At 43.2% G+C, this 55144-nt stretch overlaps 1 protein-coding gene across 3 annotated transcripts; it reads left to right on the forward strand.

Annotated features, from left to right (window-relative positions):
* The first annotated feature begins 7463 nt into the window (after positions 1 to 7463).
* Positions 7464 to 54707, forward strand: LOC146625307 (disco-interacting protein 2 homolog C-like). Of its 3 annotated transcripts, XM_085361991.1 has the most exons (36): positions 7464 to 7568; positions 8259 to 8384; positions 11274 to 11564; positions 11919 to 12041; positions 12958 to 13104; positions 14926 to 15045; positions 16768 to 16965; positions 19049 to 19140; positions 20924 to 21034; positions 21949 to 22072; positions 23422 to 23531; positions 25296 to 25398; positions 25519 to 25583; positions 29336 to 29429; positions 29567 to 29686; positions 31096 to 31210; positions 31664 to 31803; positions 33642 to 33778; positions 33859 to 34067; positions 35987 to 36101; positions 36355 to 36556; positions 36645 to 36745; positions 38824 to 38904; positions 39301 to 39424; positions 39520 to 39641; positions 39822 to 39933; positions 41395 to 41504; positions 41879 to 42009; positions 43821 to 43989; positions 46350 to 46520; positions 47734 to 47795; positions 47881 to 47938; positions 52086 to 52160; positions 52413 to 52587; positions 52670 to 52793; positions 54455 to 54707. In XM_085361991.1, the coding sequence occupies exons 1-36, from the start codon at positions 7466 to 7468 to the stop codon at positions 54705 to 54707; spliced, it is 4713 nt and encodes a 1570-aa protein (XP_085218117.1). In that variant the 5' UTR covers positions 7464 to 7465. The 3 variants fall into 3 exon arrangements, with proteins under 3 accessions (XP_085218117.1, XP_085218119.1, XP_085218120.1); XM_085361993.1 differs by lacking the exon at positions 11919 to 12041 and having other exon boundaries at positions 11295 to 11546; positions 12949 to 13104; positions 36645 to 36757; positions 46350 to 46527; positions 47690 to 47795; XM_085361994.1 differs by lacking the exon at positions 11919 to 12041 and having other exon boundaries at positions 11295 to 11484; positions 12956 to 13104; positions 36645 to 36757.
* Positions 54708 to 55144: the final 437 nt, after the last annotated feature.

A 55144-nucleotide genomic window follows, 5' to 3' on the forward strand; every position in this document is an offset into this window, starting at 1 on the left:
ACGCATATGTATCGAACAATACAAAATTTTTAATTTATTTTATCAACTTTCCTTCTGACGATGCTGTCTGTGTTGAGCGCTCAGTGGATCTGCGCTCGACAGTGCAGCCTAGGCGGAGTAGTCAAACGCAGATTCACTGAGCGCAGGGCAAGCTAGCGAGACAGAAGCTAAGCTCTCCTTGCAACATGGCAAATTGAACCTCCCCCACCCTCATTCAGATGTGGTGTTTGGAACTATTTTGGTTTTCATGTGACGTATGACCCTGAAGGTAAGCGCGTCATGGACTAAAGTAAAACAGTATGTCGGATGTGCCACGCAATGCTCAATTACATGGGTGGGAACTAGTGTGTTAGCGCAGTTAGCTCGTTAACGTGTTGGCCGTCCAGCCCCACGCACGGGGCGATCCGCGGTAGCTCGTTAACGGAGATTTGCCGTGTTGTGGCGTTAACGTCATTTCAGATTTTATTTTTATTTTTTTGCCTGTCCCGTTTGGCTCTTTTGCCATCAGAATTGTTGTCTAAAGGCAGAGAAAGATGCCCAACGGATTTACTTTACCAAATTGACCATCCCAGCCTTGCCTTAATGGTCCATTTGATTCACCTTTTATTGTTTCTTTTATTTTCACTTGCTGAATACGGGACAGACTTGACTGGGGGAAAGAAGGGGAGAAAGAAAGAGAAACAACTGAGAAGAGGGACGGGGGAGAAGGGCAAAAGACAAAAACCAACAGAACGGGCAGAGAAGAAAAAAATGCATATCAATCACCTGGGTCACCTGCTGAGAAAGAAAAAAGAAAACAAGCAGAAGAGAACAAGAGCAACAGAACAAACAACATCACAATGATATATGGGAATATGACAGCAAATACCAAATGTTAAACATCATTGTGCAGCACATAAGATCAACAGAACACAGTGTGCTTTGAGGTAGGAGCCAAAAAGGGTGTAGTTTGTGGGTGTGATCACCCGTGTGTACACCTGTGAGCATGGACGCGCTTGTTTTTTTAAAAGGTTCCTTCATGTAATGATCTGCTAGAGGGTGTGGGGGGGCCACAGCCCCGTCCTCCAGGGCATGAAGCAGGTATGGAGGAGATCAAAACTCCAGACATCCAGAGGCCCCCAGAACACAAGAGACCATGGAAGACCAACAGAGGGGCAGCCGCGCCACTGTCCCAGAAAGAGCTGAGGAGAGTCCCAGATGAGGGCTCACTCAGCAGCCGCGGAGCAGAAGCCAGGGGGAGTTGCAGTGACGCGCCCGTGAGCTCCGCCGGCAGCCAGCCGCGCCTGAGTGACCGAGCCCCAGGCCGAGAGGCCGGGGGCACCCCACCTCCAAAGTGGCCCGAGCGAGCCCCAGGCTCCAGGCCCCGATAAGCGGCCACCAAGGAGTGAGCCGGTGTGTACCTGGACGCCCATCCCCAGACACAAAGAACCACCAACACACCGATGTCTGAGGGGGTCCGCCACTGGCAGGGGAAGTGGTGGTAGGGGGAGATAGGCCTCCAAACCTTGGAGGGCCTGAGATGTCCCCAGAGAGGTGGCGCCTGACACCCAACCTGACATATAGACACAGACATACAGGCACACACAGATACAAACATCCATTCCCCCCCTCATGCTCTCATATGCACTCACTCCACACTCAACCAACGTGGAGACAGACATAAAGAGACGCTGTGCACACGATCACACTCCCCAAGCGTACTCTACAAACCGGGTCTAGGTACCCTTGCCCCTGGAGGGGGGAACTGCACCCAGACCCAGGTGGTGTTACCCTTTTCCCTGCGGTGGGGGGAGGCAGACCGCCCCGACTCCGCAGCAGCAGGAAGGCCCCACACTCCAGACCGCAGTCGGACGGCCAACTCCTCCTCCTAGCCCCCCCGCTCCAGCAGGTCGCAGAGAATGGGGGTGAGAGAAGACTCCAAACCTCCCTCCACCCGCTCATTGTAGTGTTGATGCATGTGTGTTCTAAGGTGCATTTAAAACCCAGGAGGGCATGGAGCTACCTGCCAGAGAGCAGCAGGTAAGCGCATGGTCCCTCCTGCTAGCCCTCAATGTCTACGTGTATTTAAAATTGAGAGGTGGGCAACGACGCCAGGGGTGGGGTGTACACCCTGATGGTACTTTGGACTCCGTGTATCGTGCCCACCCCCAAGATCCTATATGTATGTGTAATGAGAGTGTGAGTAATGTGAATGTCTAAGTTGTGGGATAAAATTGAGGCAGAGGCAGCCAGAAGGGGACAGAGGGGGGGGGGGAGCCTCCTCTGCACCCTGGTGACATACCCCTACTCCAAGGTCCTGCATGTGTGGGTGGTTGTGGTGGAGCGGGAAGAGGGAGGCAGCTGGAGATGGGGAGGGAAGGAAGGGAGGGGCAAGTGACGTCATTTCAGATTAACGCTGACAGCACTAGTGGGAACACAACGAATATGACTGCACATTTACGCCGACATCATCCTAGTGCAAAGACAAGTGGAAGCAGACAAAAACAACAAGCACGCATGCTACAAACTTCACCCGAGTCATTTAGACAGCCGTTAGCACAGGATTCTCCTTATGGGGACCTGATATGTTTAATATGCTGCTGAGAATATAGCCCAGAAGAAGCGGATAGTATAGCTTTTATTTTGGAAAGAGACATTTCTCTGTAATAAACTCTCTTTTCCAAAGATGAGTGATTTCTCCATCAGATAGATTTTTTTTTATTACTTTGTTGTTTCAGCAACATTAAATTTAAAAACTGTACTTTTGAGTTAAAATATATATTTATAATTTTAATAAATGACAAATTAAAAAGGCATGAACATTTTTTTTGTATCGAAAAAACAGAAACAGCAGCTTGAAATAAAGCAGAAGACTGCAGATAAAACTAGTGAAGCAAGATTTCTGAAAGAGCCGAGCGTCTTCTCTCCTGGCAGGTCTACGATTTCCTGGTGCTCCACATGCACTCTGCCCTCGAAATGTTTATGAAAGCTTTGCTTAAAAAACAAAGCCGGGATGTTTTATGGATGTCTTGGTGTGTTTGATCTCTAAATGTTATTGTATTATTGTATTTCTGGTCCTTTTATTAATGGCTTTATTCTTCTGGTGTTGCTGTGTTTACTGGGTTTCGGTAGTTTTGTATTTGTCAGGGTGCTTTTATTTGCCTCAGTATTTTCCTTTGGGTTCCTCCCTCTGTCCTCTCTCTCTGGTGGTGCGTCTGCTTGATCCCTTCATGTTATTATGAAGTCTTCTTGTTTCAATGTTTTTGTCTTTGTGTCCCCTTTTGTCCATGCTGACTGGTGTTTTGTGCTTGCTCTGGTTCTGTTTGTTCTTCATGCACTTCAAGCTCTGGAGTCTTTTTCATTTGGATATTTTCATTCCCAGTTTGGACTTCCTGCTGTGCTGCTTCCACTGAGGGAAGTCTGAGAGTAGAGCCACTGGACTGCTTGCAAAGTGTGAACATTTCAGAGAAGGATGACACTTTACTACTATTAATGCTACTTCTCTATATTTCTACTAAGAAGAAATCAAGACGTTTAAGATAAAGAGCCAAAAAGGACGTTTTTGAGTTACGACTTGGTAACGACAGTCGTTTGATAGAAAGTGGAACAACATGAGACACATTGTTGGAATGTTTTCACAAATAGCTTTTACTTCTATAAACTTTAAGAAAGGAATTTTTGATTGATTTTCCTGCGCCGGCCCGCTGCTGATCAGATTGGACTAAGAGTTGCCCGTGGACTAAAAAGTGGTTGAAATGTTGAATTTAGGCTCTCGCTTAGTCATCGTCTCTTGAGCTAAACGGAAGTTTAAGTGAGTTTGAACTTCTAGGAAAAGCTAAGAGCCATGGCTCCAAAGACAAGTATGTTTGATGTGAACTTGATAGCAAAATAAACTTATTAAAGTAATCATTATTTGCCAATCTTTTAAATATTTGATTTAACTTTACTCTTAGCTGAGTTCGTCTCTTTTCTATTCTCAGTCACTCATTTTTTTATTCTCTTGGCTCTCTTGATGTCATAGAGAGGGGAGATGGAGATGAGCAGAATTGATGCTTAAAAAATGAAACTAAACAAAAAATAAGCTGAATGTTGTATAAAAATCTTTTATATAGAGACAGAAAAGCTGCATCATTGGTTGATTTTGATGTTTTTCATGACATTTGATGACTTTAAAGGCATCTGCTGCGGTGTAATACTTTCACTTGTCTCAGAGCGACTGATATTGTAGCCTCCCGGCGTCCTTTTGTCTTTGGATTTGATTTGTCTCCCGTCTCCGTGGCAATCAAACAACAATCAATAATTAGCGAACTGGTGTGAGCCAGTTTAACAGCATTTAATTGGGACAAACAAGGAAGTATTAGCACATATTATCCCTGCAGCGAGGACCGTGGGGTGCTGTGATTGATCAGCGGCCGTGTTGGTTTTGCTGGGGGTGGGGGGTCGCCTAGGCAGCCACGACCTCCCTTAGGGACTGTAATGAATTTCTGCATCGCTGCCTCTCCACGCTGACCTCTGCCTGTCCGTCCATTAGTCTCTGCTGCTGTCACTAATCCACACTAATACTCATACTCGGTCTTAAAATCATCATGTAGTCACATAACAGGAGTACTGATGGTGTCATTTCACTTGTCATGTAGTTTATATGAAGAGATATGTTACCTACAGCTATACTATATGTTTTTCCTCGGTGGTCAGCTATTCATGTACGCGTGACTGATCTGTGTACAGTCAAATTTTTGACAGAAATCAATGAATTTTCTACTATTTCTGAGTCTTTTATAAAGAAAAAGCTACTTTTATTCGAACTGAATTACTAATACCTCAGATGACTCCCATGGTGGGAGTGCAGAAAGGAAAAGATCAAACCCTGCCTGTTGACGGTCACAGTATATACAAAGACTGCTGGGTGAGGTGCTTCCTGAATCAGATGTGATTCAATGAGCAGCTTCTTCTAGTTGCTTTCTATGGCCTTGGGTGATGTTTTGGACATGTAGTGTACAAATGATAGCACTAAGTGTATTTACTCGTGTTCCCTGCTGGACAGGAGTCCAAAAGCCAAGATGAAATTTCCTTCCCCAGTCATCCATCACGGGTCTCTCCAGCTTTGTTTCTGGTCTTTCAGGTTTTCATTTGGGACCCTTTATCTCCAGAAATATAAACGTGACACCCAAGACAGAGGCTCCTCCTGCTGTGGTGCTTAAACCCGACATGAATGTCAAGCATTGATGTTCTGATGCCAGAAAGCGAACAAGACCTTGGTGTGCTGCAGAACAAAACAAAGAATAACATTATAATGATGATCAGATTATCATACGACCTTGAAAGCTTCTGTATGCATTGGGGAAAAAACATCATGTAGCATTTGACTGTTGAACTGCAGAGTCTGTGCAGTGCATAACATTATTCCCGTTCTCATATTCATCATCTCCATTATTCATTATTCATTTCATGTTGTTTTATTTATGTTTATGTTCTTAATTAACAGTCGGACAGAAGCATTAAAAGGCTGTGAGAGACAGAGGAGGCTGGGTGACATGAGACCAATGAGGCTGCACCAGCTTATATAAAGTGGACCTGTTATGCTTTTCCTTACTCTCTGTGCTGTAGGTATGTTTTTAACATGGCTGAAATACTACTGCCTGCTAAATACTGAGGTCAGTGCATGCACAGGTAATCCCAATAAAGCACCATCTCAGGAGTTTTGGTAACACTTTATCATAACGATCATTAATAAACAGTAAATTGTTAAATAGCTATGTGAAATTTAGTATATAGCTATTGGGGTGTTAACAAACAATTAGATTATCCTGTAACTCCTATTATTTTATAATAACCGGTGTTATTATTGTGTCATAAAAAGTTGCTGGCACCTCAGACACAAGGACAAGGCTTGTGTAAATGTTGGCCCCTTTGCTCATGTGGCCACAACAGTGAGACAGATCATCCCTCTCACAGCTTCAGATTCCACCTGTGTCCGACTTCCTGCCCACTCCTGTGAAAAACAGATCTGATGCCATTTGAACAGAGAGCCATTTCTGGGATCCTCTCCTTGAGAGGATGTGATCAACTCTCATGCAGCCACGCCCAGTGTGTTCTCTGACTGTAATAGCTTGTAATTGTATCCAGCATGGCCACAATGCCAATGTTTATTTATACGCTCCAAGCCCAACATGAACAGCTCAGATCAAAGCAGACACACTGCAACGCATGTGTAACGACACACATATTGCTCTTTACTGTCATAACATCCAATCCACAGTGTTGTCTAACAGCCTGACAGCTAGCATACATCAATATAAAGCAGTGAAAATATCAGATACAACTTTACAATAATGGAAAGTCCATGTGAGGATTAATAAACTATCAAATTTCTAGTTATTCACAACTGTTACAATAAAGTGTTACCACCATTATGATGTCAGCAAAAGCAGATTTCCTTATATGGTCATGTTAGGCACACAGCTCGAGTACAGAAGCCCCACCCACCTGCTTTTGAAAATGTCTCTTTACGAGGGGCAGCCAATGAGAAGAAAACTGTATCAACAGGAGGGGAACAGCTTATTTCATACACTGACGGCTGCAATAAGGCCCAGTACTGTGAATCAGGGTTTAAAACAAAGAGTGGGAAATCAGCATAATAGGTCCTCTTTAAAGGAAAACAAAAACCGTATAAGCAACCAAAACGTGTTTGATGGACACAATTTCTGGGGGAAAAAAAGATGAAGGGAAACACCCACGCACCCTCCGCTGGCTCTCTCATTCTTTATCTATCTCTATCTGTTCGCAGGGGACATCACTCAGAAGGGTTATGAGAAGAAGAGGTCCAAGCTGGTCAGGGCATATGTTCCACATGCTGGAGGTAATTTAGCAACCTCTGACTCCCCCACACACTCCCCACGCCGCGAAAATATTCCCATACCGCTAGTAGAGAATCGATCTGGTATCATGACAAATACAGTGGCAATGATACTGTACTCGACTCTATCGATTCAGTCTTCAGCCGCCGCCATTAGTGAATGTAGGTTAGGACTCCCTAGAGCTCAGCTTGGGCCTGCTCCTCTTTATCTGAACGTGCTGCAGTCGCTGTCTTCAAACACACACACACGCCCTACAGGCTCTCCTGCAGCTAAAACACACACACACATATGTGTCACCCAATCTGGTTTATCCTTATCGTATATCGGATGATTTAGCAATAACGGCTCACTGGATACTGAGGGATGTTCTATCAGAGAGCAGAGAAGCAACTGCCACATTTTTCGAATTATTATTTTTTTTACCTTCTTTTTCTTTATCAATTCTTTCATTTTAAGATGCCAGAAAAATCTAATTTTTCTGCTGAGTCAGATCATCTCCATGTTTATTTTTCTTTGTTGGCCCTCCTATCTTTTGCTTTTGTCAAACGTATTTGTGCACGTGTGTGTATGTCTGTGTCTCTCTATATATGTATGCATCTGTCGCTGCTTGTCTGCTTGCCTCTGTAGGTATGGAGGGGCCAATGTCTCACCGGGCCCCCCTCGGCCCTCCCTCTGCGGCCCGTTTCCACCGACGGAGAACCTCCGGCACCAGAGACGAGCGCTACAGATCAGGTACGGAAACTACAGCTGCATAAACACCACCATCGGATCACTGAGGCTTCTTATATAGTGTCCATATTCACCTCCTCTTCATTTTCTCTCATATTTCCTCTTCCAGCAGTGGATACTCGTATTAAACAAGGTGAAAGCTTCAGATATAATGAAATCAGCGTATGTACAAGTAATCCCTGTGAGCCTAGTTCAGTATTCTTAGTATAAGATGAAGAAGGATTGTGTAGTATGCAAAGCTACTATAGCAGAGGCCAAGAATAAAAATACAGAGCTGGTAATGAACAGAATACATTCCACTTTAAATGCATTAAGAAAAAATGAATTCATAAAGCAGTGTAACCATGTTACTGCACACACTTGGCATTCAGTACTTATGATTAGAAAAACAGAAGTATATCAGATCGCGCTGCTGGCACTGTGGTAGTTAAAATGAACTTGTTGCTCTTTACTGTGAATTGAAGGATGATTACAGTCTGGCTTTATTCATGTATAAACTGTAATTTTCAGTTAATACATTACAGGGACTTGCAGTGTAATCAAAATGGATGGGACTTCAGCGGGTTTGTTTGTTGGAAAAGACATAGATGGAGGGGACGGTGCACTTTTTCCACTTTCATTTTTTAGGATAACTTTCTCCCTCCTCCTTTGCATGAATGAGCCTGTTTACCTGTCTCTCTCTCTCTCACTCAGACGTCCACACTGAGGCGGTGCAGGCTGTGTTGGCGCGACACGTTGAGAGGAAGGTGGCGGTGCCCATGCCCTCCAAGAGACGCTCGCTGGTGGTGCAGACCTCCATGGATGCATACACGCCTCCAGGTGACGACACACAGACTGAGACACACACCTGTATTTGTCCTCCATGTATTTTTCTGATTGAGATGTGAAAAAATGAGACAACATATACTTGTGACGGTGGATTAAAACATTAAAACTGCAAGCTATAACAAAATACGTCAATAAAGTAGAGATAAAATATGACAAACTAGAAAAAACCCCAAAGTAAAATATAATAAGGGAGCTCAGTAATTTAACTTATAAACAGAATGTGTGAAAGTGGCTGCGTAAAGTTACACGACTTAACAATATTGAACTAAGAATAGCTCAGTGGTTCAGTTTAACAGGTCATGTGATCTTCTGATGTGCACTTTTGAGCAGGAGATTAGAAGCAGCTAAGCGTTGGATTGTTTTTTCATGTCTTTAAAATAGTGTTTAGTTTAAAGAAAAAAGTACCCAGAAGGTGCACACACTCATACACACACTCATACACACACATGCTGTGGTTATCTCCGCTGAAATGGGTTGCACTAAGCCGAAAATTTGACCCCGGAGAGGCAGGCCCGAGCCCAGACGGGATTATGTTGTAATGCCGTGTCTCTGCTTTCTCAGACGTTTTCCATTCTGACAGAAACACACTCATCTCTCCAAAAAACTGCAAACATGCACATTTCCTGAGGCGCTGATGGTTTTACAGTGAAAACAAACCACAGACAGATGTAACGTTGCACGCAGTCAGCTACTGTAAATGCGATCTGCCATCAGAAAAAGGAAAAACACCGATTAGTAGCTGACTATTCTGCGTATTTGCAACTGCAAAAAACATGGACGAAGGGGGAAAGTCGGAGCTGACCTTTACCTCAAATATGAGCTCATTAGATTGAACATAATTGGAGTTGACGGTATAATTTTGCTGCTGATTGGATTTTAATGGAGAAAATGTAATAACTTTGTTCACTGCCAATTTGCTTTTTAACCTTTGAGAAAATTCTTAAGCGATCCCGACATCACCCCAAAGGCTCGTCTTACTCATGAGCCTCAGTGGTCGACACGGGACACTTACTTGCTTCCTGTTATAGGAAAGTCAGAGCGGAAACTGAATCCCCATGTTATGTTTACTGCTCCTCCGTGTTCACACAATGAACTCGTTTAAAGAAGTAAATTCAGCCTTTTTCCTAAAGTGCAGCCCAAAGCCAGTTTTACCTAAATTGGTTCTCGTGGTTGTTACTACCTTAGCTGACTAATTATTGACATTTTCAGCTCTAGAGCCTGCTGTGTCGCCCAAAGCTCATCAAACTTCAGTGGTGAACAGAATTAATCATGGTCTCCAGGCTTTTTCTGAACCATTGTAATACTGACTGGAGACAATTGTCTTAAAAACACTCAATTCAGATCTGTTTCTTATTACCAGGCTCAGATGTGGATCAGTAGTCATGGATTAAATGCCACGCTGGGTATAAATGAAGGGATGTGGGGTGGCACAGGAGTGGGACCTCAAACAAGGGAGGCGAGCAAGCCCACAGGAAATCAGAATGTTTGATCAGAAATAAATCCAGCGTAGAAAATTGGTGTAAAACACGATTTTCAGGCGCATGTGCAGCCACACGGGTTAGGTGAAAAATAATATGCATCAAGAGATTTGTATGCTTCTAGTTTTTCTTTTGCATAAATAGATATGTATAGATATATTCTATTTATCCAAAAAGTCGGAAAATTACTATGTAAAAACAGCCAAAGCATGAAAAACAACCCAGCTCAAAATGACCTTAATGTGACCCAAAAAGGAGCTTTGTGAAATGGAAAAAAGTGCAGGGCTCATTGTATCAAGACCTAAATATAAATACAGGAAGAAGACAAAGTGCCTACTGGTTCAGTAAATGTTGTATGAGGTGGTTTGGGGTATAACCATAGTCTTTCTTCACAAGCACAGTTATGTGGATTATCTCTGTGTTAGCTGAATTCAAACTGAATGATGAAAAAACAATTCCCTTGGCGAGTAATATAGACACATTCCACAGCTGCAGTTCAATAATCAGGCCAGAAAAACATGACTTCACAGGAAAACGTCCACGATTACATCACTTCGAATAACAAAAACAGTGCAATTGCTGTACTTAGGTTAACATCCCGCGCTCACTGTGTTCCCTCTGGGTCTCGATTAGCTCTGAGCTCATCGTTGTCCAAATACATTCTCCATGATTATCGCTGGAACCTACAGTTTGTATTTCCCCCTCTTCGTTCTGAAGCCCTGCTAACTTCTCCGTAACTCACACATCTCGTAGTGTCATCAGCTAGTGTCATGAAGAACGTAATATCAAGAAAAACCACAAACAGACATGCAAAACTAAAAAGTTAGCAATTTCAACCTTGCATAAAACACATTGAGCAAAAACAACTTTATCGCGTTATTTCTTTACATTTAGCAGCACAAACTTGATGCAACACAACCTGTCCACTTTGGTCAGAGCTATTTCAAATCCCATAAACAAATGACTTAACCAGTTTCTTGCTAAGAAGAATTTTAATACCATTCTCATTCAAGCACTTAGTTAGGGCACGGTTAGCTTAGCGTAACAATAAGAAAGTGAGCCTCTAATTCACTAAATAAGATGTTTTATCTGATTATTTCTCTAGAAAAACAAAGAACCAAAAAGGATTAGAGCTGGGACATTAACACAAACTTTTCTCTTGAGCTAAATTGGATGCCGAGCTAACCTAGCAAACAAATGGCTCTGGCGTCATAGCAGTGTTTATCATTTAATTTAGTTGGAAGAAGCTAGTCTCCCAAACTGCTGAATTGTTTACTAATATTGTTTAAAGGTCTTAAATTGTGTTAGCACTCATTTCAGTTCCTGCTTATTTATTATTGTTAGTTTTATGCTGTGAAAGTTCTGTTATTAACATATAATGGTGGCTACTGACCCTCACTAGGTCTGTCCCCCCTGTGCTCAGACTCCTCGTCGGGCTCAGAGGAGGAGGCGGGGCCAGGTGACGACATGTCGGGCATGGAGCACTGGATGAGCCGCCCTTCCCAACTAGGCCCCGCCCACCTAGGCTCCACCTCCTCCTCGTCCTCGTCCACGCAGAGCGGAGGCAGCGGTAATGCCGGACGGCTAGCCGACTCGCTGGCGCACATGCACATCTCGCACCTGGCGCACGCGCACCTGGCGCACCTGGGCCAGTCGCACCACCAGCAGAGCCACCTGTCACAGTCGCACCACGGTAAGACTTCAGTCCTCTCGTGCATTTTTCCTAATACAGCTCCAGCATTTTGAATTTTCACCTGTGTCTTTTAATAAAGGTGATTCCTAAAATGAGGAAATTCATATAATTTTTATTATAGTTTAACCCAATGATTATTACTGATAAAGCATTTGGTCTACAAAGAGTGAAAACAAGGTAAAAGAGATCAAAGAAGTCAGTTTTCATTTTCTGACACAACTGAGGTTGTAACAAGGAGGACTAGAATTTCGTGGGTCTTGCAGTACCGTTATGGCCCAATAGGAGTGCAGCCCAAGAGTCTTTGCAGTAATACACAGTATTTGACTGTGATACAGCTGTTTATTGCTCCTTCAGGTATCGGCCACCTGTCTCTGAAGAGGAAGGGAGCGCTTAGTATAGCAGAGAACGGCGGCTCTCTGCGACGGTCCTGTGAGTTTGGCTCCGACATGCTGTGGCCTCCGCCGCTGGAGTCAGAGGGTAGGTTTCACCTTTTTCAGAGTCTCTGAAGATGCAGAATGCCTGCAGAATGCCTTAGTGAGTATAAACAATCAAAATAATGCAGCCTTTAATCACCATTCATGATAAGACATGATAGGTGGTAACCCCAACCTTGAGTTTGGAGAAAGGCAGAATGTGTGTGAATGTGTGATGTGAACAGTTTAAAATTACACAGAATGACTCGGGGGAACTGTTTAAGTAAAGGTTAGGGTTACATTTAGAGTTGGAGTCACCACGGATGGCCGAATAGACCTCAGCAGGTTAAGAGAAGAAATGTCAGCTATTCCCAAAACAGTATGTGGACATTAAATCGTTTTCTTATCAATTTCCGTTTTTAAAACCTTTGAAAATGCACTAAATCACTCCATAAAATGTGGAAGAAGACTGTGAGGTATTGACTCAAGTCGACTTGATGCTTAGCTGCAATTTTGTGTAATACCAGTGAGTCAATGCAACTTCTCTTTAGAAAATAGGTTTGGCTGAAAAGAAATATATAAAGCTAAACAGCTGCATATCTTGAAAAAGACTGCACACATGTGCTGGTAAAATGCTGCCCCCTGGTGGTAAAAGGTTTAGTTTAATTCTGTACAGGATAGCTACAAAGTGCACCTTTAATATGACCAAAAATGTCTGTTGTTATTGATGTTTGGAGAAGAAGTTTTCCGTTGAAAGCTTTACACTTGTGATGTTTTGAAGCGCAGCTATTCCAGACCCTGCTGACTCCTGTGTTTGTCAGGGCTGTGACCCAAATCAGCAGTGAAACAAGATGACCATCAGAACGTGTCTAATTGCCCGTGGACTCTATAACACACGGCACTTGACAAACAGAGCAGTGATAAAGGTGAACAGTGAGTCACCGCTGTCTGTTTCAGCTCTCTCTCCATCTGCCTCACAGAGAACCACTCGGCCCCGCCGGACGTGACGGGATACTCGTCGGACTCGTCCCACTCCCACACTGAGCGTCACCACATGGCCAATATGGGAACCATTGCCAGGAACACGCAGAAATACGGCAACGCGGAGCGCATGGAGACAGGCGATGGTAGGAGTCACCGCCAACGTCACACCTTTAGCCAGCTCCCAGCTGGAGCCTCTGAATAAAAATACTGGAGACCGTCTGATAAAAATAGCAACTCTTTAATCAGGAAGTGAGCTCAAATTGGACCAGTGCCTCAGAGAACTGGCCAATTACACGGTTTGTGTTGATGTCAGTCCCTTGGAAGACAGATTGGACTTTTTTACCATTTATTTTTCTAAGCAGAGCTGACAGAGCACCTTTGTTGTTCTTTCTTCAGCATGTTTCACAATCACACAGTCAGTTAGAGAGCTGAGAGCTCCTCAGAATAATCACAGGCTGTGGTCCACTTAGCAGAGCCTTGTGCCAAAAATACAGAGTTTCTAATTCAGTGCCTTAAAGGGAAGCCAATCTGCAAATTTCCATCTTCATACATTTATTATTGGCTTGTACTTGATTAGTATTTTATTATTTACAGTCCAAATTAATCCATATTTATCATGTACCAGGCTCTTGGTGCAGCACCCAAGTTCATCTTCTGTCAGAAACAACCTGCTTTAGCTCCTCCCTCTTTAAGCCAGCTTTCCTCAGACCCGTGTGCTCGAGATGACCTTATAAGGGATATTCTCACATGACATCATACAGAGCCAGGAGTCTAAAAAACTGTTGAAATGCAATGTTTAGACTGTAGATTGTACAAATGTTGCAGTGCTTCAAGCCTGCATTCTGTTTAATAGACCCAGAGGGGGGACGCCTCCAGGTCCAAAAGTACCATATTTCACTAACCTTGAATGGTTAATGGTTTACGTTGGCTAGAAATGTGTTCCCCTCGTGGTTAAAAATCGAGGCCCTCTTGCTTCTTATATTAAATCCTCCATTAGGAACCTTGGTGTTACAGTTGATCCAGCTCTGACGCTGGACACACACGTTAAATCTTTGGTTCGCTCTTGTTTTTACCATTTAAGAAATTGCTGAGTCCCATTGTGTCACGTTCTGAATTGGAAATGATTATTCATGTTTTTGTTTCATCTCGCTTAGACTATTGTAATTCCTTGTTTAAGGTTTAAGTAATGCCTCCCTTGAATGAATGCAGGGTGTTCAAAATGCTGCTGCTAGGCTTCTGATAAAGCATCACAAATACTCCCCTGCTGATTCAACTGCATTGGCTCCCTGTCAAGTTCAGGGTCCAATTTAAGATCATAATCATGACTTATAGGGCCCTGCACGGTGTAGCTCCAACTTACATAAGTGATCTTCTTCTTCCTTATCACCCCAGCAGGTCCCTGAGGTCTTGTGACCAGGGGTTGCTGGTTGTCCAGCATACAGGGTTAAAAACAAAAGGTGACAGAGTGTTTGTATCAGTGCTCTCAGACTCTGGAGCTCGCTCCCTTTGAGTTGGAGATCTGTGGACTCAGTCATGTCTTTTAAAAAGCAGTTAAAAACGCATCTGTTTAAACTCGCTTTTGGTTGATTTTGTTTTGTTTGAGATTTTAATGTCTGTTTTCTGCCTCTGTAAAGCACTTTGTGATTTTATCTTGAAAGGTGCTATATAAATAAAATTTTACTTTACTTACTTTACTTTACATCATTTATATACAGTCTGTGGTTTAAAACATTCTGAAGCTTGAACTGTTTGCTTACAGGACTGACAAATTCTTTATTTCTCTCTCATATATAAAAGAACGTCAGAAGAAAAGCAGGATCGTTCATTCAGTATTTGTCCAGGGTTTACATCACAGGCAGCATTTTAGTCTCAGTCTTTGCAACACATCATGTAACACTGGAGGTTTATTTTAGTTTTCATGATCGTCTTGTAAGCTGTTCACATCACCACTTTCCTTTTTGCAGGTGTTCCGGTCAGCAGTCGCGTGTCGGCTAAGATCCAGCAGCTGGTGAACACGCTGAAGCAGCCTCGCAGACCTCCACTCCGAGAGTTCTTTGTTGATGACTTTGATGAGCTTTTAGAAGGTAAAAACAGTCTTTCTGTTCATTTTAAAAAACTATCCCCAAGTGATTCATTTAATAAATCACTTTAATAAACACATAATGAGCTTTGCTACAGGTCAGTGTGCAAAATCAGCTTTTTCAAAGAAACACAGCTCAGTGCTGAGGTGGCATTCATGCATGCAAATAAATGAACTGTGAATGTTAATTTTGCAGGTCTCAAGAAATTTTGGAAAAAGCTGAACGTCGTGTAAGCTGGTTAAGTCCCAGAAATTGCAGTTCCTTCAATGACCACTCAAGGCAGGATCCATGTGGGAGTAAATTCCCATAGACTCCCATGTTAAAAACATTACAGCAGAAATAAACCTGTTGGCAGCTGACAATAAGAAACAACATTAGTCAGTGTAGCTAATTTTCTCCTTCATAAAAATTGCATGGGGCTGAAAATGTTTTTAAACAAACCATTTTAAATTTTATTAGCACTTAAAAGTTATGCAGTATTATAGGCCACACTGATTTTTGCAGAACAGTGCGCCCTCAGGCAGGTTTGTGCTGGTCCTGTGTGGTTCATAGCACTAACATAACATGTAATATGTCTCAAATTCATAACACGTGGTAAGCAAAGTTCTTCTCTTAGTATCTTATTCCATCAACCCCAACTGTTGGCGGCAAATGGCGTCCCGTCCCTGAGCCTGGTTCTGCCAGAGGTTTCTTCCTGTTAAACGGGAGTTTATCCTTCCCAGTGTCGCCAAGCGCATGCTCAAACAGGGATGTGCTCTTCTCTCTATTATTTTAGGGTCTCTACCTTACCTCTACAATATAAAGACCCTAGGTAAACAAGTGTGCTAGCCTTAGCACTCCAGCCTTTTATGGTCCACCCTGACTCCAGAAACATCAAGCTGTGAACAGACATTAGACTGAATTTTGACGCTTCCAAACAGAGTGGACCATAAACTTTGTGCAGATCAATAATCATCTGCTACCCTTTAAAAAGCTCTTTCTTTGAATTAGTTCATGACAGTTAAAGAACTTTCAGAATTTAAAAAAAATGGGAAATGCAGTCAGATTTTTAGTTTTAGTTAATAATAATGAATAAAATAATACAGGAAGATGCTGGGCAGTGGTAACCAATGTGACCAAAATCTTCATTAATGCTGAGAACAACACTCACGTCCATGTAAAGAACTGTCTTCATGTGGACACTCCAAGTCATGGGAAAGGTTCATATAGAGCACAGATGTGTTGTTAAAGAGTTAAAATTGTAAACGTACTGAAATATTTCCTGCTCTTTGCTCGCCTCTCTCCATCTGGGAGTGTTTTCTCTCTGTTTCTTCGACTCTCTGGGAAACTCATACTTTTGTCCAGTTTTGTGGTCTTTTAAATCATAACCTGGAGTCATTTGACAGTGTGTTGTAAACATGTGTGTTATAATCATACAACAAAATTTTGAGCTTGGGATTGATGTAGCGGTTAAAACTTCCAATTGACTCTAATTCTATTTTTTATGGCACTGGCTGAAGATTGAATCCAGTCAAATCCCTCCCCACTGCTGCCTCGCTCTCAGCCTCTCTGCAGTCTGAACTCAATATTAAAAGAGATAAAAGATTGTTCACGTCCCCCTCAGTACATCTGTGTTCATAAAAGTTGTTTATGTGTTTTTTTTTCACGGCCACACTTGAAATCAAATAAACAGTAAAAGTTTGTGAGCTGTGCACTCATGAAACTCTCGGCCTCATCCTGTTACAGTCCAGCAACCCGACCCTAACCAGCCTCGGCCGGAGGGGGCGGAGATGATGCCAGTGCGAGGAGAGCCGCTGGGGGTGGTCACTAACTGGCCTCCTTCTCTGGAGGCGGCTCTCCAACGCTGGGGAACCATCTCCCCGAAAGCCCCCTGCCTCACCAGCCTGGACACAGCAGGGAAGCCCCTCTATGTGCTCACATATGGTAACCACACACTTAGTGCTCACTCATTCATGTCCACCAGAGCTACAGTTGGATAAATGTTTTGCTAGTTCAAGAATTTAAAAATGCACAGACATGCATGCTGGTTAGGCTGAATATGATTCACACCAGGGGTGATGTACGGCCGGCCGTATGTTGCACACTCCTGATCTTTATATTTATAATTCTTAACTTGTTTCATCTGCTGCTCACTACAAACAAGAACAAGCATTACATTTGGACTCTTAACTGTATTTTCATAACTTTTCCAGCTCTTCCTGCTGATAAAAACCTCTCTCATGGCTATTCATCTTTCTTTGTCACAGCAGCTTTGTCACAGTTAAATATGTGACTTCTTCACAATGACTGAAAGGGGAGTTTAACTGGTCCGGCCTGCTTAAGATCAAAGTGGGCTGTATGTGGCCCGCAATGTAAAATGAATTTGACACCCCGGCTCTGACGCTGTCTGGAGTGGCCCTGCTGTCAGACCAGTAAATACATTTGGGGCTATTTGGCGTCTGTTCTTGTTTGGTTACGGTTAATTTGCCATTTGTCAACTTGTCAACAACTCCGGTGACACCTTAACCCCATTCGCACATACAGAGGGTGATAGACTGAAGTCTGCTGACAGAGAGAAGCTAGTGCAACCAGAAATCGGTGAAAAGGGACCTAAATGTGCCTAAATAAACTTAATATAATATTTTAATTTTATTATTTTAATCTCTGAAACAAACTGCATGAAAGTGAAGTTGTTATTAAACCACTGCTTCACTTTTTTACTAAAGAGAAGAGGAGTGTGTCATGCAGGAAAGTGGTGGAACAACACAAGATAAACCATCCACAGAAGCATCTGGTGGTTTTGTTGGCCCCTCTGTGTCCCCCTGTCTCTGGTGTCTGTGATGGTTATTTATCTTTTTGGTTACTTTGAAGGTTTCTTCACTTCCTGCTCAGTATCCCGCCCACCCTCATTAGTTTCACCTGGTCTCCTTTTCAATCACCGCCTGTTGTGTGCATATGCAGTCCCCTCTTTCCTCTTTTCTTTATGAGATCATTTGTTTGCCCTCTGTTGGTCTGCCTCTTCATGATTCCTCTTTTAAGAGTCATGTTGGGTTTTTGATTTGATTTCGTTTGATTTCTTTTGGTTTTAGCAAAAAAGGGGACAAAAAAGTTTGAACTCTTCTGTTACAGCTCTCATAGCAAAATAAATCCCCCTAAAATATATATATATATATATATATATATATATATAAATGAAAATCCATCAGAACAGACACATCTTAAGTACTAATTACACATGAATAGTTATGTCCATGACTCTGTTATAAAGCTCTTTTATTGCCTGACCTTTCTTTTCATTTTTTCATTCATTTTTTGTATTAATTAAACAACATCATGAGTCCTTTTTTCCTAATTGACACTCGGTCATCACAACATTGAGAACCTCTGATGTAGACTATAATGAGACACTCCCTGAGACTAACACACATAATGACCAGACCGGGCCATTAAAACCAGCAGCCTAATGATCCTGTGGGTCCTGCTGTGAACTGGGCTTCTCCTCGATGCTTGATCGGATTGGGATCTGGGGATTTTCTTAGGACCCGGGATCTCGACAACTTAAAGCTTTTTTTTGCTGTTTCTCAAGTCGGTCCCGACCAATTTTTCATTGTGTTTGCAGCTTCTGTAACAGTATATGACAAGGCTGCACAGGGAAATCACATTATGCAAAAGAAGTAGCGGCATTTTTTGAATATTCTATCTTTAATAAACTCAGAGCTGAAAGTGTGCAGGAATGTACCCTCCCCCCACCATTTTTACATGATTTCCTCTTTCCTGTGCACCTGTCCACCAACTGTGCGTTAGACACTTGCTTTTAAGTATAATCCATCCATTCTCCAGACGTCAGTAGTGACCTCTCCTGACTGCTGAAAGCTCTTAAATGTCATCACTTCAGACAGTTTTTTTCCTCTCTTATCGACTGAATTGCCTCAAAATAGAAGTGCAAGAACACACAAACACAATCTCAGTCTCTCTCCCTCCCCCTCCCTCAATCGCACCCTCATATCCTGTGTCCCACTCCCTGCAGGGAAGCTGTGGTCTCGCAGCATCAAGCTTGCCTACAACATCCTCCACAAACTGGGCAGCAAGCAGGAGCCCATGGTGCGACCGGGCGATCGGGTGAGTCACACTCGCCCACCACTGCAGCTCTCACTTTTCACTTTTTTCTTTTTGTTTGTGCTCACTTCACTCCAACCCTTTGATACTTTGTTCAGCCAAGTTAGCTTTTTTTAATTTTAAATCTATTAAAACAGATAATTATATATTTGCTGGTATATTTATGATGATATGCAGTTTTTATTATTTATTTGACCAAACAATGTCTCTATAATAAAGCTCCTGTTGTATTCCCTTGAGAATGAAGGGGATACTTCACTGAGATACTGATACCACTGTAATGTCTGTAAGCAGAATATTGAGCTGCAGTCTGCAGCTTAGCACAGCGAGCAGAAGCAAATCTAACCTGACTCTGTTCAGCACAAAGAAAAAGCTTTTAAACCTGCACTTAAGGTGCTTTTGACCTCCTGTAGGTTTCTGTTCTGTTCAGAAAAATACATTTGCTGGAATAGCAGTAAAAGATTGCAAGAAGTACATCATCACATGCTTACAATTCCAGTTTGTCCGCTTTGCATATGCAGCTGATGCATATGCAAAGCGGACAGACCACCAGTGCCAGTTTCAATAAATGGGAGGTGCTCAAGCAGTGGAAATGACACCAAAGCAACGTGAGGCTGTTATCAACTTTTCATTAAAAAAAGCAGTACCAACAGCTCTCTGTGGAGTGGAACAGAAAATCCTCTAGAAAAAGTCGGGAGATGTGAGGCTGGTGTCGGGGTTAATGGAGCACATGTCACTGTGTGGCTAGCTCGCTGCTCTTCTTTCATTGAGTCATTCCTGGGGAGATTTTTATTAGGAAAAGCATAATGGGTCTGAGAGGGTAGTGGTGCAAAGAATTTTGATATATCGAACAGTGATAAAAAAAATATGTGCAGCATAAATGTGAGAAACAGCAGCAGGATGCATAATACAGAAGTGTGTGTGCTGTTCAGCTGTGGCAAAAAGAAGGGCTGTTGTTACGTTTGATAGAGAACAGAAGGGATGATTTCTTAAAGTGTTCTTAAATAAAAGGAGTATTGATCCCCAGCACTAAAGTCTATCATAGCCTCAGTTCAGCCTTCCACAGTGCGGGAAGATCAACTGATTTCAGTGCCAGGCCACGTCAGCTGAAATTCTTCTACATCTCATATTGTTCGTGGTTTTTTCAAGCAGCTGTAGACCTCCTACAGCTGCTGTGCATTTGAAAGCTCCTCCTGTTCGCACAGTTTCTGACTTAATCAGTGTCATAACTACTCTCACTGATGGCCGACTGCTCTGTGCTGCGGTCTTGGATCACCCTCTGCCCTTAACTGCTCTCAGATAGTTGAGCACACTTGATGCCAGCTCTGCCTGCCCGTCACAGTTTATACTGGGCCTCATCTCTGTTCATTCAAAAAGAGCTGCACACAGTGTTTTTGCCAGATGTAGCCACGATCACTTTTTCTTGTAATGATTATTAAACTCACGCACATGCCCAGTGTTGGTGATGTTATCCTCACCGTCACGTTTCAGTGGTGGACATAATGATCTGCTCTGGATTCATGTTGAGTGCACAAACACAAGACTGTTATCAGTCTCCTCACTCAGCTCTCAGTGAAAAGCAAATAAACACTGAGAGCTGTATATTAGTCATTCTAGCGAATTAACTTGTGCTGAGCATACAGATAAATGTGCTGGTGACTTTACATGAACTTGCGTGTTGCTTAGAAACTGACTGCAATTTTCACTCCTTGTGTTGCTTTCTGAGCCTTAGAAAATGATTTCAGTTCTCTGAACCCCAGTGCTGTCTTCTGTCCTTCCCTTCTAGGTGGCGTTGGTGTTTCCGAACAACGACCCAGTGGCCTTCATGGTGGCCTTTTACGGCTGTCTGCTGGCAGAGGTGGTCCCTGTTCCCATAGAGGTGCCCCTAAGTCGCAAGGTACTTCAGAGCACTGCAAATCAGCTGTCTTTAGCCGTGGCTGCAGCTCTCTGGTTCCTTTCCTTTAAATCTGTTGCTGAAGCTGTTTTGTGCAGGATTAGTCTCTACTGGAGGTTAGGTAATTAGATTTTTCATAAACCTGCTGTGGCCACATCTGTATTTCACCTCGCCCCCCCAGACCTCCAGACTCCCGCTGCATTTCATTTCAGTCGTGTTTGCACAGAGGCCTTATCCATACCTCAGACAGTTGATAAAATGTTTTGGATCTTCAGCTGCAGCCTTTTACCAGCAACAAGTATTTCTGAGGAAATAATCACGTCTAAGCAGAAAGCAAAAAAATACAGTTGACACACAAGAAACGGGCCCTCCTGCTGCGCCACCGTCACACAGGAAACACATCAGCTCAGCTACAACTGCTGATCTCTCACCTTCAGTGACCTCAGATTTCAGCAGCTTCTTTTTTGGATGCCATCCTGTATCGTAGTTGTTTCTGCTTTAGTCTCACTCTGAGACAAAGCTGCTTGTCTTTGCAGCGCAGTGGCCAGCATAGGGGTTGGCATGGTTACACAGTGATGACTTGCTTAGCAGAAATGCCTTTTGCTGCATGTCGGTAGCCTCTCTTGAACCCCTTCCCCCTCCTGCATTTGTGCTGCAGGATTTTCCATAAAATTTACGTTTGGGCTGCAGCAGCAGTGCAGCAAGAGTCACTTCTAAACCAGCGCTGCATGTTCACAAGTGTAACTGCAAGTTCACTGTATACGTGCAATAACATTAAAGGGCTGTTCTGTTCTATTCTGTGCTTCAGTAGAAGTCTTTTACAAACATATAGCTCTGCATTTACTGTAGTTATGAGATATCTGAACAGCAAAAGCATCAGCTTTATTTTTTTCATCGTGTTCTGTATCATCCAATAGGATGCCGGCAGCCAACAGATTGGATTCCTGTTGGGCAGCTGTGGCGTTACTGTGGCGCTGACCAGTGATGCCTGCCATAAGGGTCTTCCCAAGAGCGCAACAGGAGAGATCCCACAGTTCAAAGGTGAGGGAAAGTCATCAATCATAGCTGAGTTGTAAAGGCGTGATGCGGGGTGGGGGGATGGGTGGCTTTGCTAAATGTGCACAACGAGAGAAGAGAAAGGGTGTTCATTCAAAGTGAGCACACTGTCACAGAAACATCTTGTCACTCTCCAGAGTTTTACTGGCTTGGAAAAAAAAAGTTCATTTGAATCAGACTGCTGAGTGGCTTTGACTAATAGTTCATCAGTAGATTTTTATTAATAATCTAGATTTACAGAGTAATTAGTAAGCTTGTGTTAGGCTGTCACTGTGTAAAACAAAGCGAGCGTATATGAAAGCAGCTGAAAAGATTGTTTTCTTTATTTTGAACTTTTCTGCACAGGTGGTTCGATTCTACCGTCGCAAGTTTTTGTGGTAATTACAATAACAAAATGCTGAGTTCTGCAGCTGTAGCTATAACCATCTCTTCACTGCAGCTCGACCATCTTAACTGCAGTTTTTGTTGAAAGAAATGAAAACTCCTTCGTGCTGAATCTCATCATATTTTTATGCTCCAAACCACATTTTACAATCTGCATGCATCTATTTTCAGTCACAAATGTGAGTGAAACTCCCTGCACTACTATCATCGCCTTCCTACACTGTGTTAGTGCCAGTAAGAATCTTCTCTTTCTTTCAGCGGCATTAAACGCTTCCATGGGTGTGAAAATACTAACTGGGAGGGAAAAAAATGCTCGTTAGTGAGGACTCTGTTAAGCTGTTTTGCTTCTGTGATTGGTGGAAGCGCTGTCACTGTCAGAGCAGCTGGCCAATTGAATTGCCCGGCATACATGAAAGGTAAAACTAAACAATGGACCAGCCAGTGCAGACGGAGGAGGTGATAAAAGGAACTTGGATAAAACATAATTTGACAAAGACTCACAGAAAGCATTTGGACCTGAGTATAAATATTCACAGAGAACCGATAAACACAATCAGGGTCAATCATACAATTACCCAGTCCAGTAATGCTACCACCGCCCACACCAGTATAAAGACAAGGGTGTAGCAGCTGAAGTGAAGCCTTGAACCCCGGGCATCCTTGTTGTTTTCTGTGGAAGTTACATTAAGCTCCATGGAGCAGGTGAGGAGGGCAGCAGGTCAGACACAGGAGTGCCACACAGCACCCAATCTTCTCCAAATACAAGATCCTGTGCAGGCTAAATGCTCCCAGTGTGGCTTTCAGCTGTGGGGAGGACTCAAAACCACCAAAGAAACCAAGATGACTTTCAAAATAAAACAGCAAATATCAGCATCGTGACAGTCATATCAGAACTCCTCTGTCTCTCTTCATTACTTATCGTACCTTTTGCTTCTCTCTCGCCCCTGCAGGTTGGCCGAAACTGCTGTGGTTTGTAACAGAGTCGAAGCACCTGTCCAAACCGCCCAGAGACTGGTTCCCCCACATCAAAGATGCAAATAATGACACTGCTTACATAGAGGTGAGGCTAATACACACACACACACACACACACACACACACACACACACATGCAAACACAAAGGCACAATGAAACTGTTGCCTGTGGTCCATCTCACCAACCGCTGGGTTGCTGCTTGTGCTGTTTGTTTGCACTTTGTGCTGATAGGATTAGTGTTACAGGCTTACTGCATATGTCTGCATTGACAAATATTTGAATTGTGGTAAACATGTTTGTTTCCTTTCTCTGGTGGAGAGAATAAAATCTGTAGGTGTAAAGGTATGTGTTTACATCGGCAACCTGTGCCAGACTATTTCTGTCGAGAAGCATCTGCTTCCTGCTGACAATCTCATGTCAGGTTTTGTACTCAGTAAGGAAATCAAACTTGTGTGAGCTTGAAAGGAGCTGGTAGCCAAGTTTGGATTTTCTCTCACCTTTGGTCAAAGCCAGACTGGACATACACTCAGCTGAGACTTTTTCCACACGACCTTAATTCTTCCATAGATTCAACAAAGTTCTACAAACATTCCTCACAGCTTTTAGTCCACATTGACATGACAGTGTCACACATTTGCTACAGATTTGTCAGCTGGTAAAACAATAGACAAGATGAGCAATGATGCTGAGGTAGGCTGTGGTGGTTAAATGATGCTTAGCTGGTACTGAGGGCCAAAGACCATGTCCCCCACACCATTACACTACCAGCTGCATTTTTGTGGCCAAATTTTTGTGAGCGTGTGCAAATTGTAACCTGAGTTTCCTGCTCTTAGCTGACAGGCATGGCCACAGTGTGGCCTTCTGCCGCTGCTGTCGTCCATCTGCTTCGAGGTTCAATGTGTTGTTCATTCAGAGATGCTCGAAGCAGTCTGGCCGCACTCTTCTGACCTCTGGCATCAATAAGACATTGCCTCCCAGAGACCTGCTCACTGGATGTTTTCTCTTTTTCTCACTATTCTCTGTGAATCTCAGAGATGTTTCTGTGATCAGCAGTTTCTGAAATACACCAGCCTGACACCAACAAGCCTGCCAGCTTCAGAGTCAGCTCAGCTTGAACTGGTTACATATTAATGTTAACAAGCAGCTGAACAGGTGTACTGAGTGAACAGTCAGTTTAGTGTATAGGTGGGAGTAGCTATGCTAATTGGGGGGGGGGCAAGTCATCTACGAATTTTCTTTTTTCAAAGCATACTCTGCTTTATCATCTGTTTACATGTGACCATGAGTCAAAGGCTCGCCTCCTGCTGGTCACAGGAAGGAAGCCAGGTTTCATATTTTAAATGCCCACCTTTCTCTCAAGACTTCTTTTAGAAAGAATCTGATTTCTAGGCTTGGATTGAAATGGGTGTGCTATTTCTATAGTGTTTTTCTCAACATGTTTTACATTAAATAAATAATAAACGTGAGAAAACAGGTTATATATGAAACATTAATGTGACCTACTCCAGTTGCTGCATGTAGCTGCAGACATAAAAGTGGCGTCAGTCTGCGTATGTAGGCCAGAAAGCGATAAAGCACACTTCCAAATATCAGCATGTGGTATTTTATATTGTTTTTAAAATGAATGTTTTTGCAATTATCTGGATTTTTACGAACTATAAACAAAGGAATAAATAATCAGCAACATTTATCTTTAGTAATAATCTATTTGCAGAGACCCACGAATGTGATTTCTTCAAAGTTGAAATGAGTTTTTGTACTGAACGACAGGTACAGCAGGGTTGAGTCTGTCACTTACAGCTTCCCTCTGCTTTGCTTTCAATGATCCATCTGTTGTTTTCCTCCCAGTATAAAACCTGTAAGGACGGCAGTGTGCTGGGAGTCACTGTGACGAGGATCGCTCTGCTCACACACTGCCAGGCTCTCACTCAGTCCTGCAGCTACACTGAGGGTAAGGACACACACACACACACACACACACACACACACACACACACATGCAGACACACTGTGCAGTCTCAGGGTTATCTATAAGTAATTTAACCCTCTTCTGTCCCATCTCTGCCTGCAGCTGAAACCATAGTGAACGTGCTGGACTTTAAAAAAGACGTGGGTCTGTGGCACGGCATCCTGACGGTAAGATCTGCCTGTAAGAGGTCATAGGTCATGACACTAATGTTGGTTTTAGCTGGGAGAAGGTCCGTCACTTTGACCTTTAGTCTTCAGACTATTCCTCTTTAATTTCCACTATTTGTAATTGTCAAGCAAATATTTTTCACAATGGGCGTCCTAATGGAGTCTGAAAAAATCTGAAAAATGATCAGTAAGACTTTATATCAAGAGCTGGCAGTTCGTCTTGTAATCAGAAGGTTGCCGGTTCGAGCCCAACAGTCTCGGTTGTTCAATTCAATTCAATTTTATTTATATAGCGCCAAATCACAACAAAAGTCGCCTCAAGGCGCTTCATAGGTACAGAGAAAAACCCAACAATCATATGACCCCTTATGAGCAAGCACTTTGGCGACAGTGGGAAGGAAAAACTCCCTTTTAACAGGAAGAAACCTCCGGCAGAACCAGGCTCAGGGAGGGGCGGCCATCTGCTGCGACCGGTTGGGGTGAGAGAAGGAAGACAGGATAAAAGACATGCTGTGGAAGAGAGACAGAGGTTAATAACAGATATGATTCAATGCAGAGAGGTCTATTAATACATAGTGAGTGAGAAAGGTGACTGGAAAGGAAAAACTCAATGCATCATGGGAATCCCCCAGCACTCTACACCTATTGCAGCATAACTAAGGGAGGATTCAGGGTCACCTGGTCCAGCCCTAACTATATGCTTTAGCAAAAAGGAAAGTTTTAAGCCTAATCTTGAAAGTAGAGATAGTGTCTGTCTCCCGAATCCAAACTGGAAGCTGGTTCCACAGAAGAGGGGCCTGAAAACTGAAGGCTCTCCCTCCCATTCTACTTTTAAATACTCTAGGAACAACAAGTAGGCCTGCAGAGCGAGAGCGAAGTGCTCTAATAGGGTGATATGGTACTACAAGGTCATTAAGATAAGATGGGGCCTGATTATTTAAGACCTTGTATGTGAGGAGCAGGATTTTGAATTCAATTCTGGATTTAACAGGAAGCCAATGAAGGGAAGCCAAAACAGGAGAAATCTGCTCTCTCTTTCTAGTCCCTGTCAGGACTCTTGCTGCAGCATTTTGGATTAGCTGAAGGCTTTTCAGTGAGTTTTTTGGACATCCTGATAATAATGAATTACAGTCGTCCAGCCTGGAAGTAATAAATGCATGAACTAGTTTTTCAGCGTCTCTCTGAGACAGGATATTTCTAATTTGGAGGCCAAGGTAATGCCATCCAGAGTAAGAATCTGGTTAGATACCATATTTCTAAGCTTTTCAGGGCCGAGTACAATAACCTCAGTTTGATCTGAATTAAGAAGCAGAAAGTTAGCGGCCATCCAGGTCTTTATGTCTTTAAGACATTCCTGCAGTTTAACTAATTGGTGTGTGTTACCTGGCTTCATGGATAGATAGAGCTGGGTGTCATCTGCATAGCAGTGAAAATGTATGCTATGTCTTCTAATGACGCTGCCTAAGGGAAGCATGTATAATGTAAACAGAATTGGCCCTAGCACTGAACCCTGTGGAACACCATAATTAACCTCAGTGTGTGAAGAGGACTCTCCATTTACATGCACAAACTGGAGTCTATTAGATAGATATGATACAATCCACTGCAGTGCAGTACCTGTAATACCTACAGCATGTTCTAATCGCTCTAATAGGATATTATGGTCGACAGTATCGAATGCTGCACTGAGGTCTAGCAGGACAAGCACAGAGATGAGTCCACTGTCAGAGGCCATAAGAAGATAATTTGTAACCTTCACTAAAGCTGTTTCTGTGCTGTGATGAGCTCTGAAACCTGACTGAAACTCTTCAAATAAACCATTCCTCTGCAGATGATCTGTTAGCTGTTTGACAACTACTCTTTCAAGGATTTTTGATATGAAAGGAAGGTTGGAGATTGGCCTATAATTAGCTAAGACACCTTTTTGAGTAAAGTTGTGTCCTTGGGCAAGACGCTCCACCCGTTGCCTACTGGTGGTGGTCAGAGGGCTCGGGGGCGCCAGTGTTCGGCATCCTCGCCTCTGTCAGTGCGCCTAGGGTGGCTGTGGCTACAATGTAGCTGCCATCACCAGTGTGTGAATGACTGAATGTAGTGTAAAGCGCTTTGGGGTCCATAGGGACTCAGTAAAGCACTTTACAAATACAGGTCATTTACCATTACCATATTTAACATGATTATAAACATGGTTGTTATTATGAGATATTTGTGTGAATGGGTGGATGACTGAGTGCGTAAAGCGCTTTGGGGTCCTTTGGGACTAGTAAAGCGCTATATAAATACAGACCATTTACCATTTTAAGTATATTAACGAGCCTTTAAGTATAAGTTAACCAGCTTATAGCATCATTAAACGTCCTTTCCTTCTTATGTAGAATAAACACATATTTGATGAAGCATTGATCAGCGCTTTGGCATCCACCCTGTCCAAAGCAAAAACAGTGCCTTTGCAAGATGAATAAATCTCTCAGTATGAAAATAACAAGCGTTTTCATTGCTCTGACATCTGGAAGAAGAACTATATTTCAGGGTTGATTAAATACATAAATGATAATTGTGTTTTTAATTTTAATTTTTACACTTTATTAAGTCAAGTCAGTATTTTTAAAACTCACAATTAATATATAAAGTGCTACACAGAAAACAAGAAAAACAATCAATAAAATAAATAATTACAAGATAAATAAAAGCAAAATTATGATCCACGTAAAAACAATTCAGAAGAATAAACTGGGAACAAAGAAGGATGGAAAATTAAAAGTAAGTAATAGGATTCACAGAAAGACAAGTCCATTACATTGATGTATTGAACTTGCGGAGCTCTTTAGCTGTGCTGAACGACGGGTTATGGAAGAAAAAGGCCAATGACGTGTAGCCGGACATCAGTGACCCTCTGCATTTGTGCAAAAGATCATCAAAGACGACTTTTAACACTTGGTTTTACGACACCGCCCCCTGGTGTCAGTACGCAGGTTAAACGTGTAGAGGCTGGTCTGCTGAGCTCTGTGTAGCATCTGAGTGCTGTAAGTGTTTCCTGCAGCAGCTTGGGCTCAATTCTGCCTCAAGCTTTACTCTGGCAGTCACCCGTCTCTCACACTCTGCCTCTTCTGTTCCCAGTTGCTTCCCAAAAGCAAAAGGATCTCCTCCAGCTGCCGATGAACTCCACTGTCCTTGTTCTGTTCTGCTAAAGTCCAAACTAGTGTTTCCGTCCAAGCAGGTGGACTTGGGTTTAGTCCAACAGTGGGACAGGATCCTTTATCTGCGGGGAAGCGCCTGAATTATATTAATGACCTGCACATTAACAACCTGGCCAGTGAGCTGGTTAGTAAAGAAAACCAAAGAGTGAAGGGGCCAGAGCAAGATGATTAGCAGTGAATGGACTTTCAAAATAAGAGCAAGAGAACCAGCCTAAATTGGGTGCAGAGGGTTTTTCTTGCAGACAGATTTGAAAAATGTAAAAATACTAAAATGAATCACTCGGCTGGGACTGATGTAGCTGGCGAGCTGCCCGAGTGAGGTCTTTGTGTGGGAAACACTGAAGCGTCTCATAAGGGATTATACCTGTCTTACCTAATGCACAGATATCTTCGTAGCTTACCTGGTTGACTTCACCTCAGGCTTTCAGCCCACGCTCCCCAGCCTCCTGCCCATTTATCATTTATGATCAAATAATACATAAAAAACCAGAAGAGTTTTATTCCAAAGATATTAACATGAAGCCTCACCTCAATGTCTTTTTCTGTGTGTGTGTGCAGAGTGTGATGAACATGATGCACGTGATCAGCGTGCCCTACTCGCTGATGAAGGTCAACCCTCTGTCGTGGATCCAGAAAGTCTGCCAGTACAAAGGTCAGGCACACATACTGACACACACACACACACACACCTGTCACTCATCTTAGTCAAGTCCCTCCATTCACCTGCCTGTCAAATAGATTAAATGCTAATTTCACTCTTTTTCTCTGTACGCGCATCTCCTCCTGCAGCCAAGGTGGCCTGTGTGAAGTCCAGAGACATGCACTGGGCTCTGGTGGCCCACAAAGACCAGAAGGACATCAACCTGAGCTCGCTGCGCATGCTGCTGGTGGCCGACGGATCAAACCCCTGTAAGGTCGCGCTCAGCCTTCACAGCCGAGCTCTTTCACTAACGGGGGAGTTTAGCGAGGTGTATTCCAGATAGAGAATGTCAGGGAAATGAGAAAAAAGAAAACTCTCGGGATTTCAGGAAACTGGGTCACTTTACAGGAATAGAGCAGGATGTGTCCGACTGCGCAAACTTGGTACATGAAAAGGTTTTCAGCCTAACATGAGACAAAAATACAACAGCTTGGAACCAGGAAGTGATGTTTTCACCATCCAGACTGATGGTTTGTATCTTTAAGTTCAGTAACTGTTTAACTGGTTTAGCAGTGACCACAGAAAACTGGTTTTTCTGCATTAAGCTGCAGTGACTTGAAACTTGCATCATGTTGCATCATGTTTGGCACGAGGCAGGATTTTCAGGTCATAACATTTATTCTGAGCAGGTGCTGTCTCATGGTGCCTTCAGGTGTGCTCTGACATTAGAGGATCAGCCCCAGGATATCTGGATCTGGTTGGTGATATTTATTTGAAAAAATCAAAAGAGTTTCTCCCAAAGTTTCTCATTTCAGTGTGATAAGCATTTATGAGACATGAAATTCAAACTTTTCTATCTCTGATGAAACCTTCCTGAAATTCCCCACAAATAATGTAGAAATTTGGAGACAAAACAAATCAAAGGAGAGGTGAAGCAGCGAGAGACACAAGTGTGTCGGTACACCTTTAATCTTAGCATATCATAAACACTCAGAAATCACACAGGTTTGTCTGTCAGTGACAAACATTTTCATTTGTAGTCAAGCACACAGATGGATGCACGATAACCACTGTGGACTGTTGAAAGCAGTAGTGATAGTTGAAGGGAAATGTTATGTTAACGACACAAAAAGGTGTTGATTTGTTTTTTCAGTTTATCTCTCTTCACAGTTATGAATACACACTTCATTTTTACCATTCATTTACCAAATAGATGCAAAACACACAGCTTTCTGGCAACATTACTGACTTTTAAATGCTCTGACATGGTGACACATGTTAGCCTGAGTGCGCTGGGATGAACTCATATTCCTGCCCTAAATAATTATTTCAGCTGATCCCTGCATACAGCTGCCCTCCAATGAGAAAATAAGAAACCCAAAAACAAAATATGAAACCAGCCGTGCGCTGTTACCTGTGCTAATAAAATAGAAAGAAATGTCCAGCACCTGCCCAGAGACGTGGTCATAAAAAGGTGACTGGCCTGGAACATTTTAAAACTTCAGTACAAAAGGTCTTTTGAGTGTTTTTTAATCACATTCAGGGATCTGGTACATGTGATTAAAAGCCTTTCACATGACAGCTCTTTCAATTCTGCACGTGTCAGGAGTTTGTGGGAAAAGTGGCTCGACACCTGAACTGAAGCTGTCCTGACTCAGTTATTGTTTCTGTCTGTCAGGGTCCATCTCGTCCTGCGACGCCTTCCTCAACGTCTTTCAGACCAAAGGGCTGAGAACTGAAGTCATCTGTCCCTGCGCCAGCTCCCCCGAGGCCCTGACGGTGGCCATCAGGAGGTACGTAAACACAACCTCCACGTCACAGATTATGCAGAGATGTGCAGCAGTCTCACATGCATGCAGCCAAGTTTCATAGATTCACCTGAAGAAATGGGAATAAATGATGTGTTTAGGCAGCTAGTAGCAAAGTGCCTAAAGATTCAATTTAAAATTGCTATTTGTCTTTGATGTGTAGATACAACACTGGTTCATCATTTGAGGCGTCTGTTTTATGCTAGAACAATCCAAAGGTCGGTGTTTAGTGGAAAGAGAATGATGGGGCAGGAGGACTGCGACGAGAATGAGTGAAACAGCAGCTGCTGTCTAAAGAAACACGTGGAAGCTAAATTGAAATACACGAGCGGTTTGCACAGTAGTGTGCTGTACTGCAGTGTGGCGGTCTGTCAGTTTGGACAGATGCGAGCTGTGTCAGAGGATCACCTGTGTGTGTGTGTCGGGTTGTGTGTTCAGGCCGGTGGAGGACAGCAGCCAGCCTCCAGGTCGGGGCGTCCTGTCCATGCAGGGCCTGAGTTACGGCGTCGTCAGGGTCGACACGGAGGAGCGGCTGTCGGTGCTCACTGTTCAGGATGTGGGGACCGTCACACCCGGAGGTACATCGTTGTGTGTGTGTGTGTGTGTGTGTGTGTGTGTGTGTGTGTGTTGTAAGAGGAAGTGTGGTTGAGCTGGTGTAACTGAGATTTATATCAGGAAAATTACAAATACAGACCTTTAGTGTCACAAATGTTGAATTTTAATCGTGGAAGCAAGAAGTCGGAGGTGGGATACGTTTAAACAGCAGTATAATGTATCTTGGAGAAGACAAGGGTTTTAAACAGTTTCCTAAAATGATTGCGAGCTTCACATATGCCTGACTTAGGTTTAGGGAATTTGTGTTTCTACAAAATAAAAGCGGGGATTGTAATCGAAATGTGCAATTCAAGCAAAAATGTGACTGAATGTTGACGTAAGGAGCCAGCAAACTTTTCAAACTTTTTTCTCCTTTCTAGTTTTCCATCTATTGTAATTGAAGTTCATTAAATCGTAAAATTAGTTTAAGACCCAGCTTCTCTTTTTCATCAGTGTCCGGTCTTTAACCCCTTTCTCTCTCCCTGCTCATGAACGAGCGAGTTAAGCGTTGTTCTGCTGTACATTATGGAAACTCAGGAGAGTTTTCAGTACGGCTGCAGAGCCTGTAATCTGTTCTAATGAGCCGAGTTTTCCCCTCCAGGGTGAAGCCCACACATAGTTTAACAAGGTAACACAGAACATTGAAAAGCATTTAGGGCCAAACATCATCCGTTCAGGTCTTAATGAAGAATCCACAGACACCAGTGGCATTATTTGTTTGTCCCGTTTTACAGCAGATGGATTAGAGTAAAAATCTTCTCACTGATTAGTTTTAGTGCAGATTAGTCTGCAATTAGAGTCGTGAATAAAAATGCAATCCACAGTTAAATGTGCTCATTGAGCTGCAAACTAAAAGATTTTAATGTTGATAATAAGCAGTTGCACTCAATAATAAAACTGTTTCATCTCATGGGTTAAAAGTAAATGAGTCGTCATTTTGGAGCTTTTCTTTAGTATTATGGGAATTTGATCACCTCTTACTGTGCTGCTTCACTCAGTTAGGAACCTTCCCAAGATAAAACTGATGCTCCAAAATAAAAGTTGGTCCTTTCCAGTCGGTCTGAGTGAGCACACAGGCAGCAACAGCCTCTGTGAAGTCGCTCTGCCCAGCGTTCACCACAGAGATTATACGTGCAGCACCACAAAGGAAACTAAACTAAGGAGCAAAATCTGTTTCCTTCAGCTTCTGTGGAATCTTGCATGCATTTCTCTTTGTAATGACTGAAATAAGAAGATGCTGAAGCACGGGGTAAAAAGTGTTTGCTGAGTCACTTCAAACTGATCTAGATGCAGCATTTTATAGTTGTGCTGTGTAACGTGATACTTATCGCTGTCCGCACAGCCAATCCTAGAATCAGAAAGCTCATGAGAGTGTGTCACAGGTACTGCTGTAGCTCCCTGGACTGAGCAGGCGACCAGTCTGCTGTAGGGCTAATGTAGAGGCTTGGCTTTGAACCCAGCCCAAGGCCATTTACTCTGTGCATTGCTGCTGGTGTTTCTCCAGCTTTCCTGCTCTCTCTCCACTAACATATTACAATTAAATCTAAGAAGCCCAAAATATTTCTTTAAAAAGGGACTACATTGTCACCAGTTCAGTTTTACACGGGTAACCTGGTTTTGCTGTGACACAGACGGGAGGGGACGTCATCTCGGGTTGGAACAACCTACTTTAAGCTCAGAGTTTAGCTTTGAGAAATGAGAGTCTCATAAACAGGTGCGTTTGGAGTGAATAATGTTCCTCCTCATGCCATAAATAACTTCTTTTTAAAACAAGCAGAGACATTTCAGGAGTGTTAACCGTGTGTGTGTCTCGTCCTCCCAGGCCTGGTGTGTGTAGTAAAGCCGGAAGGCGTGCCCCAGCTTTGTCAGACCGATGAGATCGGCGAGTTCTGCGTTTGCTCCATCGCCACCGGGACATCGTACTACGGCCTTACGGGCATGACCAAGAACACCTTTGAGGTGAGGCGAAGTGAAGACATGAACCCAAACACTAAAAGCCAAAATAAAAAAACACTGTAATGCTGTAATGTCCTCTGCAGGTTTACCCGGTGAGCTCCAGCGGGGGGTTGATCAGTGAGTACGCCTTCGTGCGGACTGGCCTGCTGGGCTTCATTGGCCCCGGCGGCCTCGTCTTCATCACAGGCAAGATGGACGGGCTCATCATGGTGAGCGGGCGGAGGCACAATGCCGATGACATCGTTGCCACTGCACTCGCAGTGGAGCCAATGAAATTCGTCTACAGGGGCAGGTGAGTGTGAAGTGGGTGGGGTTTGAGGGTCACAATAGACTGTATATAAAAGATGAACGTAGGTCCATCCCTCGCTTGTTGTTTCAAAACAACAAGATGGCCACAGTGCACACGCTCAGCTTCACAATTCAAACAGAAGGTGTCTTAGTGGCCATCTTTTACCTCCAGTCTGTGGTCGTCGCCATGAGTCATCATAACTCTCCATTAACTGGAACGGCTCCTGACAGAGATCAGAGGTTTCCAGCAGTTTGTGACCTTTCAGTTCTGCCACCAAAAGATGTTTTATGTGTATATAAAATGTTAATGACAGACAGTTCTGATTAATAACAGCAAATTTGGTTTTGGCAAAGAAACAAACCTGAAAACAGTTTAGCTCAATTTAGCTCCAGGTTTTAAAATGTTAAAACACAAAGACTAAAGTTTGCTGGACTTGAAAATGTAATATTGCAGTCACACATTTCTCAAATGTCACATGACTCGACCGCCAGCGAATCGGTTTTTATTTTATTATCTTTTTTATCATCGTTCCTATCGACAGAAGCTGAAAACCAGCGAGATGTCCGACATCGGTACGTTGGCTGATAAATGCTGATACGCTGATAAATGAGCAATGCCATCGCTCATAATAAATCTAATAAAGTAGAGCAATAGTGGATGAATCCAGAAACAGTAATAGAGTGAAGTTTAATTGTGTCCACGGCCACCGAGCAGGAAATTCATCTTTTACCTGACAGCCTCTGATGACGCTTCCCGGAGCTATTTAAAGTTTCTACTCAGGGAGGAAGCAGCTGCAGAAACAGTCTCAGGAAACATGAAGAAGAAAGGCTGAAAGTCCATCAGGTTTCATTATACCAGCATCCATGTTTGCCTTTAGTTTCTGCTTTTGGGCTTCATTACAGGAAAAACGAAGACGACAGAGAAGAAGAAAATATGTAAAGAGAGGAAATATGCAGTGAAACAAGGAAAGGAAGCAAAGGATTGAATAAGGATGCAGGAAATAAGGTGACAAGGGTAGAAAAGGTGATATGCAAAAAAGGAGGAAATCAAGAAAAGGACATGTAGTGAAACAGGGAAGTAAGAAGGAGTCATGGAAACAATATTTAGACATTTAGAAATAAAGGAAATAAGGAAACAAAGATGTTTAAAAGTATATAAATAAGGATGAAATGAAGGAAATGAGGAAAAGGAAAAATAAGGAAAAAGCAAAGGGATGAAATGAAAAAACAAACCAAGGGAATGGAAACAAGCACAAGGAACAGAATGAACAAATAAGGGTGATAAGGAAGCTAGTTATAAGGGCAGAAAGAAGGACACATGAAAAGCCAAGGAGAAATGAAACAGACGAAGGAAGGAAGGGAAATAAAGAAGAGCGACGAGGAGGAAGAGGTTATGAAACAAGGAAAGCAAATGAAGAAGGATCCATGGAAAAAAATGAAATTGACAAACAAAGGCGATAAGGAAAGAACGAAGACTTGGGAACCCACCTTCATCAAACTGTCCATCTGCAGCGACCTCTCAGAGTTTCTCAGTGACCACAACTGCGCTCCTCGCAGTGTGACATCACACACTCGCAGTGTGAAAAAACTAAAGGAAACACATTTTTCACGTCTGGACACCAATCTAGATAATCCATCATAAGCTGTACTTTATTTATCCTTTGTGAAATAACTGTGTCACAAACAACAGGAACCGACCAGTCAGCCAATAAATAACAGAATGGAAAAAATAGATGATAAAACTCGTCAGAATAGCTTAATAAAATAAAACTGCTCTACTAGAAAGAGCTCAATAAATAGAACAAAATAAAAGACAAAGAAAGCAGCTTGATGGGTAAATCAAGCTGAATAGAATTAACACAGTGGAATAAAACATTATTCATGTAATAGAAAACAAACAGGTTGGTGTTGCTGTCTGTGCAGGATAGCTGTGTTCTCTGTGACGGTGCTGAGAGATGAGAGGATCGTGGTGGTGGCCGAGCAGAGACCGGACTCCACGGAGGAGGACAGCTTCCAGTGGATGAGCCGCGTACTGCAGGTGCTTTCCCTGCACGTTCAAATGTGATGCAATGCAGCCTTATTGCATTTAGATCAAGTCTTATTTGAAATGTCGTTTTCTTGCGGTTATGTTGGACACTGTGTAGGACACTTGGATCGTGTACTGTGTTTGGTGTGTCTTACTCCACTTAGATATGTGTGTATTGTGTTAGACTACTCTCAGCAAAGCGAGTTACCCCATGGGGACGTTAAATCCCATCTGCAGTCTGACCAAACTCCCTCATGACTCTCAGGCCATAGACAGCATCCACGGGGTGGGCGTCTTCTGTCTGGCTCTGGTGCCGGCCAACACCCTTCCCAAGACTCCTCTGGGCGGCATCCACCTGTCGGAGATCAAGCAGCTGTACCTGGAGGGGGGGCTTCACCCCTGCAATGTCCTGATGTGCCCCCACACCTGTGTCACCAACCTGCCCAAACCGCGGCAGAAACAGCCAGGTGGGTGAGGGTCTGCTCAGGGTCTTTAGGTGGTAACCTTGTGGGTAGTTGTAGTTGTTGATGTGCTGATTGTGTCTGTGTGTGGCAGAGATCGGTCCCGCCTCTGTGATGGTGGGAAATCTGGTGTCAGGGAAGAGAATCGCTCAGGCCAGCGGCAGAGACCTGGGACAGACTGATGATAACGACCAGGTGAGGCAAACAGCTGCGTAACAAAGTCTCAGCTCAAGAAATAACATCACAACTCCGTTTAAACCAAGCTCTGCCCAAAAAAAGGTAACTTTATGTTGAAAAGCCGAGAGATCAGAAGATCATTGAGTAAGCGACAAGTTGACTGACAGGAAGAGTAATCTGCTACACTTCTGATAAACTATTAATAATTCAGTCAAGCAAAATCATCAAATCTCTTTGACTCCATCGTCTAGAACATTTTTCATCTCTTCTATGTTTGACATCAAACAGAATATTTTGTATGAAAAGTCGTGTCAAGACTTCACCTTCACTTATGACTCAGTAAACTCTGATGGAAGTTGTTCAGTCCTCCATAAATATTTGCCAAACTAATCGTCTGCATAGTCGAATAACCACAAACACACAGACACTTGGACTCGTGCACGCTTTGTCAGGTACACACAGCTTCTGGGCTGGAGCCTCTTTTGTCTTCACAGATGCTTCATGCTTACATTAAACAAGGTGCTGCAATCCTGCTGGATCAGCAAAGATCAGAAGATGGGTACACTGCCCATGTCATAATAGCATGAGCGTGGTCAGCAACAATACTCTGGTAGGCTGTGATGTTTAACTGATACTCAGTTGATACTAAGAGTCCCAAAGTGTGCAAAGAAAATATCCCCCACAACATTACACCAAACCAAACAAGCCAGGATGGATGCCTTTGTGTTTTTGTACCAGATTCATCAGACTCAGACCGGAAACATTTGTCCAGTCTTCTGTTGCCACTTTTGGTGACTGAGTATGAGCTGCAGGGGCACCCAGTGTGGTCCTTTGTTGCTGCAGCTCATTTTCAGAGATGCTCTTCTGCAGACATTGGCTGTGACGATGGGTTATCTGAGTTAGTGTTGCCTTCCTGTCAGCTGCAAGGCAACATGGCATTTTCACAAAGAAACCTGCCACTCACTGGATATTCTCTCTCTTTCGGCTCATTCTCTCTAAACCCAAGAGAGGGATGTGGAAAAATCCCAGCAGATCAGCTGCTTCTGAAATACTCAGATAAGACACTTAAAAACCTTTCTTCCTCCGTGATGCTCAGTTTGAACTTCAGCAGGTCGTCGTTTTTGTGACTCCTCTATACTCTGTATCCTCCCTCTCATGGGTGAATACGGTGGTACGAGGTTTTGGAAGCTGATAAAAACACATTTTAAAAAATCTATTATACAGTACTTTTAGGTAATTAAAATGTTGCTTAAAGTTTTAATCTTGCTGAAACAAGAAGTTGCTCCTCTTTACTTTAATAGAAATATTTTGATGTCTTGTTTTTAGGAAATCTGCTGAAATGTTAATGAGCAGCTACAGAACTGGGAGAAGTTGCAAATTTGACATTTTATGAAAACAACACATCTAGAAAAAACTGTTTTTATGAAAAGGACAAATTGATTTATGAACATAAACTGACAATTAACTTTCTGAACAGGCCGCCTACTTTTTCAACTGCCTGATGGAGCCAGATTTTCAGCATCATTCAAGTCAGTCAGTCTGCATCATTTAACTGCCTGTAAATATAATCTTTAGAGGCAGTTTTTTGTTTTTTTCACCTGCTTTGAAATTTCACCGCCTGTGATATTGATTAAACTGCTTTAATGTGCCGGACAGAAGGCAGAGACTCAGCAGTAAAAAGCAGTAAGTGGTGAGTAAGCACACGTTGACATGGAGTTCCTCGATGCTAAAAACTTTTTGTACATGCGCTGCACTCCCTCTGTGCTATCAGCTCTGTTTCACTTTAATGTCTCTTGTCTGCTTTGCAGTTTTATCTCAAAATGCTGATGTTGCAATAATTGAAATGATGGGAGAAATGTATCATTTTATTCTCCTTGTAAACGTGTTTGATGCACCTCTGCTGTTTTTTGAATTACATCAGCAACTTGAACTATTTACAGAAATCAGATCACACACACACGCGCACACACGCGCACACACACACACACACACACACACACACACACACACACACACACACACACACACACACACACACACACACAGATTAAGCTGTCAAAGTGTGTGTAAAACAAATGTTTATTTCTGTTTTGCAGTTTCTGTTCCTGTCCGAGGTTTTGCAGTGGCGAGCTCAGACCACACCGGACCACATCCTCTACACCCTGCTCAGCTCTCGGGTACCAGCACACTCGCGCACAACTGACCACCGTAAAAAATTGTACATTTTGAACCGTATAACCTGCTGCTGGTGAACTGTAGGTGAAAGATCTGTAGATCAGTCATCACGTCTCTGTGATGTTAAGATGCTGAATGCAAGGAGAATAAAAGTGGATTATAATCGATACCAAAACGGATCTTTATCCATGGAATCAGTGGCTTAAAATCAGGAATTTCAGGCTTCATTATCATGGTTAATTTAAGTAAATAAATAAAAACAGGTTAACGATGATTATGAGCTAATTCAAGCAAGTAGAAAACTGAACAATAACAAGATGAACTGCAGTTTTTGTCCTTTGAGTGTGGCAGGTTGCTTCTTGATGGCTCACACCGTTCCCCCCTCTCACCTCCCGCAGGGGGCAGTGTCCAGCTCTCTCACCTGTCTGCAGCTGCATAAGAGGGCGGAGCGAGTGGCAGCTCTGCTGATGGAGAGAGGCGGTCTGCAGGAAGGAGATCATGTCGCTCTGGTGTACCCGCCAGGTGAGAGACGATGCAGATGTTCAATGTACTTTTCAGGTGACAGCACCTGGACACTGCAAGCATCGTTCACACCTGTGTGTCTGCTTCTTCTGCAGGTATAGACCTGATCGCAGCCTTTTACGGCTGCCTGTACGCCGGCTGTGTTCCCATCACAGTGCGACCGCCTCACCCTCAGAACATCTCCACCACCCTGCCCACTGTTAAGATGATTGTCGAGGTCAGACTCTTAATTTGTCTGTTAAACCGATGCGGTTTCTCTTTCAGTCAGACCTCCAAGGTTCAAGCTCTCGCTCCCAGCTAATTCCAGACTCGTATGGCTCTGGCTGACTTCTGATCTCCTCTGGGGAAAAAAGGGAGCTTAATTTCTTCTTCTGTCTTTCTCTTTCTAATTGTGCAGGTGAGTCACTCGGTGGGTGTGATGACCACCGCCGTCATCTGTAAGCTGCTGCGCTCCAAAGAGGCCATGGCCACGGTGGACATCAGGAACTGGCCCCCAGTGCTGGACACCGGTACAGCGTTTCATTCATATCCGCACTGGGAAATCACGCTACTTTAATTTAACATAAATGCAGGTCGTGCACAGCCGCCTCACAATGCAGTCTGAGTAGTTCTGGTTGCAGATATAAACCTAAAGAATGCACATTAAATGAAATCCTCTGCTGTGATGAAACCTGCCTTTACAGCTCCATCACTCTGTGATTTATCAGAAAATAAAAACTCGCTGTAGCTGCAAGTCTGTTATCAGTTTATTGAATTGATGCGTGTGGAAGTGTCTTTTCCACACCCCTCAGTCCATATCGCCGCTAGTGTTTGGTCTGCTGTCAGCACGGGTCTGAATCGAATTAACTGAATTACAATTTTGGCTTCCAATTATTATTAAAACAAAAATAATTCTGTTTCTTTATGTGCGTGTTATAAATCACAGACACTCTTTCCCTTTGTTTTTGCCCTTCAAGAAAAATCTCCAAATCGCTCTACTGAGTTCAGCTGAGCCAAGATGACTAAAAGCAAAGAATAAGATCTAGATCACCCTTTAAATAGAACAACTGGAACACTTAATGTTTTCTTCAGTGAACCCACTAAAGAAATTGGTTATCTGCACCTGCTGTGGTTTTGGGATCACTTAGGGTTCACTTTCATGTGACAGTTGGCCGCCTGTTTCAGCTCCCTGTCCTTCGTCCTGTGGTTGCCATCCAAATCTCCGGCTGCTTAAACTCACCCCAGAGAACCAAACCTTTCACAGCCTGCAGTCTGGAGGTGCAACTGCCTATTAATGAGTGCACAGACCGGACAGGCTTCATCTAGGCAGGTCAAAATTTCAAGACAGGTGCGGACCAGATTAAATGTGAGAGCCTTGAGTTTAGTGCACGCTGTAGAGATTTTCTTACCAGCAACAAATCTCCAGCTAGTCAGAAACTGGTCAGATGAGAACATGTGAACTGTGCATGGATGATCATTTAAATATGAAGTTTGTAGGTTTGTGAAAAATATCAGAGGGACCAACATATTCCCTGTGACTGCAAAACAGAGATACATATTCAGATGAATATTCAGATACATGCTCTTCTCACACACATACACCCGGTGGGTGAGTGCCACTGATTATAAAGGAATATCTCACCCAGCGTAACGCCGATACTCAGTGATGTAGGACAGGGATCTATCAGGCTGCAGTTGCACACACAGAGCTTGTTAGCACTGTTCGTTGTTGGTTCTGTCTTCCCTTGGGATTTGTTAACAGTGAGAGAAACACAGAGTATCACCATGCTTGTGCTTTAAAGCGGTCTCTTCTTATATGGAAAGTGTGACATCAGTCATGTTGCTGTGATTCTGCTGCAGCAGAGTATTTGAGGCCCTTTTCTCTCTGGGTTCAGCTGGAGGTCAGTGTTTGAAATGAGACTGTGCTCTTGAGTGCAATGAAATAAATATATATGTGTGTGTGTTTGTGTGTGTGTGTGTGCATGCTGCAGATGACCTGCCAAAGAAGAAGCCTCCAGCTCTCTATAAGCCCACCAACCCAGACGGCCTGGCCTATCTGGACTTCAGCGTGTCGACGACCGGCATGCTGGCCGGAGTTCAGGTCAGCTCAGCCCTAATCCTCACCAAACCACTGCCGCCTGGTCCCACTCCCCTCCTCTTCCTCCTCCTCCAGTCATTACTTTTCTTATTCCAGAGGGAAATTCAGCCATCAGAGCAGCAGCAAAATGAGTAAACAGAAAGCAGAATGAAAGCACATTTGGCTCACAGTTGAAGGGCTTAGTCCAAACACACAAACCGCTTCTTCCAACTAAGATGTCGCTCGCTTTTCAAAGATTCATTTACCGGGGGGAAAAATGTGAAATGTTTTACTTTAAATTTAAATTCATTGTGAACCTTCCTATCTTGCTCCTTGTTTGTCTTTTTGTGTGTTTCGTGTGTCTCTCTCCCTCCCCTCTCGTCTCCTCTCTGCTCCAGATGTCCCATAATGCAGTTGCAGCCTTCTGTCGGTCAGTGAAGCTGCAGTGTGAGCTGTACCCGTCCAGAGAAGTTGCCATCTGTCTGGATCCCTACTGCGGCCTCGGCTTCGTCCTCTGGTGTCTCTGCAGGTTGGTGCAGCTCCTAAATGCATCTCCACCCACTTACAAACCATTAAATATGCATTTTACACTCTTTGAGGATCCTCCAGTCATTTCATTTTGCACTTCTTTACGTTAAAGAATGGATGGTCCAAATCAAAGCAGCACAGATATGAGCTTGTACTGTATGTAGCTGCAGTAACTTAGTATCCCACTTAAGACAATGTGTATTATTCAATCAGATTCAACATAGCTCATCAAGCAGCTCAGAGCAGATAAGGAGGACAGGAACTGGCAGGAATGGCACAGAAAATTTTTAGTCCCTATTCAAGCTAAGCACTCTGAAACACTCCCGCCGTGGTTTGAAGGATGGAACAAAACTATGTCCAAGGTGCAAAATCAAAGGCACACCCACTGTACTCCCAAAGTAACTCCCAGGTTTCCAGAAAAGTAAATAAAAGCAGATGTTTTGTGAATCATTAAAGCCCTACATCTATTTAAGGATTAATACTCTTATTTACCCTCTCAGGCTCAAATTGAGTTTTTGTTGCTAATGCACAACCGAGTCCTGCAGTGGTACTTCTGAGTAAAAACAACTCATAAAATATGTACGTGGGGTAATCAGGTTGTTAGTTTTTAACTGTTGCAAATCAGCAACACCTGCCTCGAGAGGGTTAATATATATTTATGTATTTAAGTTCATTTTAAAATGCTTTACTTCTGTTTCATGACTTCATCTTTCTTTGTTTTTTTCATTTAATAATGTGTGCAGTGGGTTTCAAACCTGAGCTGCATGCACCACGAGTACTGCAGCACGCTGCTAAAAACAAGCTTGCATGTTGTTATTTTGAACACCCTCCTGTTAAATGGGGGGGAAGGAAAACCTTAAGTTGAACAATGCTTAAAAACTGCTTCACTATATGGATGTAACATGACACAGGCTGGGAACTACAGATTGGAGCCCCCCCCTTTCTTTTACTCTTGCATTATATTGCATGAACCTGTGGATGCAGTGACTCATTGTGTTTGCTGACAACACTTAGTGGCAATTTAAGAAATTCATAAATAAATATAACTTTTTTATGTTGAACATTTAAAATATTCTAAAGTATTTGAGCATTTCCTGCCCAGATAACCTGAATCCACGTCCTGGAAGAGTTGGGTCGAGTTGTAAATAATAAATTGTCTTACTCTTTGAGTGTAAGACAATTTAAGTGTTTATTGATGTATTTTCAGTAAAAGGGGGGAAAATTAGCTTTTTAACATGGAAGGTTTGGTTATACTCATCCCTACCTCACCCTCTTAAAATACAAGAACAGTGATTTATACTTATTGATAATAATAATAAGTAATATTAATGTTTAAAGGTCTCCGTCTGAAACTCGACAGTCTTTAAATCGTTAAATCTTGGCTCCAGCCTGCAGGTCTGCTTACTTTCAAATCTTCTTCTCATAAATACTCAACTCGTCTGGAGCCGATATCTGCTGCTAAATGTCTTCGGAATAAAACAAATCATCCTCGGCTTGAGGATTTCACGTCGTCCTCGCTGACAGTAGCTCACATTTACATCAGATTGTTACACAACCCTGTGGTGCTGGTTGCCGGTTTCTCAGGACAATAAATCATAGTCTTAGCAAGTGTGACTGGTTATAGAGTGAGTGAATGTTAGTTTTACTGTCCAAACCAGTGCAGTACATAACCAGATCATCAACACTCGTCAGTCTCCTGATGTTGTTAGTGCTTGTAAGCATGTCGTCCATTTTTAAATTTGTGTTATTGTTCTGAGTCGGCACATGCAGATCCCCGACACACACACTGAAAAGCCTTTGTGTTGTCTGCAGCGTGTATTCTGGCCACCAGTCCATCCTGATCCCGCCGGTGGAGCTGGAGTCCAACCCAGCGCTGTGGCTGCTGGCCGTCAGCCAGCTGAGGGTGCGAGACACCTTCTGCTCCTACAGCGTCATGGAGCTCTGCACCAAAGGACTCGGCCTGCAGACCGAGGCGCTCAAGGTCAGCACAACAGTGAGACGAGCAACGTGTCGGTTTCAAGTTCTGTCTGTTTACATATTTAAGTCCATTTTCAAACATGGGAGGTTTTGCAGAAGGCTGCAGATGCAGAAGAGCGGGCTGCAATGTTTTTCTTCATCTAGATGTGATATCTTCAATGTTTTTATTACTTTGTGTGCAAAAGAGAAGCTCTGTCATGCCCTGGTTTTTGTTTTGTTGGATTAGAGTTCAGGCTTCAAGTGTTTGAAGAGTTCATTTCTGTGTGACGAGCTTCAGTTTCCAGCCTGTGTTTTGGTTCTTGTGGTAGTTCAAGTTCCTGCTTGTTTTTCCCTCTCTCTCATCTTTATGCCTCTGTCCCCATGTCTGCTGTGTGTCTTCTTGTTTCCATGTTTACTGTGTTTTCCTTTGGATTGTTTCCTCTACTCGTGATAGGTGGGAGTGTTCATGTCTGTATCACTTTCCTTTGGTTACTTCCTTTACTTTTTACTTTTGTTTTCTTTCACGTCCTGTGTTAGTTTTGCTTCCTGTCTCCCTCTGAATGTCCTGATTGTCCTGTTACCCTCGTGTTGGTCCTTCCCTAATCAGCCCTCCCTGTCTATGAATAGTCCTGTCTCCCCCTTGAGCCTCGATTATACTCTGCTGCAGACACAGACAGCTGGAGACACGACAGTCGCGCAGTCATTCCTGTTGTACTTCTTTAATATTCACCTGCTGGACACATGCAGGTGGTGCATTGTAGTGTAGTCTCTGTAACAGCATCTGCTATGCTCCAAACATTTATTTATTTGTTTCTTTACTTTCTGACCTCTATTGTTTTGGATTCTCTGTTAAGAGATGTTAGCAGTATTTGGATCCTCACCCTTACAATCCACACATCCTGACATAAGAACAATGGACAGCACTCGTATACATCACACAGTGAAAGAAAAAGCCAGACTCACTGTAAATGTTTCATGCAGCTTGCCTGCCTCGTCCACAGTGCTGCAGGCACTGTGAAGTTCTTGTTGAGTAGAGTAACTCTACTCCGAGCCTGCAGGTGGATCTGCTTGGAGGAGTCAAAAATAAAAAATGAAGACTAAGAAAACACAGCTTGCTTGATTTTAACAGGAACCATGAAAATAGAAATATGACCGTCGGTATTTACTGAGCTTCCCTAAAAAATCGTATTTGTTTTTAGTACTTGTGGCTTATAGCAAGACAGGTTCAAACCTCTAAGCTGGCCTGTGTGGAGTTGAATGTGCTGCGTGGGTTCCCTCTGGCTACTCGGGCTTCCTCCCACAGTTCAAAGACATACATGTTAGGTTAGTTGAGTCCATACTGGCCAGAGGTGCGAACGCAGAGTAGTTAAAGCACCTTAGAGAAGATAATAAAGTGCTGTGTGAAAAGGTGAGTGTGGGTTGGAGTGTAAATTGCTTTGAGTGGTCGATCCCCTACAGTTCAAAGCCTGCTCTGTAAAACATGGCCTTCTAATAGATATATATGTTTTTCTTTGGTCCATACAGATGTCAGGACCGTGTTTTTCCCAAAGTTAGACTCAGTCAGTGAGAACATGTACAAATATGTTATCTTGCAAAAGAAGGCACACCAACCAAGTTCCTCTAGTTGTTGCTCTGTTTATCAGCCTCTGTGAGTTTGTTGTGTCAGCATGTAAACAAGCTCCCCACCTGCTGCGAGTACTGGTTAATGTGGATCTTGACGTTTTACCAAATCTCCAGAGCAGAACTGTTGTCTTGTGCTCTCAAAGATGTTTGAGTTGTCTGAATGTGGTCACAGTGGCTAAACCTTCAAAATAAGACGACGGAACAGTAAAGTGACACAGCTGATAAACCCACAGCCTCCATGTGAGTGAGCAGACAGCAGCTCCACCAAGTCTGACACTGCTTAGCTCACTTCCCTCACGCTCTCCTCTGCTCAGCGGTAATAAACTCTGTCTCCATCTGCTCAGCCCGAGGACACATCTGAAAGCTGGAGTTACAGACACCGACGCCTCTGATTGGTCACGGATAGAAGCCACAGAGTTAATTTTAGTGACTATCTGTCTTTAAGTTTCCATGGAGACTGAGCGTTAAACGCTGAGAGAAAAGCAGAAACAAAGCACTTTTTTCTTGTCTCCTTTACAGCTACAGATGAAGCAAACTTTATACTTTTGTACTTTTTTATTTTTAGTCACAGTTTTTCTTTTTTATGTAACACCTACACAAGAAGGGATTTGAGCGTCGTATTATTCTGGTGAACTAAGTAGGTTAAAGAGGCAGAAAGTCAGAAGAAAAACTTTATATTTGAAAGGGTTTTTCTCTCATTCCAGCAGTCCACAGCTGGACTCTCTGGGATTAGATATAATTTTCCTTTCATCTCTTTCGCAGGCTCGGGGTCTGGATCTGTCCCGGGTTCGAGCCTGTGTAGTGGTGGCAGAGGAGAGGCCCAGGATGGCGCTCACACTCTCTTTCTCTAAGCTCTTCAAAGACCTCGGCCTTCACCCGCGCTCTGTCAGCACAGCCTTCGGCTGCAGAGTCAACCTGGCCATTTGCCTGCAGGTAAAAAGCAAACCAGCTGCTCCTGCAGACTATTCTGTACGTGCAGTTATCACAAAAACTTGGTAGAGTTCAGATGGAGCTTTGCACTCAACGGTTTTATCCTTCTAAGTATTCTGCAGCTTAAATTCTTTGAATTTTTATCAGTGGGTTAGGGATGTTCCTGCTCACTGATTTCTAGTCCCTAAGTAGGAAAACTTGGACAAGGTTAAACTTTGTCTAAAGAAATACTTGAAACTGTTAATCAGATGGTTTGACAATAAAAATTATATTTTCTAAGCCACTGAAAGCTGTTACATTGCACATACGCAGTGTCAGGTTAGATTACCAAATGCACCGAGGATGAGCAATGCACACAAGTGGCCGTATTTCTGATTTGCATGGAAATCGTGCAGATTTATTATCCCCAAAGTCGGTCTGTCTTAAGGTGGAGCCGAGGTTTATACAGACTGTGGTTAATGGATATCAATTGTAAGACTTCCTCCTACGTGCACTGGTAATTGCTTATCAGGAGATCTTCAGACAGACTACCTTATAGTAAGAAATCATAAAACAAAAGCCCAATCATGACAAACTTACTTTGTGAAAGTCGCCAGGAAGTCGTCCAAACTAGCGCTCCCATCGTCATTGTTTGGGAGCTTTCCTCATGATATCCTTGCATGTGAAAGCAAAATTAAATTGAAAACTTGTAATAATAAATCAGTAGATTTAACCCAGTTAGTGACCTAATCTTCCTCATCTTTAGAGTTTCCTTTTGAAATGTCCTGGATTTGCTTCCTCTGTATATTCGCATAAAGGAATCTGTTTGTACCTCCTTTCCTGTGCCTCCCCCTCCCTCCTCTTGTGTCGGCACCGAACCCTTTGTTTTGGCACCACAGTGGCTCATGTGTAGTGCTGTTGTCTGACCCAGGAGGCTCCTGGTTTTAAGCCCAGGTCAGGGCTGGGCTCTTCTGTTGGACTTCAACAGGTTTCCTGAATCCTGCGACTATTAATAATCCTCATATGAGGATCAGTTAAACGTAGAGAGCAAATATCACTGCAATATCCCACTTAGCTTCACTTCTTCTTAGCTTCTTAAACCAAAAATAGTATTTTTTTAGCTGCTTCTCTCCCGTTTAAGTTGTTCACCCACTGTACAGTCAGCTCATCGCTCCAGTGAAACGCTGTCGGAGAGTTTGGGAAACTAAATCTTTCTGATCACTGTGATTGGCTGCAGGGCACTTCAGGGCCGGACCCCACTACTGTGTACGTAGACATGAGAGCGCTGCGTCACGACAGGTACGGTAACCTGTCAGTAAGTCCCGTCAGCCGTCTTCCTCTCGCTTTACTGCAAAAAGTTTTGACGATAACACATTTGTTCCAGGGTTCGATTAGTGGAGAGAGGTTCTCCTCACAGTCTCCCCTTGATGGAGTCTGGCAAGGTGAGTGCATTAATATTTATACATTAAAATTTGCATGTAGTTTCAAATCAAATCAAAGCATCCAATCAGCATAGTGCTAAGAAGTACAAGAGGTTTCATTAAACCCCACAGAAGTTCAAGTTCCACATGAGAGGCGATTCATGAAATTTTAGGTGAAACATGAACCGACACTGAGCAGCTGACAGCAAATTACCAAAGACACGCCGGGATGAAGATGTAATTTTAATGGCAGCACGTTCCAGGACTATTCTCTGCTTTTCACTGCGTGTCCTCCCACATTCAGTGAGTCAAAACAGACAGCAGGTTTGAGTCGATGACGAGCCTTCAAATGTTCATCCTCCCTTTCTGTCGGTGGGCATGTGGGAGGAGAGAGACGACTATTAGATAGCTGTCAAACATGCGTGCTTGTCCATTAGTGCAACTGCAGAGCTGCCCGACCCGAAAAGTTTTACAAGTTTTAGATTAGGATTCATGTGGATGTGAGGAGGAAGCCTTAAACGTACCCTAGAAAACCCTGTAACGTATCAGACCATTTTTATTTGCGATGTCTGAGCCTTTTCCAAATCTCTGCCTCAAAAGACAATTGAAAGATTTCTTTGTGGAGGCCTCTGGGTGAATTTTATGCCAAAATCTAAAGGATGCGATGCTTACGCTCAGTGCCTCTCAGTTCATGCGCGGTTCGAGCTCAGAGTTGGAACTTTGCCACTTCTACAGCCTTCAGAGTGACTTTGAGCCCCAACAAAGTCTAAAACAGACAATTATAAAAACGTGTCACCCATCATAGAGTTGAAGTAGCCACAGAGACCAAACCCCCTTTTTTTATAGCAGGCTGTGCGCATGAGGTTAGAGATTGAGTAACTTTTTGAGCCAGTCCTCTAATGTTAGAGGAACTGTAATTTTTTTTAACTTCCATGTTCATTTTTCAGTCTCTAGAAACTCTTACTTAGCTCAGCAAAGCTGCTGTTTAGTCACTTTTTACGTGTAGCAGGAAATAAAAAGGATGTCTTGTAATGATGGCTATATTATTTAAATAAAAAAGTTTTGACTCTCACATGTGTTACCATGACAATGTATACCATTTATTATATAGGAAACTATTTACTTCTTGATGTACAAATAACTGTGACAAAATGCAAAAAAATAAAGACATTGCAGCTACTCATGTGCACCTGGCAGATGGCAAAGGAAGAAAAAATCATAACCTTTGGTAAACGGCTCGCCCACATTTAGTAGCTGCAGACCAGTGAAACCAGGTTATTTTTAGAGTACATTTAAAAACAGCAAATGCTGAACAGCGTGTTATTTGAAGCTTATTTCTTTGCATTTGTCTTTCCATGTATCAGTGAAAGGACAGCTGCTGAGCAGCCTTTTTGGCTTTTGCTGCGGCAGAAATATGAAACTCACACTAGGATATTTAGTGAGGTTTAAACAGTGATTTCTAATGCTGTAATTAGAAGAAACATCAGTGGTATAAATGTTTAGCAGACTAATAAAATTAGTTTGGTTTAAGTCAGTTTATGTGGTGAAAAAAGCTCAACATGCCACGTCATGTTTCAAATCACCGTGAGCTTTGCAGAGTCGGTGAGGGTCAAGTGTTTGGGACAGTGCCATAACATTTCTAATAAAGAAGGCAGAGGGCACCTGACTTTAAACAGAAACCTATGGAACCGTGCTCATTTTCACTTATTCATTGTTGCTTATTATTTGTGTTTTACGGTGCTGCATTATTTCTCTTTACATCTGTTTATGGTTTGGCACAAAGGGAGTAACATCGATTACTGACTCCAGACTTCATACAGCTTGTAACATCATGCTCCTCTATAACTCACTCCTGCTTCTGCCCCTGAAAAACATAGATCGTATGTATGTCGCAGATTTCTTGGTGTTTTAAGAGCAGGTGTGACATGCCTGACCTACAGCGATACACAGAAAACCAAGAAAACCCAACAGTCAGATGAGCAAACACTTTGGCAACAGTGGGAAGGAAGAACTCTCTTTTAACAGGAAGAAACTGGGACTGGTTGGGGATGGAAGACACGTTGTGCAAAACACATGTTGTGGAAGAGAGACGACTCCAAACTGGAATTTCTTTAAAATCAGAGGAGTTGCCACTGGTGGCCATTGGAAAAGGTAACAAAGTTGTTGCCCATGACCTCTGGAAAAAGGTTAGCCTTTCTCATATGTAGGACAGAGCAGGAAATCTCCAGCCTCAGATGTGTCGTGACTACTGGAAATACTCTGGTTTAGCAGAGAGAGATGCCTGGAATGAACCTGCAGAGGGCAGGACACATGGCACCTGCTCACTGTGAATTCATAGGACTATCATTTGTGTTTTTTCTCATATGGGCTCAGTCAGACTTAACACAAACGTTTAAACTGTTGAAATGAAAGCTTTCATTTCAGATCTGTCAGATATTTGTGATTTTAGATAAAGAACCTTTCAATATGTTCTAGAAGAGTTCAAGGCTGCAGCATCTGTGTGAAAGTGGCTTTAAAGTGATTGGAATGAGCTTGATGCTTTTAAAGGAATGAAATGAAAGTGGCGCTCTGGCACTAAGGACGGGTTTTTGGTCCATGCCGCCCCCTTCTCACTCTCTGGCGTGTTTACTCAGCTCTGTCAGCCTGATAAAGACATCAAACCTCCCTAAAAAGCTTTTAAAACTGGTGTTGGCGTTGAAGGTCTAGTGATACGTTCCTGAATACAGAGCTGTACTACAGCAACTCGGATCTGCAGAGATACTGATGGCTGAGCAGCACTTACTTCAGTTTCATTACTGAGCTCTGAGCAGTGAGACCAGCAGGAGGACTGACAGCAGTGCAAAATGTCTAAATATTAAGAGGCAGCATGTCTGAGGGATTTGATTGATTGACATGTTGAAGCTCTGAAACTAAGACTAAGCATACAGAGTCCAGTGTTAAGATGTTGATGTTAAATTAAAGCTGCCAAAAAAAACTGTCTTCGGTTGAGACAGAAGATTCTAGATTTCTGTTATTTCCATCTTCAGCTCATTTATATTTGGTGGTTTGTCTCCTGTGGGAGCTGCAGCGAGGGCTCAGTGGAGAACAGAGAGAGATGTGGGATGGAGGTGGTTCCACAGCAGCTCGCAGATGCACAGAAACTGTTCGTAGGCTGAAGCAGTTTAAAAAAGGCACCGAGAATTGTACTTTACAATTGGAAGAAGAGTGTCAGCTGACAAAACAACTGCTGTGGGCTACCACTGAGATCAGCTAACACCATGATCAGTCTGTTAAAACCTTTAGTTTCTTTATTCATTCAGGATATCTCAAGACCAGAACCTCGGAAACCAGCAGTCCACAGAGAAAGACTTTTCTTGGTTAAATACCAAGACAGGGGTTTCTGAGTCTGTCTTCATTTTGATCAAAAGTTGTGAATTTGAACATTTTTCATGAGTTTCTAACCTTGGATGCCTCCTAGACCTAAAATTTTACAAATGAAGAGTAGCAGCTTTGTGGCCACTTACTTAAGACACAATGTGACATTGACAGAACGCTTTGAAGCTAACATAGTCCTCAAATGCCTTTCAGCTCTTAGATTTAACAAACTGTGCTTGGTTTGATGTTTTAAAGCTCGCTGAAGCTCGTGCTTTTAGCACATGAAGTTTCCTAAACTCTCCACTGTCCCGATCTGTCCTGAAAGCAAACTGATGGATCTTTTCTTGGAGCTCGCCGAGTCGTTCATGTCTTCTTCCCCCACGTTGACACACAAAGAGAGGACGTCATGATTCAGGGCTGGTCATCGATCGGCACGCTGTTGTTTTTGACTCACTGCATGTGGGAGGAGGAGAGAAAACTAATGATTGCTTTCCACTCAGTCCATCGCTTCTTTTATCGCTTCACTGACACGATGTTCGTTGTGTACGTGCAAAAACATCGGAGGACTTGTGCTCGGTAAACATAATAAATGGCTGTTATTTGAAGTGCATTCACATCCGTTTATAAGGTTGTTTTATGTATTTTATGTCCGAGCAGCTTTAACAGGCGATGGTGTGAACCGACAGTGAAATGTAAAGTGTTTTTAACATAAACAGCTGCTTCTATTTGTGGGGCTGTATTCCTGTATGAGTCAGAGTGAAGCAGGAAGCAGGGAGATTGTTTTGATTCTTTATTTTTACATCTTATTTTTCAGATCCTGCCCGGAGTTCGTATCATCATCGCCAATCCGGAGACCAAAGGACCGCTTGGAGACTCACATCTCGGAGAGGTCGACAGACACGACCCGTTTCTTTCTTTTCTGATTGTCTTCTTTTTCTTCTTCCTGTTCTTTCTTTGTTTTTGGCATTTTTGGGGCAAAATTGTTGAGCTCCTAACTCAACCTAAGAATTTATGAGCAAGAGTCCTGTGATTTATTCCATCGCTAGGCGTTCAAAGTGTGATTGGTTTATTAAAAATATATATTTTTACCGACCAAAGAGTAAACTCAACACAGCTAATCGTAAATTTTACTGGTATGCAGATCTGGGTTCACAGCGCTCATAACGGCAGCGGTTACTACAGCGGTTACGGTGAGGAGGTTCTTCAGTCCGACCACTTCAACTCCAGACTCAGCTTCGGAGACACTCAGACCGTCTGGGCCAGGACGGGCTACCTGGGCTTCCTCCGCCGCACCGAGCTCACGGACGCCAACGGAGGTTGTTTGTCTCGCTGTGTGCAACGTGTCATCGCCCTCGTCGCACCGTGACTAACTGTGTGTCTTTGCGTCTGCTTGAACAGAGCGACACGATGCTCTGTTCGTGGTGGGAGCTCTGGAGGAGGCCATGGAGCTGAGAGGGATGAGGTACCACCCCATCGACATCGAGACCTCCGTCATCCGCGCACACAAGAGCATCGTGGAGTGGTACGTGTAACAACAGCAGCAAAGTCTTTGAAGGATATTAAACGACCACAAATAGCATGTAACAGAGGACGATAGTTCACTGAGACAAGCAGTGAATAATGTCAATGATTCACACAGTGCTCAGTCGATCGCATTGTAATGTTACAGGTAGAGTAAAGATGGGAAACCATCATCAACAAATCCATATTCAAGAGTTTAGTCCTCAACAATCACCAGAGCATCACTGAACAATAGCTGCTTGGTTGTGAGATGTGTTTCTACCAGTGTGTAAGAGAAGAAGCTGCAAGAGGAAAATCTCATTAGCAGTAATCAAGCTACTTTAATCAGATCCAATATCCTGCAGTTTAGATACAACTAAAAGAGACCTGCAGTAAACTTTAAGGTGAGTCAAACCATGACAGTTCTGCCTCTGAACTAAGTGTCATTTAAAATGCATGCTGTTGATGAAATGTTCATTTTTCATTTGCAAACAAAACTTTTATCTTTTTTTGTTCCTGAACCAACACAATCGGGCACGCGAATGCCGCCAAATGTGAGCTGAGAGATATATGACAGATCAGATGTTATCTGTCCGTCCACTGAGCTCCTCGTCCCATAGATGGCAGCGCTCCTCGTTCTGCTCTGCAGCCTTAGTGAGCTCGTCGTAGAGACGCATACACCGGTTTTCCAGTCATGCTGCAGGTCGTGGTTAGAGCGACCTAAGAGCAGGCTTTCAGAGCAGAGCAGAGACTGTCGTCAGCAGCTGCTGTCCATGATGGAGGAGCTGGAGTCAGTCCAGCTTCAGGATAAAAAGGTTTAACTCCAGTCTGGTCCCTACACCCTTCCCACCCAGTGGCTCCTCCTCCTCAGTCTTGCGGTTGCTGAAGGGTTTCCTAATGAAGGCGTGGATTAGAGTCTGTTGTGGACACAAACATCTCCAGACATCACGAACGAGTGATTACTAGTTATTCCAGGTTTACTTTTTAAAGCTTGAGCTTTAGTCGTTGCCCTGCGCCTCGCTCTTGGCTTATTGCTTTTATTACTTCTTGGCCTTTGTTATTGACATTTAAAGCAGCAAAATAGAAACTAAAATCAGTTCTGAATCTGTTTTTGAAAACATGAGCATTAATGTGCCATGAAAGGCACTGGATTTTGTTTATTACTGTAGTTATGTGTAGTTGTGTGTTGGACACACAGTGCTGTGCATCGGTGCAGAGTCAGTGCAGGCTTTGTGGCTCACTTCTACTGAAAGTTTTTGGTTTGGGCGTTCCAGGCGAGCAAGCAAAAGGAGTGAAAGTTACAGGATGAGGGTTTAGAGGCTGGATTGGAACTGAGTTTGAGTCTCGGGTTTACCACAACAGGATAACATGAGAAAACTGTGCTAGCTGATTAGCACAGGCCAAGCTCTCTTTGTCTTTACGCTGATACTTATTAGCTGCTGAAGCTCCACCAGCTTGTTGTTGTGGAGTTTTTCTTCCCTCAAGTGGCTGAAAAGGGAATGAAAGGAAAATTCTGTTTCGTTCAGCCTGTTTGTTTTTCAGTCATGTGATTCTCTGTAGAGCTCCAGAAAATGAGGCGTGGCACGTGGCCTTATTTACACACAGCATTTCTACTTTAATGCAGCTTTGAATTGAGAAACCACTCCAGATGTTACACTTCCTGCACGTCTCTGTCTCCATCAGTGCGGTCTTCCCCTGGACCAACCTGTTGGTGGTGGTGGTGGAGCTGGAGGGCTCTGAGCAGGAAGCCCTGGACCTTGTTCCCATGGTGACAAAGGCGGTGCTGGAAGAGCACTACCTGATCGTGGGCGTGGTCGTGGTGACGGACATCGGCGTCATCCCCATCAACTCCCGCGGCGAGAAACAGCGCATGCACCTCCGCGACGGCTTCTTACAAGACCAGCTAGACCCCATCTACGTGGCCTACAACATGTAGCCTGAGTGTGTGCGCGCGTGTGTGTCTGTGTGTGTTTAAGAGAGAGCGAGCATGCGTTTGTATGCTGTGCATTTCGCCGTTGTTGTTCATTTATTTCCCAGAATCAAGATGTACTGTATTTTTGAACCTGCATATGGTGTGGTCTTAAGTCGTCTGTTTTCTTTCTAGTCGTGTTGTGCTGGTTGATTGATTGATCGGTTGGTTGCTCAGTGGTGTTGCGACCATTTTTACACCCCCGCTTGACCTCGTGACCGTTACCAGGAGCTCGTCACTGTAGAAAGCCTTAGGGGAACACTGTGTAGGGGGCGCCGGCTCCCACCGTCACACCGCGTGTCGTTTTAGGAGGTAAACGTAGAGCGAGAGAAGTACTAGAGCCTGTACCTGTCATCATGTTTTACCGGTTGAATTAAAAAAATCCTGGATTTGTGGTATTATTT

This window comes from Diplotaxodon limnothrissa, linkage group LG9 (genome assembly GCF_057381915.1).
Source record: "Diplotaxodon limnothrissa isolate DT_005_m linkage group LG9, D_limnothrissa_male_GT1.1, whole genome shotgun sequence".
Lineage (NCBI taxonomy): Eukaryota > Metazoa > Chordata > Actinopteri > Cichliformes > Cichlidae > Diplotaxodon > Diplotaxodon limnothrissa.

Excerpts from the sequence above, each read along its gene's own strand:
- LOC146625307 (XM_085361991.1), top strand. The coding sequence starts at position 7,466 with ATGGAGGGGCCAATGTCTCACCGGGCCCCCCTCGGCCCTCCCTCTGCG. Across the intron at positions 31,211-31,663 it reads CTGACGGTGGCCATCAGGAG|GCCGGTGGAGGACAGCAGCC; the intron begins GTACGTAAACAC and ends TTGTGTGTTCAG. Across the intron at positions 47,939-52,085 it reads CCTTGATGGAGTCTGGCAAG|ATCCTGCCCGGAGTTCGTAT; the intron begins GTGAGTGCATTA and ends CTTATTTTTCAG.